This window comes from Ascaphus truei, chromosome 1 (assembly GCF_040206685.1).
Source record: "Ascaphus truei isolate aAscTru1 chromosome 1, aAscTru1.hap1, whole genome shotgun sequence".
Taxonomy (NCBI): Eukaryota; Metazoa; Chordata; class Amphibia; order Anura; family Ascaphidae; genus Ascaphus; species Ascaphus truei.
The window spans coordinates 496,299,161-496,350,290 of NC_134483.1; the positions used below are offsets into that span (position 1 = coordinate 496,299,161).

The 51,130-nt window shown below is 42.8% G+C and overlaps 1 protein-coding gene across 1 annotated transcript; it reads right to left on the bottom strand.

The window, feature by feature from the left end:
• Positions 1-4,007: 4,007 nt before the first annotated feature.
• LOC142503866 (ADP-ribosyl cyclase/cyclic ADP-ribose hydrolase 2-like) lies at positions 4,008-42,179 on the bottom strand. Its single transcript, XM_075616749.1, has 8 exons — positions 41,986-42,179; positions 37,018-37,147; positions 35,850-35,985; positions 32,436-32,518; positions 21,393-21,469; positions 20,926-21,018; positions 9,428-9,514; positions 4,008-4,158 (listed from the first exon to the last, which is right to left on the bottom strand). Exons 1-8 carry the CDS (start codon positions 42,156-42,158, stop codon positions 4,008-4,010), a joined length of 930 nt encoding a protein of 309 aa, XP_075472864.1. The 5' UTR covers positions 42,159-42,179.
• Between the last annotated feature and the right edge of the window lie 8,951 nt (positions 42,180-51,130).

The window sequence follows — 51,130 nt, forward strand, 5'->3', positions numbered from 1 at the left end:
GTACTATCCTATTCCCCTTAGGCATGATAATAAAAAACCTTTTAGTCAGGGGAGGAGGTAGTGTTTAGAGAGAGAGGTGCAGAGAGGAACTGTCCCTTTAAGGACAAATTAACTACCTCTCTGCAAAGGGAGGGAAAGAAAACAGCTTTTAAAGACCGCTGCAATCTTCCTTTTTCTTTCCTTTTTATTTACTCACTCTCTTACAATAAGCCACACCACAATTTTATAACTCTTAAAGAAAGACACAGAGCTCCCAAAAGCAAATGAAAAAGGAAGGAACCAGGCTTAAATTAAAGTAAATTAGAAGTAAAACAAACAACCAAGGGTGGGGGAGGAGAGAGGGGTTGAGACTACAGTTACCAGCCAGCTAAAGTGTAGCTTTGCTGGGTTGAAACACTGCAGCCTCTGGGTGAAAACCAAAAACGGTTTTTAAACCTCAAAATACACCCAAAACCCTCTACAAAACTCACAGTATACTCACAGTATACTCCCCCACAAATCCACACCAAAGTATAACAAAGAAAGAAAGAATACAACCTGATTCCACAGCAAATGCCTGGGAGCTCTGCATACACGCTTCTGAGTGAGAGAAGCTAGAGATAGGTCAGGGAGAGAAGAGGAGGAGACAGAGGAATCCAGATAGGAAGAGTCTGTGCATGCGGCCCCTGTAAGCTGGGGATGCGCGCGCACAGGCTGCAACACAGGCGTGGCCCGCACGGAGCAGGGGAAGATAGCAGGAGGGGGACGGAGCCAAGTGGAGGGGAACGCGGGCGAGGCCTGTGCCCATGCGATGGCCAGCAAGGATAGCGGGGAGCATGCACGCGCGTCCCCCGTGGGCTGAGGGGGCGTGCGCACCGGACGTGTCACCAGGCGCGCGGAACGCCGCGCCACGGGCATCACGCGAGGAGGAGGCAATGGGATGGATGGCACCACAGGGGAAGGTAAAGGAGCAACCACGGGGAAGAGGGAGCGGGGAGAATTACAGCAGGGGCTAAGGGAGCACGTGGGTATGCGAGACATGCGGGGAACGCGCTGCGGCAACGGGAGAGAGGTAGACGTGAAGGAGAGGAGTGGGAAGGGGCAGAAAGGATAACGGGAGATGGGAGAGAGGGAGAGGAAGGAATCTCCTGAGTCGTCACAGTATACATTTCTATGACCAGAGCTATTTTTGTGAGGGACTAAGGTAAACTAAGCAGCAGCACCTTTTCCTTTAAGTCCTGCCACCAATTTTCCGGGCTCAACAAAGAACTACATACAGTATAATGATTACTGATTATGAATTTATTAGGAATGGGGTTTGAATATTAACTGGGAGGTGCTACATTATTTTATAACATTATTTCTTAATGTGTTTAATATGTTTGAGTTAATTTTAATGAATTATTTAATGCAATTTAGATATAAACTATTTTTTCTTTGCTTAGGATTCCAATAGAATGAGAAGAAAAAAAGAAAATATATAGTAACGCATGTTCACAAAAACATGCTCCAACAACAGGAAGTGGTACAATTAAAAGGAAAAAAAGAAACAAAAGACAGCGCACAACTCTCAGTGTGTAGTAAATTATATTAAATGAACAATGTGATGAGGGTTAGTATTGCACGTACATCCAATAAAGTTATATTAAGTGCTACATGTCAGGTACATGTTACCATATGGCACACAGCTGCTCTCCTCCGATTGCCAGCACGATGATCCGTTCCTGAGTTTGTGCTGATGGACGTCCTATCTCTCCTGGATCTCGATCAATGGTTTCCTGTGTGGTTGTGTAATGTTCGTAGGGTCTCATATGGTTGTAGGGAAAAGCTCCTACTCACCTAGCATACAGCCTGAATCAAACTCCTGTGTCTCAACGTTACAGCCGCTGACGTCACTAGACTCGTCACTTGTTAAGCAACCAATCAGTGTGAGTCAGACCAGCTTTGTATCACGGACACAGAGAACTGAATGGTGGTGTAGAGAAATTGCTTCAAAGTCAGATATTGACTGAAATGGACAGGAATCCTACGTGTTTCATAGATGGACTTTACTTCATCAGGGAGTTGTGCGCTGTCTTTTGTTTCTTTTTTATCAGCTATACAAGATGTTGAGCCATCTTTCCTGACTGGCAGCAGACTCTCTGGTTGTATATTAATAAGTCACTTTTTCACTTTGATTATTTAATATTACACTGATATCATTCACGTTTAAAATTCACGAATATTCACAGATATTTGCGGATATTGAAGGGTTTATCACAATCACTATTTATTATTGTATTTCCCTACTATAGGATTATAATCACATTGCATATATAATGTCACAATTGTTTGCGCAGATTTGTTCACTTTTGTTTTTGCGTGGTAAGATATGAACTTACATGAAAGTGCATGGGCTCAGGCACTAAAATGTATCTTTGCTCCTCCTCTCCCACAGCCATGGATAGAAGAAAACAGAGCTTCTTCTTAAAATTCCAACTTTAGATCAGGGTATCACTCACACATAGGCTGAGTATACAGTGAAAAACAGATCCAGCTAATGCACTTTTCTCCCCCCCAGTGACCGCGACTCTCCTCGTCATTCCAGCCGGCATCTTATGTCACTTCCGGTATTCTGGGTGTTGCACTGAAGCTGTTCCCCCGTATATTTGAAACATACCCTTGAGGAAGCAGAAACTACCTGCGAAATGCTTAGGGTTACGGGGGACCAGCTCCAGTGCAAAACCCAGAATACCGGAAGTCACTTGTATTGTTATTTGTTAGCGCATCCTAAATTTGTTTCTGTTAGGCTTCCCATAACCCGTTCCCCACTAATATGACTCTCTCTAAAGTAGAACATAAACTGTAGGCAGCTTGTTAAAATCACCAAAACAATTTTGCTTCTTAAATTAGATTTTTCTAACAGCCCCCTGCTCTACATCCAATATATTGCTGGCTCATGTACACCTGTGCAGATGAACCATTGAAAATATTGTAGTTTTAGTCAATATTAAAAACAAATGTATTAAATAGAAACAAACCAAAAAGAAACAAACCAAAACTGTGTGTAAAAACGACATAAAAATATATATTTTTTGCTTTATGCAATAATGGTGGGATATTCTTTTACTGTATATTCTGTGTTCCATGTAACATCCCTGATGAAGTAGAGTAATCTACGAAAAGCGTAGGATTGTACTTTTACAGGACACTCTCCTATGGTATCTGCACCCTGATATTGATTTGATCTGAGGCTATCCGTGGGACTTTGAAAGTTCGTGGCATTCTGGAGTGACGTCAACATCTCGCTCTACCAATCCGGTAGCACAGAGGTCCTCTGATTCTCGGCGGGCAGCCGGGGGAGCTGCGGTGCAGGAGAGTTGTTCCAGTGTAATTCTGTGTGCTCTGTGAGTTACTTTGTTACGGACACTTCTTTATTATTGGCTGGATACCCACAGCTACACCATGAGAGACTACTGACCGGACCGGAGGCTGTATATGCAGAGGGTTCCCTACAAGTCGAGTCATCTGTATCCTGAAGTGGTAACATGTACCCAGAACATGCCCTGCTTGTTTAACTTAACTTCTTCTACGTGCATTTATTACTTTTGAATTGTCACATTATATGTACTTTATTACCCTATGAGAGTCGTGCGCTTTGTTCTCTCCTTTTTTACATGATTTCCTGTGTGATGTCGGGCCATCCACTCTGACAAGCAGCAGACTCTCCACTTATGAGTTAAGGTTTTTATATGATTTTTTTTAACCTTTATTCACAATTTTTGGAACTTCATTTTGTGTTCCCTTAAATCACATAGTGTACTAATATTTTTCTTGAATTGGTAGTTTTTATTTAAGAAATCACACTAGTGAATCCCTTTATTTCACATTTAGTGCACAGATTCTTTTTCTTTATATATTCTATGTTATGCCTGTCATTGAATCCTACGGAATCTCCGGGATATTCTGCATTGTAACATTATATTCTTTATTATCAGTAGGTAAAATAAAGCTTTCCATATTTATACATAAAGTTATTCAATTCATGCTCATTTATGGGCAATTTGATTTGCATGATTAATGATCAGAATAAACCATGGAAGAATCATGGTTATCCATGGTTTAACAGAGCTACTGTCATTATTTGGGACACAATCAGAATGACTAGGGAAATCCACACATTGCAAGATTCGTACTGGTCTGTAAAAAAAAGGAAAATATATGTTACGTTATTATGAAAAGAAAAAAATATCAAAATAATAAATATATTATTTTTTTTAAAGCAAATATTTTTTATAAGAGAATTGCACCAATCAGATATGTTAATGCACCAAAACATTAGAGATATGTAATAATATTTTGGTGCACATCAAGTAGAACAAACATTTGCAGCACATTAAGTTAACTTTCAGACTTAAAGGGGCATGTAACAGGCAGAAATGGAGAGGCATGTAGTGCAAAACCCTTCGTCATTAAGAGAGTTAAAATGCTCTTTGTCATGCTTGCTTTTATTTAGTCAGACTAGGGCAGTGGTCGGCAACATGTGACTCTTTCGGCACCTACATGCGGCTCTCCTCACTGTGCTGCTCTTGGCTGCAGGAGGGGGGGGGGGGCGGCGGTCGCTGTTGGGCCTCTTGTGCCGCCTGGCATCTTCCGAGCTGCTGGCATGCCTCCTGCACTGTCCCACATGTGGCCTCTCTCATGCTGGTGCCACTTCCGGCACGCGCCAACGTCACAGAGAGGCCAGGCATAGGACAGTGCAGGAGGCATTCCAGAAGCTGAGGGGATGCCGGGTGGCAGCAAGAGGCCCGGCCAGTGCCATCCGTGTGTGTGTGTGTATGGCGGGGCAATAGTGTGTGTATTTGGGGGTTAGTGTGTGTATTTGGGGGGCAGTGTGTGTATTGGCGGGTATTGTGTGATTGTATTTGGGGTGGGGGGTAGTGTGTGTGTGTATTTGGGGGGTAGTGTGTGTATTGGCGGGTATTGTGTGCTTGTATTTGGGGTGGGGGGTAGTGTGTGTGTGTGTGTGTATTTGGGGGGTAGTGTATGTGTATGTATGTATTGTGTATTTGAAAATGACAAACTGTTTTGCATGGAAAAACAATGAAAAAAAATAAATAAGGTGACTTATTATTGTGAGATGTTTTTTATTCCCCCACATATTTTTTCTTTTCCCTAATTCTGATTAAAGTAAGTTTGTCGTATGTTAATGCTTATACCGTATATACTGTACCTATTAGTGTGTGTACAGTATGTGTATGTGTTTGTGGGGGTGTAATATTCATGCATGTGTTGCGGCTCTCTGAATATTTTGGACAAATACATTTTTTATAAAATGGCTCTTCTTCCTTGAAAGGTTGAAGACCCCTGGACTAGGCTGACTATTCTAAAGTTTTGCGTGCTGTTGAAGATTTGCTCATTAGATGGGTGCAAATAAATGTCCCACCTTTCAATATATATCAAATAGTCCACTGCCCAGTTCTTTTCTCAATTTATCAGAGACAATAGAAAACATATTTTACAGCATAATTTCAGTTGGTTACATCATTCAGGCATATAGAATTTAGTTATAGAGTGGAGAATACTTAGTTGTTCTTAGCTTGGTGATGTTAAATTATTCCGAATTCTATAAATCCAGATAGACTCTTTATAGATTTCAACAATACATACTTCTCTCACTGTCAGACCAAATATTCTTAGTCAATCATCAACCATAGAACACTGTCTCTTTCTTTAGCAATATTTACCCTGATTTAGAAACCCCTCTTTGTTCTGTCACTAAGTAACTATAGTTAATCATATGTTCCTTATCTTTAAAGAACCATCTCTATTGTATTGTATGGTCTTACTATTATTTAACTAACCTTTGAATACAAACTCTTGACCATATACTATTCAACTCAGCAGACAAACATTTCTGTACCTGGCTGTCTTCATCTTATCTTTGCAAAGTCAGCTTATCATTTTCCAGTATAATTTCTAACTTAATTCTAAATTACTTATTTTAACTAGTTACATGCTGAATATATAGGTATATAGAGAATGTAGCATAATTAATATTTAGGCTTGAAATCATCCTATCTTGATCTGTAAAAACAATGTTAACACAAAATGATATGTGAATTGCGGCTCCTTGGACATCTAGGGATTTTGCTGATTTTCTGAGTTTGCTTGTACTTTTAACTACAGTAGCACTGATTTAAAACAGAAAGCCCACCTAACCAATACATAGGTGCAGGGATGCACCAATATAGGTGCTCAGAAATGTATAAAAGTTGCTGGAGAAATATCTCTTCCAAATATGAGTTGTAGGCATAAGGCAAAGCTGACAGGGCGCCAGGGTCTCTAGTAATGATGTGGCTCCCCAAGAGCACTATAATAACATGTTATGAGACTCACCCTTGACCAGCTGTAGATGCCGTGCCCGTGATGGATGTCCTGGTGTGTAGCACCGCCAACCCTCGAACGACTCGTCCGTCGTGAGGGCGGTCAATGACCGGCGGTGTGTTGAGTGGCCTCTGCTCCAGCAACCCGGTGTGCGACCGCGAATGGCAGATAAGAGAAGACGCCTCACAAGGAGGAAACACGCGATGCACCGCCGTCAGAACAAATGGAAGGCTGGTCAGCTGACTGTGAAAAAACTTTATTGCTCCCAATGTAGAGCTAGCACACTTTGACGCGTTTCAGCCAATTGGCCTTTGTCAAAGGCCAATTGGCTGAAACGCGTCAAAGTGTGCTAGCTCTACATTGGGAGCAATAAAGTTTTTTCACAGTCAGCTGACCAGCCTTCCATTTGTTCTGACGGCGGTGCATCGCGTGTTTCCTCCTTGTGAGGCGTCTTCTCTCACCTAACCAATACCCCTCCCCATTTTCTCCAGTATGGAAGCCTAGTGCGTCCTGCGGAGCTGTAAAGCACTGCTGTATATTCAACTCCGGGGACACTCCCTGTTCATGAGATACTTACTGGTGAGGTTACCGGTGTTACTTCCTGTTTTTTTTTATATTTAAATGGCCATCCAATAGGAATCCACAACCCATGACATTGTGTCTTTCTATTGGCCCTTGAGACCAGCGAGATTTGGTGGCCATTTTTTCCCTCTGGAGGGAGTTCAAACTAAAGTATACTGTAGGATCCACTGAGCTGAAAATAGCATGGTACAGTCTCTCCTTCCCCTCCCCCCAGTTATTCAGGCCCTTTTCCCTTTCCCCCTTTTCTCTCTCCCCCTTTTCGCTCTGTGAAATGTATTGAACTCGGACATACTTCTAATTGTTAGTGCCGTCATCTTGCAGTTAATACATGAACTGTATAGAATCAAAACCTGGCGCGTGTGTATAATGATAAACAATGTGTATAGTCCAATAAAGGATATGTGATAATGTGAGTGAAGTCCTTATTCTTGCAAACTTGAGTGGTTAGCCGATGAGAAATGGACTCAAAAACACAGTTCACAGGGCAAACAGTCCTCTTCACAGTGTGATGCTACCCTGTAGATATGAGACATGAAGCAGGGAAAAAAACATTGCGCAGTATTGTTTTACAGCCAAATGCACCCTTATTCTTTCAACTCAATAGATTGCCTACTTACTAGAAGTAGGCAGGTCGCATACAGGGGAGAGAAACTGTGTTTGGAGTCTTCCGAGTCCAAGCAGCTTTGGGTATAGCATGAACCCCTCGTGGTGTCCTCAGCTTCAGTGTATGTAGGAAGGGTCTCCCTCTCAGGAACAGATGTCTCCTGGGCCTGTCTTCGGATTCCTGTATCTTATTCTCCAGTGAGGGATGAAAGAAGAACAGAGGATTGCGCAATAATAAAAACTTTAATGACGCCTCCAAACCTAAAATAATAAAATACTCACAAAGGAAGGTGAGTTTAAAATCAAAATAGAAGTGCCCGACCCAGCACACCCAGCAGCCGTGTTCAGTCACTGAATGTCCTTCCCGGTATCGCGTGTTTATTAGGAACACATAGATCACATAAAATCACATGTAAATAAAAACATGTAACTAAAAACATTTAAATAAAATAGAAATACATCGAATGAGACATAAATTGACTGATTAGGAGTAAATGGAAAAGAGGAAAAACTGTGCAATTGATAGAACAAATGGGCAGCAAACCTAGAGCAGTATTATAATTAAGAGCTACACAGGGCCTTTTTAGAGAAAAGATGCTAGATCGAAATCAATGTTCAACCCTTTGGGGGAGAGGGTTTTTAGAGTATAGATCCAGAAGGTCTCTCAATTTATGTCTCATTCGATGTATTTCTATTTTATTTAAATGTTTTTATTTACATGTTTTTATTTACATGTGATTTTATGTGATCTATGTGTTCCTAATTGAACCATTTGCTCACTTCAGAAGTGACTACTTTTAACCCCACTGGTGCCAGCATCAGGATCAGTAGATTCACTTTGCATCTGTTAGTCCCATGTGGTTCCTTCACTTAAGGGGTTAACATGGGGCTATATAACACACACGGGATTGCTGAGGCTCTGCAATCCCCTGACGAAGTGACGTTCCCCATCACGAAACGCGTAGGGAGGAGCCTAACGAGGTACTGCCCTAGACACTCATTCAGCTGCCAGTCAAGAACGGAGACGGTGACGTCATCCTGAACCGCCGGAACCATGTGAGGTACATGCGATACCGGGAAGGACATTCAGTGACTGAACACGGCTGCTGGGTGTGCTGGGTCGGACACTTCTATTTTGATTTTAAACTTACCTTCCTTTTTGAGTATTTTATTGTTTTAGGTTTGGAGGCGTCATTAAAGTTTTTATTATTGCGCAATCCTCTGTTCTTCTTTCATCCCTCACTGGAGAATAAGATACAGGAATCCGAAGACAGGCTCAGGAGACATCTGTTCCTGAGAGGGAGACCCTTCCTACATCCACTGAAGCTGAGGACACCACGAGGGGTTTGTGCTATACCCAAAGCTGCTTGGACTCGGAAGACTCCAAACACAGTTTCTCTCCTCTGAATGCGACCTGCCTACTTCTAGTAAGTAGGCAATCTATTGAGTTTAAAGAAGAAGGGTGCTTTTGGCTGTAAAACAATACTGCGCAATGTTTTTTTCCCTGCTTCATGTCTCATATCTACAGGGTAGCATCACACTGTGAAGAGGACTGTTTGCCCTGTGAACTGTGTTTTTGAGTCCATTTCTCATCGGCTAACCACTCAAGTTTGCAAGAATAAGGACTTCACTCACATTATCACATATTCTTTATTGGACTATACACATTGTTTATCATTATACACACGCGCCAGGTTCTGATTCTATATTTGTATTTTTATGTTGTTTTTTGGGGTTTATTTCGAAATATTCCCTAGTAGATTACCAGGCTGCTTAGCTTTGTGCACTGCACTGTTTAATTATTAGGTCTAGCGCTTGTTTTAGTACTTTTGTATTGTTACATGAACTGTATGCAGTAATTGGGCAGCACAGTTTTTGTAAAAAGAAGTTTACTTGCCTGTAATTATTAAAGCAGTTGTATGTAAAGTTTTTTGATGCCAGGATACTTTCTAAAACTGCAATACTGTTTTCTCCACAAGAGTCTCTGAAAACACAATGAACAGACATTTTAAAACAAAATGCTGAGATCCTTAACGTCATTAAGTTTTTGCTATGCTGTAAGTGCAAAATGCCAGCTATAGAAAACGAAATAGGGACTATATATCCACCAATGGATATATGTGCCTTGATGCTGTACTATCACTTTGCTTTGCCTTAATGTGTGCCAGGGTTTAGTGTAAGAAGGTTACTGACTGAATTGTAACATTTGGTTAACTAAGAAGCAAGTGCAAATGTGGCTTGATAAAATGAAAGTAAATAAAGCACCTGGCCTCAATGGCATAAACCCAAGGGTTCTTAAAGAGTGAAGTTCAGTAATAGCAAAACCATTATATTTAATATTGAAGGATTCAATTTCCACAGGCTCAATACCACAAGATTGACATAAAGCAGACGTGGAGCCAGATCACAATTAGGGAATTACAGACCTGTAAGCCTGACATCAATTGTGGGGAAGCTACTTGAAGGTTTAGTACTGGATAATATTCAGGAATACCTAATAGATAACAAAATAATTAGTCATAGTCACCATGGATTTTTAAAGGGATAGGTTGTGCCAAACGAAATTTATTAGTTTATTTGAGGAGGTAAGTAGGAATTTAGACCACGGTAATGCAGTTGATGTGGTCTACTTAGATTGCGCAAAGGCTTTTGATGTAATGCCACACAAGAGGTTAATGTACAAAATAAAGATAATTGGTCTCAGTAAAAATATTTGCACCTAATGGAACCTTTTCAGGTTGGGCTAAAGTTGTAAGGGGAGTAGCTCAAGGTTCAGTTCTGGGACCACTGCTTTTTAACTTGTATATTAATGACCTTGAGGTTGGCATAGAGAGCAAAGTTTCCATCTTTGCTGATGACACTAAATTGTGTAAGGTAGTAAAATTAATGCAGGATGTAATTTCTCTCCGGAAGGACTTGGATATATTGGAAACTTGGACAGGTAAATGGCAGATAAGGTTTATTAGAGATAAATGTAAGGTTATGCATTTTGGGAAATAAGATTAAACAGGCTGCTTACATATTAAATGGGGAAAATTAGGTCAATCATTGATGGAGAAGGATTTGCGAGTACTTGAAGACAGCAGGTTTAGCAATAGTGCCAATGTCAGGCAATAACTGCAAAGGTAAATAAGATCTTATCTTGCATTAAATGGGGTATGGATGGAAGGGAACCAAGCATAATTATGCCATTGTATAAAGCATTAGTAAGACCACACCTTGAATATGGAGTACAGTTTTTGGCATCACTCGATAAAAAAGACTGTATGGAACTAGAAAACGTGCAGAAAAGAGCCACCAAATTAATAAATGGGATGGAAAGGCTGACTTCTGAGAGGTTAGCTAAATTAGATTTATTTACATTAGAAAAGAGGCATCTAAGAGGGAATATGTTAAGTATATACAAATATAAATAGGGTCAATACGAGAAGCTTCAAAAGAACAACTCATCCCTTATGGTTGGAGGAAAGGAGATTTCTCCAGCGATAAAGAGAAGGGTTCTTTACAGAAAGGGTAGTTAAAATGTGGAATTAGGATGAACTCTATGGACATGCCTTTTTTCAACCTCATCTACTATGTAACTATGTTTTTACCCATTGTGGCAGGGCGGCCTCACGGCAGTGTCAGTAAGACGCTAGACACGGTATTAAACTTTAAACTGTAGTGGTTTATTAGCCACAAACAAATAAACTCTGGGTGCACTGTCCCTTTAAGAAAACCAAATCATAGAAAATAAACACCTATTCCCTTTAGGGAAAGCTAACTACACTGGATTTCAACAAAAAAAGTATATCTTTTCTATTGACTTAAACTTGAATATACTGATCTACTTCCCAACAAGGCACAAATGTATCAGCTCAACATCGATCCCCGTAACCAGTGTGATAATAGTTCCTGAGCATGTTAAAAAAAAAAAAACTTTGCTGATACATTTCTGGATTCCCATCTGCTTAAAGAGATGTCAAGCTGTTTGGTCAAGATCCATTCGCCATTGCAGCAGAAAGGGATTTTGCATCAGTCAAAGAAACTCCATTCCAGTTGGAACTTGGACATTTTTTAAAGCAGGATTTTCAAAATGCAGGCCGTGCCGAGTTTTGGACTGAACATATTCGGGAAGAGCAGTTTCCAAATTCTAGAAATTTAGCTATTTTATTGCTCACTATGGCCCAGAACCAAAAAAGGATGCTAAGCTTTAGCACACCTTTACTCACACTCATATGAATGGGAGTGGGCATGATAAAGCTTAGCACACTTTTGTGGATCTGGGCCAATGTTTGGCTCAACTTATACATCCAGCTTTTCTCCCATGAATGTGAAAAAGCACAGAGCAATGCAAGAATGCCTCACTGCCTCTGTATTGCACAGTGTTGCATCAGATGAGCCGCACTCCCTTGGGTTTGACAGGACAGGGAAGTGCACTTTCTCTCATTAAAATTAATTAGTTAGAGACACAAAATAATATTTTTGGCTCATTTTCTTTCTCCTCCTTCCTCATTTTGTTCAGTTCCATCACGTGTTATACTGTTTTTGCCTGGTTTTAGCATTACAACTAAATAAAAAATGAACAAAATCACTGATAGAGATAAAAATGATAGTAAAAAAAATCAAAAAGAAAAGAGGCTGGGGCGCTCCCTTGTTTTTTTAGGCTTGTGATGCTGCCTGTTTTGTGATGTGTAACCAAAGAAAGGGTAGTGTATACTTGCCCTTGTTGTTTTCTGCAGCTGGACCTGTAGAGAAGATAAAGCCCGGAATCTTCTTAGAGTTGCAGTGGAGACGGAGGGTTGGTCAGCGCACGGGATTTCGCTCACAAGATGAAATGAGAAGATAAGGAACACGTGATTAGTGTTTAGATAGCCAAACAGTACAGTATGCAGTGATAAAAAGTTGTCTCATAAAATATTGAATAAAATGCTAAAATATTTTTTTTTTTAAATATTTAAAATGAAGTTCTGTGATTAATTGAACTGATATAAGATTGGTCGGTAAGTGAGATAAAAAGGGTGGTGGGAGCGGGTGATTAGCAGGCTTTTGTATAGCCTGCTGTTTGTCAGGGATAGTTGTGCTGATTAGCAGAATATGAAGGGCAGTCTTTCTTTAACAAAGTGCTGCCAGAAGCAATGAATGGCTTCCTCCCCCTCCCAATGGAGGCAGTATGCAAGTGACTTATCTCCCGGGTGCCCAAATTAGAAGAAAAAGGGCCGAACAGGGTGAGTAAGTAAAATAGGATTTATTAAGTGCAAAAAACAGCAAAAAAAGAATAACACTTACGAAGTGAAGACTGCCCTTCATATTCTGCTAATCAGCACAACTATCCCTGACAAACAGCAGGCTATACAAAAGCCTGCTAATCACCCGCTCCCACCACCCTTTTTATCTCACTTACCCCCAATCTTATATCAGTTCAATTAATCACAGAACATCATTTTAAAAATTTAAAAAAAAATGTATTTTAGCATTTTATTCAATATTTTATGAGACAACTTTTTATCACTGCATACTGTACTGTTTGGCTATCTAAACACTAATCACGTGTTCCTTATCTTCTCATTTCATCTTGTGAGCGAAATCCCGTGCGCTGACCAACCCTCCGTCTCCACAGTAAAAAAAATCACAATGCTATTTTTCATTGAAATATAATAGGTACAGGTGGTCCTTCCTATCCGTCGTTTAACTTTACGACGCACGGCATATTCAACGCGTCACAATGCAATCCTATAGGACTTTTTTTCCGACACTGGAACGCCTTATGTGATGCTTAGTGCCACTCATTAATATGGGATTCACTTTACGACACTTTCACTATCCGAAGCTACTTTCCGGAACGGATTCTGTCGGATAACCGAGGACCGCCTGGATTGTCAAATCTGGCCCCGTTGAAAAGTAGATAAATAGCACCGATATATTATATAAAATGTAATCAGTGAATTTACGGAGTCTTCAGATTCCTGTTTTGACAAGTTTGTGCAGCAGCTACAAACAAGGGAGTGGCTGTATTATCTAAGCTTAAAGTCTGTGCCAAAACACCGTGGCTTTTTCCATTCCTTCTGAGAAAGGAGGAAATAACCCATGATGTAAATAATCTGCATTTTCAGATATATAGTTATGGGGGTAAGCAGCCATTCAAGCCGTTTTCAGACGAAAATCCCCATAGAGTTCAATGAAGACATTTCGGCTGAAAATGGTCCAAATTGCCGATTCATCATATATATGTAGCCCTCTTACCCCCACCCTAAGTGAGATTGGGGTGTGTAGGTGTATCTGACTACTTCTAGTGTGGTGCTATACCTGTTGGCTCACAGGAGGGCTGAGCGTCCGCCATGGGGAACCTGGGGCCATTATACTAGGGGTACTTACTTCCAACGATGCAGCGCCTCCACCTGCGATGGCTCCCACCATAGGGGGAGTGGTTCCTCGCAGGACAATCACAATAATCGATACTCACACAGATATATATATATTAACTAGGGACTTTACTCAACATGCAAGAAACAAATCACAGCAATATCAACATCATAACCTGTGTCCCTCTCTAGAGGAGACACTTAGTGCGAGACACTACGCTTCCCAACACTAGGTGATCCCACCCAGTGTCCCGAGAATCCCCACCCAATGTCCCGCACTCTAGTAGAGAACGTGGGTGACTGCGCAGTCACTAATTAATGTGTTAGGCCTGTTGGTGCACATATATATAGTGAATACCTTCCGAGCACTCCGATGCTCGGGTCCGCAACAATCTTCTAAAAGGGTCAGACGTGCGATGCATCCGTCTGATCCTATCCAGGTAATTCTCCAGGAACCCCAACGAGGGTCCCACAGCTTCACGGGAACACAACCGAATCACGGGAACAGCAACCGCCGCTATATCCCTATCTCTTTCTCACTAACCCTAACGTGACAGGAACCCTAACCTAGAGCCTGTCCCTGATGAACCGCAACCTGGGGTGGCTTGGGGAAATCTCCTAGGGCCTGCGGAGTAATAACCTGCCCCACTCCCCTAACTCATCCCAGTCCTGACACTCACTGAACCCTAACACTAACACTAACACTACGCACTGCAAACTTCATAACGCGTACAGCCACTTGCTGCACACTATCACTATGCCTTCTTGTCAGGCCTCACAGCACTGCCAGCCGTGATCCTGACAAGACAGCACACAGACACGCACTAAGGGCAGCGTCCCTATCTGGGCCGTCCCTCAACACTTACCCACTAACCTGGTGGGGAGTTGGGGCCTTACTTGGGATGTGGGGACCTTACTCGATGCAGGAGCTGCACATGCTCTCTGCACCCTTCCTTCCCTCACAGCTCCCCAGCTCCAACTGCCGTTCTCAGCGCGCGAAATGTATCTTATTGCTCCCTCTGGAGATCCTTGGCCCTTATTGGCCACACGGAGGCACCTGATGTGCTTGCCCCTAAGCCTCATGGGAGTTGTAGTCCCGTGGAGGCTGCAAATACATTGGGGCCGCGTGCGCACTTGCCCTGCGCATGCGCGAGTCTTTGGAGGCCACCTCAACCCTTCCTGCACTTTCCCTACACTCGCGCGACTTCTCCCTAGCTCTGGGGCCTTACCTGCACCTGCGCGATCACTGCGCATACACGAGTCTCTCCGCAATGGCGGCGCCCTCCTTGCTAGCTGCCGGGACCGCAGCAACGCGATTGCGGCCTTAGCAACGGCCCGATCGCGTCCCCGGCAACCAGCCTGCTCGCAGAGATAGCACGCTACTCCCTGCTTCGGCCCCCACCTTTGGAAGCAGCCGTCGGGTCCGTTGCTGGCTCCGGCGGCACCCGCGACCACGCTGCTCCAAGGGAGGGGGGTCTCTAGGAGCTGCTGGAGACCTGGGTTACACTCTCCCCCTGGTGGAAAATCCAACGTCCCCGCTTGGGGAACGACATCAATCAACATAATAGTTATACAATCAAAATGCACAGCATAGAAAATACAACTCATCACATGGCAATTATATGACTGGGTACAATGAAATTCACACATAATACCCGAGGCTAGCTGAGACCATTTGTGGGGAGCCCCTAATTGAACATGTGGGGGTACCTCACTTTTGCGTCCGTGAGCCTCCCCTAGAAAAATTTCTTGGAGAGCACACTCTAAAGCGACAGTTACTGGCTCTTCGCTACTTCCTCCCCCTGGTGGAAGGAGTAGCACAGTGTCTCTGAAGCAGACCCTTACCCGGTCATCCGCGGCAGGGATGCGGCAGACCAGGAGGCCAGGACCTTTTCCGCGGTCCACGACTTGGCGAATGGCACACTCCTTTTTGGGCTTAAAGGAGGCTAGTCTCCCTGGATCTTCCTTTACACAGTCCTTGTCCCTACGGACTTGCGAGGCTTCCACTGAAAAGCGAGCACTGGACAATGTCTCTGTTTCACCTGACCGGGGGTAAAGAGTAGACACCCGACCACTGCGGTGATTCACGGGGGCCAACAGGTCCTCGGGGACGCTGTCAGTTCCCACCTCGGTTGTCTGGGAACCTGCCCCCGGTACTTCTGGGGCAGTCCACTTACGCGCTGAAAACTCGGGAGCGTTGGATCCCAGTCCTGGGACCACTTGTGTCGGAGCGCACTGGCTCATACTCTGTTCAGAAGCCTCAACTCGGACCTTCTTCACGGCCAGCTCCATCGGAGATTGTGGGGAGTTAGGGAGTTCCTTACCACTCCACTGGCTTGGGATGGATTCTCCCAAGGAGGACACCTCCGCCAGGACGCGATGTAGAGGGGAGCCCTTCGCCCGGGTGACCAGACTTAAGGAGCCATCGTGCTCCGCGGTCCCCTGGAGGCTCACCCCCGACACCCCTGGGGCAGTCGACTCACCCTCATCGTCGTTTGGTACTGGTCCCCATTCTAGGACTGATGGTACCTCGGTAGTAGGTCGGACTGACCATTGTAGGGCGCACGAGCCCACAGCAGGGTCTGTATCCGCCGAAATAATTGGTTCGATAACTTCACTAGAGTGGTCCGCCGGCAGGCGCATCACCACGAGAGGTTGGTCGCTGGAATCACTAAAAGAAAATGGGGGTATAGACACCTTACCCTGTGATTCCGGCATCGGCTGGCTTGGGCTCTGTGGTTCCTGGTCCACCACTAAGCCGTCCCCTTTGAGAGGGTCTGGAACCGTTTCTGCCACATGGTTTTGGACACACGGGTCCCCTGAGGCCTCTGGAATTAGGACAGATGGATTAGCAATGTCACTCACTTTTGCAGAGGGGTCAGGCTTCCCCGCTTCTTCTTTAACTGCCTCCGTAGCCTGGGGTGTAATAGGCTTCAAGAACCGCACACCGCAGCATTCACATTCGGCCTCCCACGCCAGTGCACCTCTAGAGCAGTCACAGGTGGGACTAAAACATTGTATACCCGGTTCTCCGCATACCTCAGTCGTCTTGAAGTCTAGCGGTAACTGGGACAATTCGGCTCCCTCGTCATAGGCTTCTTGCAGGCAGGGGCACATTAACATAAGGCCATCTACTCCTGGCGCTCGCCAGGCCACATACACATTGGGGTGTATGTCCTGACAGTCTCTCTCATCCTCATCCTCAGAGAAGAAAGAGTCTATTACGGCATCACTGTATGGTTGAAGATAACAAGGCTTGCTCCCCCTGGTGGAATCTGAAGGAGGGGCACTTTCTACAAGGGAGTGGTTCTGGCTCTGTGCTGAGTCACTCACAGTGCAGGGGCGGGGTTCAGGGTTTCGCGCCCAACCCGGACAATACTCTGCAACAATTTCTTGCACAGTCCTGGTGCTCTCCCGACTTGGCGGGAGCCGCCATCTTAGGTGTGACTCACTGCTAGAGAGAGACTCCATTTTAATCACAGTCTCTGCAATTACACTAGGGCTCTCTGTATAGATAGGGGGGTAGCCTTCTGGTTTTCCCGCCAATCCCGGACAGTTTTCCTCAACACAATCTAGTGCAGGCTTGCAGTCAGCAGCACGTGCGTTCTCCTGCGTTGGCGGGAGACGCCATTTTACTAGGTCTGCGTAAACTAGGGGGTATCCCTCAGACGGGCCCCCGGGCATACACAGGGTGGACGGTGCCTCTGCCAGGCATATATCCGCAGTGGGGGTTGCTACAAAAAGTATGGTTTTCCATGGGGCCGTGGAATCGCGTTCTTCATCTAAAACACATGCGTGCGGCCACCCTGGAATTTTACGCATAGAGTACTGAACCTCAACCGCGGGCATAGTTGCGGGAAGGCCTCCTACTGCCACTACCCGGCCAGGCTCCATATACTGCCTCAAAGCCCAGGCAAGGACCTCTTGTCCGGACTTCACAAACATGGCGACAAAAAATTGAGACTTGGACAATTTGGGAAAAAAATGGAACAGGGCACCCCAGGTCTGTATCTCAGCAGCGCCTCCAAATGTAGCCCTCTTACCCCCACCCTAAGTGAGATTGGGGTGTGTAGGTGTATCTGACTACTTCTAGTGTGGTGCTATACCTGTTGGCTCACAGGAGGGCTGAGCGTCCGCCATGGGGAACCTGGGGCCATTATACTAGGGGTACTTACTTCCAACGATGCAGCGCCTCCACCTGCGATGGCTCCCACCATAGGGGGAGTGGTTCCTCGCAGGACAATCACAATAATCGATACTCACACAGATATATATATATTAACTAGGGACTTTACTCAACATGCGAGAAACAAATCACAGCAATATCAACATCATAACCTGTGTCCCTCTCTAGAGGAGACACTTACTGCGTCGCGCAGGACGCTTCCCAACACTAGGTGATCCCACCCAGTGTCCCGAGAATCCCCACCCAATGTCCCGCACTCTAGTAGAGAACGTGGGTGACTGCGCAGTCACTAATTAATGTGTTAGGCCTGTTGGTGCACATATATATAGTGAATACCTTCCGAGCACTCCGATGCTCGGGTCCGCAACAATCTTCTAAAAGGGTCAGACGTGCGATGCATCCGTCTGATCCTATCCAGGTAATTCTCCAGGAACCCCAACGAGGGTCCCACAGCTTCACGGGAACACAACCGAATCACGGGAACAGCAACCGCCGCTATATCCCTATCTCTTTCTCACTAACCCTAACGTGACAGGAACCCTAACCTAGGGCCTGTCCCTGATGAACCGCAACCTGGGGTGGCTTGGGGAAATCTCCTAGGGCCTGCGGAGTAATAACCTGCCCCACTCCCCTAACTCATCCCAGTCCTGACACTCACTGAACCCTAACACTAACACTAACACTACGCACTGCAAACTTCATAACGCGTACAGCCACTTGCTGCACACTATCACTATGCCTTCTTGTCAGGCCTCACAGCACTGCCAGCCGTGATCCTGACAAGACAGCACACAGACACGCACTAAGGGCAGCGTCCCTATCTGGGCCGTCCCTCAACACTTACCCACTAACCTGGTGGGGAGTTGGGGCCTTACTTGGGATGTGGGGACCTTACTCGATGCAGGAGCTGCACATGCTCTCTGCACCCTTCCTTCCCTCACAGCTCCCCAGCTCCAACTGCCGTTCTCAGCGCGCGAAATGTATCTTATTGCTCCCTCTGGAGATCCTTGGCCCTTATTGGCCACACGGAGGCACCTGATGTGCTTGCCCCTAAGCCTCATGGGAGTTGTAGTCCCGTGGAGGCTGCAAATACATTGGGGCCGCGTGCGCACTTGCCCTGCGCGAGTCTTTGGAGGCCACCTCAACCCTTCCTGCACTTTCCCTACACTCGCGCGACTTCTCCCTAGCTCTGGGGCCTTACCTGCATCTGCGCGATCACTGCGCATACGCGAGTCTCTCCGCAATGGCGGCGCCCTCCTTGCTAGCTGCCGGGACCGCAGCAACGCGATTGCGGCCTTAGCAACGGCCCGATCACGTCCCCGGCAACCAGCCTGCTCGCAGAGATAGCACGCTACTCCCTGCTTCGGCCCCCACCTTTGGAAGCAGCCGTCGGGTCCGTCGCTGGCTCCGGCGGCACCCGCGACCACGCTGCTCCAAGGGAGGGGGGTCTCTAGGAGCTGCTGGAGACCTGGGTTACATATAGAATAAGGCCCTAAGTAATAATATGTGATTCAAGTTTCCAAATAAAATTCTGTATCAAGCAGCCTCAGGCAGAACAATTAACAAGTTAGTCCCGGAGGCAAATGTTTTCTGAACCCTACACCTTCTCTGTCCTCCTTTATACTGCTGCCAGCTTCTCCATAATAGCGCAATGCTGCAGTGCTATTTATTCTGGGGCACAATTTTCCCTGCTCGATGGTGATTCTGCTGCCAAGCAGTGAAAAGTTGTTCGCCAGAATTGTTAACATCAGTGCACCATGGGAATCACCAGAGAATATTAACAGTAGGATAGGGGCCTGGCCAATGGGGCTAGTGCAATAAGTGCTCGAACACGTATAATGTTAGAAAAACACACCCTACCAGAATGCAAGATACACTACTGTAAGTCTGATTGCAGTAACAACACACCATGGGACAACATTCCTCACCAAGGTCATACACTGTCTGATTTATTCCTTCTCAAAGACAATATTAAAAACACAAATGCAGAAAAGGACATGAGGACTGAGAATATAATGATCTGCTGGGTTAGATCATTCATAGGTTGTGATACTATTTATGGACCAATATATTAATTGTATAAGGTTTCCTTGTGCATACACTTTAAAGTCTGCAGTGGTCTCTTCATCATCTGCTTGGTTAAATAATTCACTCACTCAGAACAATGGTTGTATGAGCCATTATGGCAAAGGATTCTGCACATTCCACTTCTCCAGTTACATACAGCGCAACATTTACTCACCTCTCCTGAGTACTCTTCTCACATCTCCATGACTGGCACTTGCTCATTTTAATGATCTGAGTTAATCCGCACTGAACTACACTCATATGAGTATATATTGTTGATTTACTGAGCAATTCTCTAGATGTGAAGCAGACGTGTTCTCAAAAGCTTGTGTGCAAATGACAATAATCATAAACAGTCATGTTGGTCCACTGCAAAAATCGATACATGTAGGCATGTTCAAAAAGTTGCTCTATATATTGTATTTTGTGCATTGTGCAAATAAAATTCCGGTGACTCGAGGCTAATGTTAGAGGTCTGAAAAAACTGAGACAAAACTGATGTAAAAACAGCACCAGAATTATCAAATTAAAAATCCCATTATTCTGCCCAATATTTGCAGGTTGTGTGTAGAAGTATGTACACGTGTACTGTATATGTTTGTACATTAGTGTATATTTATTTTGTAGATTATATGATTAAACAATGAACTAGTTTAATAATGAAACATACAAAAATACAATTGGTGAGATGCAGCGGCGAGCGTCGCGAGGGTCCGTGACCTCGGTTTCTAGCACGATAATACTTCAGGATAGTACTTCTGCAATCCATAAACTAACTTTAAGTGAAAATTCATTACTTACGTGTCAGCTCCACCAATTTCATCCATAACCCAAATATCAATATGGGATACTCTGTCTTTTTGAAAATTGGGAATTTCATAATCTGCTAAAAAACTTTAAAAAAAAACACAGTTTAAAAACGCCTTGCACTTAAATGTACTGCTTTCTAAGAAAAACACATCTCTAAATATTTAAAAGAATTGCTTCAAAAGAAATGCAACAGTTTTTGCAATACTAACAGGATAGGGGGGGGGGGGAGCATATAGTACTGTATATGCTGTCACACAAGGGAGTTGGCCCCCTTTGAAAGCAAAACCAGGTGGAAGTAAATTGAGATCAAATCTGATGTGAGTGTATTTTAATATTTTAAAGAAAAAGCTGCACTCAATAATATTTCAGTTTCCATGTAGAAATGAAACCGAGCACTAGCCATATGTCTGGCATTTTAAGCACCTATATTTATACTAAATGATGACATTATTTCTTACCTCTGGATTGGAAAAGCACCGCCAGGTGTAGAGCCATTCAGCATTATCTGTATTATCCCCGAGCTATGTTTCGCATACTCCATAGGGAAACAAAAAAATATATATTTATTTTCAATATATATTTACTCTGATAAAGTATATTATGTCTACATTAAAAAAAAAAACAATTTCTACTATTTACACTTCTATATGTCATAACTTTATGTAACATTTTAGTTTAAAGTATAAACCTTCATAACCTGTGCATTGTAGCATGAACGTCGCTATGTGACTTTATACATATGACACATAGTTCATTGAAATGAAGTTTGCTGCATTGCATCATGCATGAATGAATACCTGAATGATACAATTTAAATTAATCAGAATGGTGTATTTTTTATGTATAACTAGTATTAGTAAATATAAATGATTCGTGGCATATTATTGAAAATAGCCACACTGTGAAAGTATTGGTTAGAGCAGCGGTGCGCAAACTTTTTGAGCTGCGGCCCCCTTCCTGGGAGCCGCAGCGTTTGCGCCCAATGTCTCTGTGTCAATTGACGTTGCGGGTCATGTGATGTCACGTGACCCCACCGCGTCATTTGATGCGCGTTGCCATGGCGACACGTGGCGTCACATAACTGCGTTGCTATGGCGACGCCAACGGCGTTGCAAGAGCGTGCACTATTGAACAGCCCATAGAAGAACCTGGGGTGTCTGCAGAACTCAACCTTGCGTTACAGGCTACAGCTACAGGCACCGCCAAGTTGCCGGTAAAACTCGACTTAATTTTTTTGTAGATTCTGTCAAAAGACAAGAAATATGACCACGGCTCACCAAAAGAAAATGGATCGGCCAGAGCGAGCTAGACCCAGCGACAATTTTGTGTCCATCTCTTGCCTTGCAGCTCGGGAATGGGGAATAGCTCCAACCAAGTTCAGGTAATTCAATAATAATTCAAACCTGCTGCTTTAAAGTTGAGATGAACAAATCTTCAGTCAGGTTTGTTAATTCCACCTAGATATGAACAGTAAAACTCTTTGCAGATGAGAGGGGGGAATTTAAAATGACAGCAAGATAAACTAACTGGTACAGCCACTAATAGTGCATACATGTTTGAGCTAGATTGGGAAATCGTTTTTATTGCACAAATTAAAATTACTAGTCTGAAGTGAGAACCTTTGCTCCCAATTAGAGATGTGCAAACTATCCAAAATGCAGCTGTATAATTCTTAGCAATTTTTCCCCAATTTAGATTCCGTGCGAAATGTTTTATCTAGCCTCAAAGGGCTAATAATGTTGACAAAATAGTAATATTTCAGCAACATAACGCCAGACCAGTGGCTTCATAACCTTTTTTCGGTTAAGGAAATTGTGACATTCAGAGGAACTCCAACTCTCTCTAATTGCGCATCTGAGATCAGATTAATTGCAAGGAACCCCAACCCTCTCTAATAGCGCGTCTGAGATCAGATGAATTGTAAGGAACCCCAACCCTCTCTAATAGCTCATCTGAGATCAGATGAATTGTAAGGAACCCCAACCCTCTCTAATAGCTCATCTGAGATCAGATGAATTGTAAGGAACCCCAACCCTCTCTAATAGCTCATCTGAGATCAGATGCATTGTAAGGAACCCCAACCCTCTCTAATAGCGTGCCTGAGATCAGATGCATTGTAAGGAACCCCAACCCCCTCTAATAGCGTGTCTGAGATCAGATGCATTGTAAGGAACCCCAACCCGCTCTAATAGCTCGTCTGAGATCAGATGATTAAGTAATATTGCTGAAATGAAGATACTGTTTATATACTGAAATGGACTGGGAGGATCTCTGGAGAAGGATTGAATGCAATGTTCTGTTTCCATTTTGTCTGATTTGTTATGTCTTTAGTATCCATTTTGTGTGTAAGAATGGGGTGTGAGTGAGTTTTGCTCTTGGCAGATTTACGACTGTGCCTGTGGTTTACGCTCACATTCCTAGTATAAGGTTGTACCTGGTTCCTTTTACAGAGCTGTTTTAATCTAGTTTTAACCAGGTTTTAATGATCTGTTAGATGGTTGGTTTAAGAATTAGGGCGCGGTTAGTATATTCTGCCTGGTAACCTATTTTGAACAAAGGAATAAAAAATTTATAAAACGGCTGTTTGGACACTCCCTGGTAGAGATTCTTATAGACCTTTGAATGTGTATGATCATACTCTGCAATAAACTTCTCATTATCAAATGAACCCATGTTTGTGAGTTTGCAAACAACAACACAACCCTCTCTAATAGCGCGACTGAGGCCAGATGCATTGTAAGGAACCCCAACCCTCTCTAATATCACGCCTGAGATCAGATGCATTGTAAATTCTTCTGTATTTGGTACAATTTTCAAATGGCCTGAACACTGTATGGAATCCTCTAGAGATGCCCGGGGAACCCAAATTTTCCATGGACCCCGGTTGCAAAACACTGCACCAGACAGTGAGCAAAACATGGTGTACTGTATGTGCCAGTCTCAGCATTAAGCCAATCTAGTAAATTTAAAGAATTTTGCAATTTAATCTCTCTCCACATTTCTCAGTAAGCCTTTCATCCATGTATTGCCCTGTCTGTTTATTTACCATCCCAACTAATACCATCCTAACTCCTGTTACTAGTTTTAAATACTTGGGCATATGGTTTGACTCCCATTTAACATTTCGGATGCACATTCATACCCTGACATCCAAAACCTGTGCCAAACTAGGTGTACTTTACAGGAACAAATCCTCCCTAAGACTGCTGGTCAGAAAGCGTATCACACAGCAGATGCTAATGCCAATTATCGACTATGGGGACATAGTATAAGGCTTGGCACCCCAAACCCACCTTAGCAAACTTGATACCCTCTACAATTTAATATGCCGTTTTGTTCTCCAATGCAACTACAACTCACATCACTGCGAAATGCTCAAAGAACTAGATTGATCATCACTTGAGTCTAGGCAGAAAGTTCATCTTTCCTGTCTTGCCTTCAAATTTGAACAAGCTCCTCACCCCTATCATATGCAGCACTTATCATCTGAGATCTGACTCCAAAAGGCTGTTCATGGACGCACAGTTCAGCAAAGTATGCGGCCGTTTCTTCTTTACTTACCGTGCACCCCATAACTGGAACAATGTACCGGAGACTCTCACAGCCACCACCAGTCAAAGTTCTTTCAAAACTAAAGCTGTCTCACATTTTAATCTGATCTGTAACTGTTACATACGCCTTTAACATATATTATCTCTAACTATGCATGCAATGTTTTGTATATAATGTATACTCTTTTCACTTATGTAACTATGTCATCATAACTCTATGCCCAGGACATACTTGAAATGAGAGGTAACTCTCAATGTATCACTTCCTAGTAAAACATTTTATAAATAAATAAATAAATAAATACACTTTGCAATGAATTCTCGACATCTCTTGTCTTAGATTGTTATCTTGTTTTTTTACATCTGTGTTATACTCATGGGATCTTTGTACATCAGTTTTGCTGAACCTGAGGAAGAGAGGAAAACTCTCGAAAGCTTGTCTTATAATATCTATTGTTAGTCAAAGAAATCCGAAGTTGCCCTGGATCATTCAATTCTTCTCCATATACTGGATTTTTTAGGCAGATATCCCTGAACCAGGAGCACCGGTCCTTGCAAGTATTTTGATTTGTTTTATGTGGTGTGCAGCTTCTCTTGTTATATTGCATATATTTTGCCTTATTGCTAGCACCCTTTAAAAAGCCTTCTGGCTTGTGTAATTCAGTTGCAGATTGCTTATGCATTTTTCTGCACATATCATTATTTTTGTTTGACCTATGAGGAAGACTATTACTAACCTCACATTGCCCCATCAATTTTGAAATTGGTTTAGGTGATATACTGTGTCTTTTAAACCCCTATGGAAGGACTTGCCAACTTATCTATTGGCTTGCTAAATAAGGCCGAAACCAAGACATTTAATGACGATGAGATAAGTCATTTTTTGTTCAAATCTACTCCTGAGGAGGCTTTAGGCCCAGACAGGCCCACTGATTATATTAAGGACTTGGAAAAACTGAAACGCAAGGAAATAGAGCTATTTTCCCACGGCAATACACTAACAGAATATTACAAACAACGACTCATTCCCAGAGGTTTTAGGATTAAAAACCGTACTACTATTGGCATTGATAACGCTGACTTTTGTGATAACTGGTGTAAGATACTTAATAAGGCCTCACTGGACCTCATAGTACTTGTAATAGAAGAAGTCGGGACACAATTGTCCAAGATTAAACATGATATCCAAAAATTGGAAATAACCATAGAGCATACACATCAGAGTGAGATAACGGTTAAACTTTTAGACGAATTAGAAACACGTCTACAAAAATACAAAGGTGACCTCATTCATTTCAAAAAACAAAAATTCAAAAAAGTTATCTCAGATTATAAGGATAATACTGTGTATCTCTGGACCAAGCAGGAACGACGTACAAGATACCAGATGAAGGGCAAGAGAAACCAACGCAGAGGAAAGAATAACACTAGCGAATCAGAAGCCAGTTCATCGGCAGATGGGGCTTCATCACAAAACTCTCATCAAAACTTTCTTAGGGAGAGGCAAACCGATGGGAGCCAGAGGAAAAGACAAAAGACCAGGAGGGGGAGAAGTCATCCCAAGGACACCACCAATAACACGCTCACAAATATAGTTATCAATCTTTCAGATTATCCTCTTTCAGAGATGGAGCTGAAGGTTCTTGCAAAAGGTCCCTCATTTGTGCCGACTACTATACCCAAAAGATTTGAGGTTCAAGTAGAATTATTCAAACTAGAGAGGAAACTTAATTTGAAATCTTTTTTCTCTAACAGGGCCTGTGGATTACAGTTTCAACAGCAGCAGCAACAGCAGCCACAAAACACTCAGGTATCCACAATGGATATGCAGGTATGCAAATTAAAATCCAAATTCATTCCGCCTTTGAGAAATCCTAGTACTGTATATAGGCTTTCATGAATTTGGTTAAAGCAGATGTTAATGACATCTTCAGAAGAAAGCATTACACATACCATAAACTCCCTTTAAAAGAAAAGGAGTGTATAAAAAACTTGGCGAATAACCCTCTTGTCATACTTAAAAGAGCTGACAAGGGGGGAGCACTGGTGCTGCAGAATTATGCAAATTATAGAATGGAGGCTCTCAGGCAACTTGAGGATACCAATTGCTATACTTTATTGGTGAGAGATCCGTCTGCCTCTTATCAAAGAGAGGTTGTGGAGATTCTAAATCTGGGACTAAGTAATGCATGGATCTCGGAATCAGAATTAGAGTTTTTGACAATGGTCAATCCGAGACGTCCTGTGTTATACTTATTACCTAAAGTCCACAAGAGTCTCCACAACCCCCCTGGAAGGCCTATAATTTTGGCAACTTGTTCTATTAATCAGCCGTTGGCTATTTTTGTAGATCAATTTTTACAACCACTTGTCACAATGGGCAAATCATATGTAAAAGACGCATATGATTTTTTGAGCAAACTCAAAGCACTTCCAATACAGGATAAAAACATTCTGCTGGACACCATGGATGTGAGCAGTTTATACACTATTATTCCCCATGATGAAGGTATGGATGCAGTGAGAAAGGCGCTCGAAAAAGAACATACTATATGGCCACCTATAGATTTTATTCTCTTATTACTGCATTTCATTTTGCATAAAAATTATTTTAAATATGAGAAAAAATTCTATCTTCAAATCATGGGTACGGCCATGGGCAGTAATGTCGCCCCCTCTTATGCAAATCTATATATCTATATATGGCTGATTTTGAGGCTAAATACATTTATAACACCGCATACTATGACAAAATGATCTTTTACTGTCGTTACATAGATGATCTGTTTTTTATTTGGGAGGGAACGGATGAACATCTTATAGATTTTTTTACATACTTAGATAGGCTCCCGACTCCGGTTCCATTCACTAATAAATGGAGTCCCACCCAGATATCGTTTTTAGATGTCCTCATCACTTTTGATGTGCACAGTCTTAACACAGATCTTTATCGGAAACCCACAGATCGCAATGCAACACTTCACGCATCAAGCTTCCATCCAGAACCTCTCAAGGCAATATTACCGTTCTCTCAGAAAATAAGGGCTACTAAGATTGTCAGCAGACCTGAAAAATTAAAAGAGACTTTAACAGACATCAAACAGAGGTTTGTCTCACGTGGGCACAAACCGTCTGATATTGATAAGGCACTTAGCAAGGAGGTTCAAGCGGTGCAACGTGATAAAGGAACAGAAAGGATTAATATAGTCAGCAAGTAAACAAATTAAAAACATTATCTGCAAACACTGGAGGGTTCTTCAAGCAGATGCCCTGATAGGCCCAATATGCAGTGAGCCCCCACGATTTGCGTATCAGAGGTCAAAATCTAAAAGACATACTCATTAGAGCAAGTGATGACAAATATCTTGCAGCACCACACTTTCTGAGTGTACAAAAACAAGGATGTTTCAAGTGCTTCGGGTGCTCGGTGTGCAATAGCCTTACTACAGGAGATGTATTCTGTCACCCAAGGAGTGGCCAAAAATACAAAATCAAAAGTAGAATTATGTGTAATTCCACGAATATCATTTATGTCATTAAATGCCCTTGTGGGCTGCATTATGTAGGAAAGACAAGCCGCATGCTTAAGACAAGGTTTATAGAGCATCGCAGCAAAATTAATGGTAAGAAGGAAGAGACTGTACTTATCACGCATTGTACAGATCATAAACATACAGTGGCTTCATTGAAGATTATGGGGATAGAATCAGTAGATATATCAACTCCAGATTCAGAGAGGGATATAGCATTACTTCAGAGAGAAGCCTTCTGGACTTACACACTGGACACCCTATGGGCAGCACTCGTTGTAAGCAGATATGAATTAGTGATAAATTTAAAATTAAAATGCTTTAATCGTATAATTTAAAATAGATGTCAAAATTGTTGAAAAAATGGTCAACTGACTGTGGTGACAAAATACAAAGAAAACAGACAAAAATATATAAAATACTATAACTGAGATCTAGGGGGGAGGTGGAGAGCCCACCTAGCTGCTAACTAGCAGAAATCAACAGTCAAGGACTATAATAGTCAACCCCCTAGTTCAGCAATAACAAGGTTAAAAGGCCTGTAAAGTGGATACAGGTGACGGAGAACTACCCATGCCAAGGTATATACCTATGTGCTATGCACAATAGATTGAGAGCTCACTAATTGCTGTTTGATGGTCCACAATGAAGATGGTGAGGAATACCCTAAATAAAGGGTTGAAGCAAGCCTAACTATAGGAGGGTTAATATGGTAGGCTAAGTGTTATATTATAGTGTGCACAAGAGCTCACAAAGTGTGGTACTTAGCTCTGGGGCACGGTTCTAGTCCGTATCCAGTTATAGCCCCCTAACATAAATGTGCCACTTAAACATGCTTAATAATACCTCACAGTATACACATAGGTCAGTCAGTGACTATCAATAGCTAAATGTACAAGAGCTTACAAAAAATGTTTTTTACAGCTCTGGGGTACGGATCTAGTCCGTATCCAGTTATGGCCCCCTAATTCAAATGTGTCACAGTAACAGATAGGTAAACAGACTGTAATGACGTTGTGAGCAAACACATAAATGAGCCGAGGGGAGAGGAAATGCACGCAATGAAAAAAGTAGTCAGCAGCAATTGCATTTACACGTGCTGGGTGAGGTAATTGGATATATACCACATCCCTGGGGGCATGGGGACGTCAATGCGTGATGACGTCAGTCCTGTAGCCGCCTCCCACCTGCGTCATCACGCATTGACGTCCCCATGCCGAGCAGAGGGTGAGAGGCTCTGCACAGAGCCGAGACGCGTGTTAAGGGAGTCTGGGTCTATACATCACAGACACCAGGTACTTTATGTGGTATCTTACGGCAGCAGGACTTTGAACAGGAACCACAGGTACAACTGCTTATGTCAGCGTTACTCCGTGATATTAACCCTGACGAGGGCTGAACACAGGGATGCGGTATATATCCAATTACCTCACCCAGCACGTGTAAATGCAATTGCTGCTGACTACTTTTTTCATTGCGTGCATTTCCTCTCCCCTCGGCTCATTTATGTGTTTGCTCACAACGTCATTACAGTCTGTTTACCTATCTGTTACTGTGACACATTTGAATTAGGGGGCCATAACTGGATACGGACTAGATCCGTACCCCAGAGCTGTAAAAAACATTTTTTGTAAGCTCTTGTACATTTAGCTATTGATAGTCACTGACTGACCTATGTGTATACTGTGAGGTATTATTAAGCATGTTTAAGTGGCACATTTATGTTAGGGGGCTATAACTGGATACGGACTAGAACCGTGCCCCAGAGCTAAGTACCACACTTTGTGAGCTCTTGTGCACACTATAATATAACACTTAGCCTACCATATTAACCCTCCTATAGTTAGGCTTGCTTCAACCCTTTATTTAGGGTATTCCTCACCATCTTCATTGTGGACCATCAAACAGCAATTAGTGAGCTCTCAATCTATTGTGCATAGCACATAGGTATATACCTTGGCATGGGTAGTTCTCCGTCACCTGTATCCACTTTACAGGCCTTTTAACCTTGTTATTGCTGAACTAGGGGGTTGACTATTATAGTCCTTGACTGTTGATTTCTGCTAGTTAGCAGCTAGGTGGGCTCTCCACCTCCCCCCTAGATCTCAGTTATAGTATTTTATATATTTTTGTCTGTTTTCTTTGTATTTTGTCACCACAGTCAGTTGACCATTTTTTCAACAATTTTGACATCTATTTTAAATTATACGATTAAAGCATTTTAATTTTAAATTTATCACTAATTCATATCTGCTTACAACGAGTGCTGCCCATAGGGTGTCTTTTGTTTAATTGTTATAATTCTGCTCCTTCCCCTTATTGCACCGTTGTTAATTCTTTCCTGATTAGAGGCTGATGCGAGGGTCTCCACCCCTTTCCCCCTTTCCCATTGTTGTATTCTTACACACTGGATACAGTCTCCCCTAGGGGACTTAATGATTATCTGTCCCTTAATTGTTTTCTCAATAGCCGTTAAAATGTCTTTTGATTTTACATCTAATGTGAATTTCTCTTCCACAGCATACCAATAACTCATTCATTGTTGCTGCTGCTGCTGCTGCTGCTGCTGTTCTCAAACAACTTAAGTCATGAAAGAAATAAACATTCCATATTTTAAATCTTTTGTTTAGGTATAGTGGCACTATATATATCTATTCACATTGAATAAACTCTCTCCTCTCTTCATTACTCCACCCAGATTGATGTTTCATCCACAAGCCAGACTAAGCCCTCTTCCCCCTGGTATCACAGCCAAGTAATCACACTGAAGTGCGGACGCACTGCGCATGTGCGAAAAACGGCATGACCAGTTAAGGAGACAGAGATGATCTGAGCCTGTCACGGATGACATCATCACAACTCGGGAAACATCGCAAGACTACGGGACGACGGAGGATCAACATCCAGAGGAGGAGCAGGGGGAGCACGTCAGCGTGACCTTATGCCTGATCAGGCAGCCGGATCGCACCACGCAGAGGGACCTGATGATGACGTCAACGCGCAGGTACCATCTGATGACGTCAGCGCGACCGGACCGGAATGCATACCGCATGGAGGATCAAGATGTCAACTGCTGACCATCATGTGATTACTGGGGGTAATTGGTGTTTAAGTTTTTCACCTTGGTGTTCTAGCTATTTATACTGGACATTGCTGTAGTCTCTGCAAGCCAGTCACTTGATAAAGTCCCCTAGGAGGGATGAAACATTGTGTTTTTTGTGCTGATTAAATTTTTCAAAGAAATCCGAAGTTGCCCTGGATCATTCAATTCTTCTCCATATACTGGATTTTTTAGGCAGATATCCCTGAACCAGGAGCACCGGTCCTTGCAAGTATTTTGATTTATTATATGTGGTGTGCAGCTTCTCTTGTTATATCACTTCCTAGTAAAACATTTTATAAATAAATAAATACACTTTGCAATGAATTCTCGACATCTCTTGTCTTAGATTGTTATCTTGTTTTTTTTACGTCTGTGTTATACTCATGGGATCCATCAGTTTTGCTGAACCTGAGGAAGAGAGGAAAACTCTCGAAAGCTTGTCTTATAATATCTATTGTTAGTCCCAATAAAAAATGTATCACCTAATACTGATGTACTCATTTACTCTACACTATCACGGCAATCTCGACTTAATTCAAGTTAATCTAGCGATTTTAGAAAATTTTGAAAATGTGATATTAAGCAAAATTCCAGTCCACATTGACCTAATGTTTGGCAAATCGCTTCCAAACGGACAATATTTCACATTATTTCCTAGATGAAAAAGGACACATTTTGCCTGGTTCATGGTCCTTGGTGAACGTTTCTCACATCTTTACTCCAAAGCAGATCAGAGAACCCTAAATCAACTGGGAGAAAGCAAGTTGTAAATTCCACTCAAATTCTGCATATCACAAATTTGACTTATTGCTCACAGTGAGAACTTATATGTTTTTACTAGCATTAGATTATCTGATGTCTGTTGTCAGCATGTACAGATGCAGCGGCCGTTATTGAAACACCACGCAGTGTATACCTCGGAATAACAATGTCATGGCGCGGGATTTCTTCCAACCGCAACCCCTTAAGACACGAGTGCAGAAAATTGCATTTTAGTGTTGTGGCTTTTAAACACCTGAAATTGACACAGTAGCACAGTACTGTACACATTACAATTCATTCATTTCATTGCATTTAATTGCAAACAATCCATGACATTCAAACAAAGCAACCGCAATAAACACGTGTGCCTGGGGCAATTGGCGGCGTTAATGCCGCGTGGAGTACAGCGGCGCACACGAAAACGGCGCCGTGATTTGTTCGAATAACGGTCGCTGCATCTGTAGGACTTCTCAACAAATTTTGACACACATTATATACTATGTATATTCCTTGTGTTTTACACACCGACTTATGTTATAACAAGATAAAACATACGGTAACTGAGGCACTCCTCCAAAAAGATTCTTCTGCGTTATGTTCACACTCTGCTGTAGTAGGACAGAAGCTGTAATCTATTCCTAAATAAACAATAAATGTAATCTTATTATATAAATCAGACGCTAGGCAGGTTCATGGGCAACAATGATTTATTATAGGCTATTGTATAACATCTAAACAGTTTAAGGTGGTCGGCTTACATTATTTAAACACAGGGATGCAGCACTTATACTAAAGCCCAATATTTTAAATTGCTACTAATAAAGGTAACAGGTACAGCACTAGGATGAACAATTTTAAAATGAAATGGCAATAGCCAGAGGTAATCATGGTTTGAGACCCACAGCTAACTTAGTGGGACCTAGTACAATTAAATATACATACCTGTATATTCACACACTCCAACACACACACACAAACACACACACACACACACACACACACACACACACACACACACACACACACACACACACACACACACACACACACACACACACACACACACACACACACACACACACACCACTAAGACGAGTTTTATTTCTAGTGCTTCTTATTCTACTGTAATGAGATTGTGCATACAGACTAACTTTGTCAGGCATCTATTATTCTTTAAAAAGTATCTTAATATTTTATCGGTATTATCATTTTAATGTGATCTAAAATCCATGTATTGTCCTTATGTATTGTCTACCCCAGTGTACATCTGCGTTGCTCCAAAGGCGGACAGTCTTTGGCGCAGCCGAAGAGCAGTCAAAGGGCAGCCAAAGAGTGTGAGCAGTTTGCTGATGTTTGCTGATGTTAAAGCTGCTCTATTTCAATCTGAAACTCACAGGTCCTTTATCCCTTGTACCCAATTTTCCAACTCTATCTGTCCATTAAATGTCTGTGAATTGACCGTATAATCCTGTTCTTGTATTTTTAGAACTCTGTGCCCAGGACATACTTGAAAACGAGAGGTAACTCTCAATTTCTGGTATTACTTCCTGGTAAAACATTTTATAAATAAATAATGAGCTTTCAGTAGAGTTAGTGTAGGTGGAGAATCTCTAGCCAGAGCATCAGTTTTAAGAAATATAGGCCTAGATTCAGTTAAGGTCGATAAAGTGTTACAATTTGTTATTATATTTTTTAGAATGACCACCACATTTACTGAGAAATATTTATTAATAAATGGATAGCAATATTTATCAAATTTGCAGCACAAAAGTCGCGTTAACATAGCGCTAAATAGCTCTAGTGATACAAATAAGCGATAACTCATGGAAATCTGCATGAATCAGTGCTAGCGATGCAACTGTGGAAGGCTGGGAAATATCACACTTTTCTACCACGGGATTATGTAATAGGATTTCTTACAAAACCCTATAGCGGATAATTATTTAACCCCTTTGATGTCTGAGGCAACCAATTTAGTGCAAAGGAATGCTTTCAGGCAGAAAAGGGGGTAACTGAAACCATAAATACCCTACAACCTCCCACCCCCCCCCCCACAAAATATACACCATGTATATTTGCAAATATTAACTCATTAGTAGTCAATGTGGCCAGGTAGTTCATGTTTGACCATGGTTTTACCATGGCTGGCTGCCCACTTGAGCAACTAAGGGGTTAATATAGTAATATGTTCTGCTGTGACTAGGTATTTGTATCACCCATTCAAGGGTATTGTATTGTATTGTATGTCTTTATTTATATAGCGCCATTAATGTACATAGCGCTTCACAGTAGTAATACATGTGGTAATCGAATAAATAACAGTTAATATAAATAACAGATCATGGGAATAAGTGCTTTAGACATAAACATAACATTAAGGAAGAGGAGTCCCTGCCACAAGGAGCTTACAATCTAATTGGTAGGTAGGGAGAACGTACAGAGACAGTAGGAGGGAGTTCTGGTAAGTGCATCTGCAGGGGGCCAAGCTTTATGTATCATGTGTTCAGAATGTTCACAGTGCTATTTGTATGCTTCTTTAAGCAAGTGTGTCTTAAGGTGGGTCTTAAAGGTGGATAGAGAGGGTGCTAGTCGGGTACTGAGGGGAAGGGCATTCCAGAGGTGTGGGGCAGTCAGTGAAAAAGGTTTATGGCAGGAGAGGGCTTTAGATAAAAAGGGGGTAGAAAGAAGACATCCTTGAGCAGAACGCAAGAGTCGGGATGGTGCATAGCGAGAAATTAGGGCTGAGATGTAAGGAGGGACAGAAGAGTGTAAAGCTTTAAAAGTGAGGAGAAGAATGGAGTGTGAGATGCGGGATTTGATCGGAAGCCAGGAGAGGGATTTCAGGAGGGGAGATGCTGAGACAGATCTAGGAAAGAGTAGAGTGATTCTAGCAGCAGCATTTAGGATAGATTGTAGGGGAGACAGGTGAGAGGCAGGAAGGCCGGACAGGAGGAGGTTACAGTAATCAAGACGGGAGAGCATGAGGGCCTGAGTCAGAGTTTTAGCAGTCGAGCAACAGAGGAAAGGGCGTATCTTTGTTATATTGCGGAGGAAAAGGGTGGTAGTCTTATCTTGCCTGCGTGTAGTGGCCATAGTTTACATAGGCAAGATAGGTCTAACGCCAGCCTGGGATAGGCGATAAAAAAAATTGATGCTATATTTGTTGATAATCCGATATCGCCAGACATTGCATTATAAAGAACGCTAACATCCTGTACCACTGCTTTACTGCTAGTGCTATGGCTTGGCTTTAGTGGATAGCCTGATAAATAAAATTGCCGTTAAACACAGATTAGGTCATAGGGTATTGAATTATTATTTCTGCTTTTAGATCACTCTAAGGAAGAGGACTATACAAAGATGATCATTTCTGTACATTTACTGTGTATATCTGTTGGGTGTGATCAGTTTATTGATTGAATATACAATTGATGTTCCTTGTACTCATTCATGAGGCCTCTGATTAGAATAGCTTACACTACTCCAAAATCAAGAAGGAGCAGGATCACCCCAAAAATATCCACATACATCTACAAAAGTAGAAACGCAGAAACCAATTTTGGAGAAAGCTGTAGTACCTATCCACCCCTGGGAATCACAAGGTTTAGCAGCATAAAGAAGAAACACACTAGCCACTGATTGGATGAGCTTTATTATTCTTACTTTTTAGCAAGTGGGCTCACATATGAGCCAAGATCAACGCCACATTTTCTTCATTAATTTACACAGTGTACACTTTATTATTTTCTATTTTTTGGATTTTGGAGTAGTGAAGTTTGAAAAGGAGGACTTTTGGAAACATGTCCTCACCAGAGGTTTTGAGCAACTTTCACATGTAAAATCTATCACCTACAATTATTTTCTTCTATCCACTCTAATTAATTTACATGATCATTGTGAGAGCGCCGTCCATTATTTTAGTGTGTAGAATAGCTTGCAATCATTACCTGTTACAAGTTGGTAACTAACCTGGATCACCGGTTGTCCCACACCAATATAAGTTATCTGCTAACCAACCAATTAAGGTATCACCAAGTGGCATGTAGCGGTTAGTTTTGTCTGAGTATCTGTGCACCAGTTTCTTGTTATTTTCCCAGAAAAGAGACTAAGAAAACCAAACACAGGATAATGTTAGCAAGTCATTTATTTTATTATATTAAAACCCTAACAGGACATGGCCCGCACTTACTAAGCAGTCATCCACCATTAGACTCTTTCCGGCGCAGGAAGACACCTTACCGCCCAATTACTTAAATGAGCTGTAAGGTGTGTCTTCCATCGCCACATGGTGGTTTTGGCCATATATTGTGTAAGAATGATTTTTTATTGAATATTTGTTTTGGAAAGTCCACTGTGGTGCATATAATTGCTGTCCAACTTGACTGCACTTCAGCTATTCATTACAGAGTCAATATTTAAAACAAAATTCGTCAATTAAAAGCTCTTAGACACTCAATCGTTTAACATTCAGTGTCCATGATTTTGTCCTCAAATCCACATGAAAACAGTATATGAGGACATCATTTCTCCTTCAACCTCACTCTTCATTTAATACTAATTTATGTTCACTGCCTCATGTTATGTTTGTTGTACTTATTGTATTATAATTCCCTGCATTCTATTGTCCTTTTTTTGTAACGTGCGGTGTACATGGTTAGCACTATACAAATAAAAATAGATGTAAGTACATTTAAGTTGATGTTTGACACCTAATGGTATATTTAGGCTCTGTAAGTGGACATGGTACTTTTTGACCCGTCCAAAGTTCCAAAAACTCTCCTTGCTCAATATGAGTAAGTAAAATGTAAGATCTTTAATGACGGAGAATGACTTAATTTATAGTCACAAAAGATCAATAAACAGTTTTTGTGATTATCAATGTCTGTAACCTTTGTCCATTCGCATTTAAAATAGTATTTTAACTTTATGGAGGAGAAGGGATTTAGGGGAAGACTTCAATGAAATATTACTGTTAAAATGTGGAACTTTTACATTCAAATTCTCATCCAAAACCCACAAATGTTGCTGATTTTGGTCCTTGGAGGTTGTAATCTCAGCATTATAAAAGTTACTGTTTGGCATTTTTTCTCACATAGTTGAAGGCTTCTGGTTAGAACAATAGTGCAGAATACTGTACCTTATTAGCAGGGATGTCATGAAGTGTCAGATTAATGTATAGATCATAGTCAGAAGGGAAAACGGAACATGGATCCTTGTTGACAAACGCCACCTTAAAAGCATCCCATATCTGTGAGCAATTCTTCTTACTGCACCAATAATAATGCAACAGTACATTTTTAATAAAGGATAGACAATTTCCTGTATTTATTTTATTGTTGTGTATACAGTACATATTATAAACGCCCCTCTGCAGACACCATTTCATGCTGTAACAGACTGTAGATTTTTTGGGGGAGGGAAATTCCAAATAGACTTGAGTTAGAGAAATGACAGAACAATGCATAAAACGAAGATAAACACTTTAAAGCAGCAGTTCAAGCAATATTCTACACGTGTGTTTTTTTTTTAAATAAATCAGTTCTGTACTATGAGAAAAAATGTTTTAAAGACATTTTAAATGTTTTTAATGTAGGAAGCATTTCCAAAGTGACAGCCCCCTTCCCCTTCTGATAGGTTCTGGCACTTGACCCCCGCCCTCTCTCTAGCAGTGAACCAATTGTATTTAGCAACTGCCCAGTCAATCATATTCCAGGAACTACATTGCCCAAAATGCTATGCAAGAACTGAATTAAGTAGCCCCGAGCAAGCGATTGATTAGAGGAGAACAGATCGATCTGCAGCTTAGCTAATCACTTGTCAGTGTGCAGATTTTATTGATGCACATATTGAATGGGGGGAAAAAATATATATATTTTTTTAAACAGCAGCTTGAACTGCAGCTTTAATGGGAGCAGAAGTTATTGGGATTAGCTTTTGGAGTATTAGATGTCTAGTCATTTTTGGAGAACCTAGTTTAGATACATTCTGATATCATGGAGATTACTAAAATGTAGCCAGTCTTAATGTTGCTAAAATATTCAGATTTCTTACACTGAAGAGCTGCTGCAGTCGGCATCTCTGTTTGTACTGGAAATTTCCTCTGTGAATATCTTGTGTACCTTGATTCACAAGTGATGTGGAATGAACATTTCTCTCCCCGCCCTCCTGCACCTCTGAGTTCAATTAAAGCTGAACAAAAAAAGTACTAAACTACAGTAACATTGAAAGTTTGTGTGTGGATGCGGATCAGGTGACTGATGCTGAACAAGGGCCGAATTCTCAACTGTTGTGGAATCCCATAACAGGTATTGAATCAGTGTCCCTGTCTCTAGAATCATATGCCCTCACAATGAGCGAATCGGTTGGAATCCGTTCCGCGGATTTTCTGGACTGGTTTTAACAAAATCCAATCACCCAAATTCAAATGCGGACTGGGCCACTAAAAAAAAAAATCCGGATGAGGATTTCCATAACAACTATATTGAGTTGACATTGAGAAATGGATTACTGACCAACAATCTTTGCTATTCTGGGCAGCAGCTCTAGCAGTGTGCACTAAACAAGCTGATGAGTAGCACCCCATGAGTAGCACAGCATACTTTTGAGCTCTACTGCTCACACCTGTATCTAAACCAACTAATAGCATATCTCACAGGTACCTTAGATGTGCTTCTTTGTGTTCACAAGGAACATTCAACTGGCAGTGGTAACCAGGAAGTGCAAGTCGTCTGCTTTTAAATAAAGCCAGGCTACAGGTATGAGCGGTGAGAAGTATGCTGTGACAGAAATCCTACCCAGCAACTGGTTTAGCTCACACTGCTGTTGCCCAGGATAGCCGAGGTTGTGGGTGCTAATCCTGTTGGATCAGACACCAGTACTCCATTCCTCACATGGTGTCCTACATGCTGCCGGGATATTTAGCCACCAACTGTTTTTCTGCAAAGGCAAACCCCTAACCTTACCCATTACCCTAAAACCCCCAATCAGACCCCTTACCCTAAACCTAAAATTAACTCCTAATACTAATAAACGCTAATGCATTGCAGCGGCAGTGGCTAAATAGTTGCGGTGAGATGCTGGCCGGGGCTAAATGGCAGGGGTGGGGTGGCAGTAGTGAAATGTCGGTGGTGAAATGTCCCATCCCATCTTAGATATCCTTTTAGGTAGTGTGGGATGTGAGTCATTTAAATATACTTTGTATATCTCTCAGGTGTGCTCCTTTTTGAGCCCAGGTGTCTCTCCCGATGATATATAGAGGGGTGTTTGAAGGGCTATATACAGTTAGGTCTGGAAATAATTGGACACTGACACAATTTTCATAATTTTGGCTCTGTGTGCCACCACAATAGATTTGAAATAAAACAACCGAGATGCAATAGAAGTGCAGACTTTCAGCTTTAACTCAAGGGGTTGAACAAAAATATCGTATGAAACGTTTAGGAATGGCAACCATTTTCATACACTGTCCCCTTATTTCAGGGGCTCAAATGTAATTGGACAAATTAACACAATCATAAATAAAATTTTCATTTTTAATACTTTGTTGAGAATCCTTTGCAGGCAATGACTGCTTTTAGTCTGGAACGCATGGACATCACCAAGCGCTGGTTTCCTCCTTTGTGATGCTTTGCCAGGCCTTTACTGCAGCTGTCTACAGTTGTTGTTTGTTCGTGAAATGTATGCTTGATCGGGTTGTGACCAGGTGATTGACTCGGCCATTGCAGAATATTCCACTTCTTTGCCTTAAAAAACTACTGGGTTGATTTTGCAGTATGTTTTGGGTCATTTTCCATCTGTAAAGTGAAGCACCGTCCAATCAACTTTGTTGAATTTGGCTGAATCTGAGCAGACAATATATCCCTATACACATCACAATTAAAACGGCTGCTTCTGTCTTCTGTCACATCATCAATAAACACTAGTGACCCAGTGCGATTGTAAGCCATGCATGCCCATGCCATCACACTGCATCCACCGTGTTTTACAGATGATGTGGCATGCTTCAGATCATGAGCCGTTCCAAGCCTTCTCCATACTTTTTTCTTCCCATCATTCTGGTACAGGTTGATCTTAGTTTTATCTGTCCAAAGAATGCTGTTCCAGAACTGGGCTGGCTTTTTTAGATATTGTTTGTCAAAGTCTAATCTGGCCTTTCTACTCTTGAGGCTTATGAATGATTTGCACCTTGTGGTGAACCCTCTGTATTTACTCTTGTGAAGTCTTCTCTTTATGGTAGACTTCGATTATGATATGCCTACCTCTTGGAGAGTGTTCTTCACTTGGATGGATGTTGTGAAGGGGTTTTTCTTCACCATGGAAAGGATCCTACGATCATCCACCACTGTTGTCTTCCGTGGATATCCAGGCCTTTTTGTGTTGCAGAGCTCACCAGTGCGTTCTTTTTTTCTCAGAATGTACCAAACTGTTGATTTGGCCACTCCTAATGTTCCTGCTATCTCTCTGATGGATTTTCTATTTTTTTTTGCAGCCTAAGTGCAAAGTTTGACATGCATTGAGAGCTCCTTTAACCGCATGTTGTGGGTTCACAGCAACAGTTTCCAAATGCGAATGCCACACCTGTAATCAACTCCAGACATCCATAGGAAGGAGAGATGGCGCACAGCTCATATTGAATAACTGCTATCGAGAGTGGGACCCAGGTTAAAAATGTTTATTGGATCAACAAAATTGCAGGAACAGAGCCCTCCGGCCCCCACCAACGCGTTTCGAGCTAGTTGCTCTTTCAAAAGATGCTTTTATCACTATTTCTTTTAATCATTACTATTCCCTTGAGGGGCTAGTTTTTTTAGTATACATATATATTCTTTCGTTGCTTGTTGTAAATCCCTTTTTAAATCAATTTGATTAAAAGTTGTAAGTTGTCACGTAGTCGTAGAGTGATAAAGTTTTGGGAAAGATTTAATACAGCATTTTAACACAATGTTCAATAAAGTTTTTGTTTAAAGTTTTTTTGTATGTACTCGAATTACGCGCTGACGTCACCAGTCCAGGCCCCGCATGGCGCGTCATTGATGACGCGCCTTTGCGACGGATGGATGGCGGCAAACGGCGGGAAATTAGAGTATATTAGGTAAGGTAATTGTAGGCATTACTATGCACCTTGAGAAAGAGCAAATAGCTCGAAACGCGTTGGTGGGGGCCGGAGGGCTCGGTTCCTGCAATTTTGATGATCCAATAAACATTTTTAACCTGGGTCCCACTCTCGATAGCAGTTATTCAATATCAGCTGTGTGCCATCTCTCCTTCCTGTGGATGTCTGGTCGCTGTGGAGTAAACGGCAGGCCGCACCTGTGGAGGAAGTTCCGTTGAAGACCCTATACAAATGTGAGTTATTCCAACATATACCTGAATTACCTGATACTTACCCATCCGATGTTATGTCTGGTCACTAGCCAGTGAAAGCCACACGTCATTCAAGTGGGACTATTTCCAGCTATTCGGTACCTAGTGGAAGTGGGTTTTATTTCAGTGTTGGAGTTTTTGGTCTGGAAATTTATGGGACCTCCCAGGGATACTATATTGTACCTTCATGATTTTCAGGCTATATAGCCAGTGGCTCATGTTTGAGCACCATACAGTTTTTGTGATTTTTTTGTAATCAACTCCAGACCTTTTACCTGCTTAAATGATGATGAAATTACGAAGGAATAGCCCACACCTGTCCATGAAACAGCTTTTGAGTTAATTGTCCAATTACTTTTGGTCCCTTGAAAAAGAGGGAGCTACAAATTAAAGAGATGTAATTCCTTAACCCTTTCTCCAATTTGGATGTGAATACTCTCAAATTAAAGCTGATAGACTGCACTTTAAGTCCATATTTATTATTTAACTTTAACTTGAATTTATTTTGGTACACAGCCAAAATAACAAAATTTGTATCAGTGTCCAATTATTTCCGGACCTAACTGTATATGCCCCCCACCCCCCCTCCTCACTTTTAGCAGCTTAGATACAATGACTTTTCGTAAGTTTTGATAGTTACAATATGAGCCTATATTGGCTGAGACATGCACAATCATGATGGACTGAGATAGATATTTTCATCGAAGTATAATAAAAATAGCAAGCATGGAAATGTACTTACCCCACAGTGGGATTCACTGTTTCAATGTAATCGTTACACCTGCCTACTACAATGCTTTCCAGGTTAGGGGTTGTACCTTGTCCTCTCCACTGCTTTTCTGTCACTACTTCCATTTGTACAACATTCATTTTACTAAAGAACAAGCCTCCAAGTATCAAATGGAAAATATACATAATGAGTATATAGCCTCACAGCCCGATGTTACAATCTAGAGAAGAAAAAAAAAACATAGGAAGCATAAATATGTCAAAAAGCATATCTATATAAAGGACAGGTATTACACTATTTACATGTATTGTAATTGTATATAACATTTCCATACCTTATTTCACTCACTACTAACCTTCCAAACTCTATATTTAACATGTCTGCCATTGTCCCTCCTTTGCATTAAACTCAATACAGTGTATCTGTAAGGTATCCACTCCTGAGTTTGGCTGAAACTCATCCTTACAGAGCTATAGTGTTTCCAGACAAACCCGTGTCTGAACCTGCAATCAAGAATCACCTGCTCCTGCAATTAGACTGCAGCCTGCTTCTTGCTGCCTCCTATACAGCTCTGCCTCATTGGATGCCTGTTCTATTTAACTCCTGCCCCTCCCACCAGGAAGTTGCTGAACATAGAATTTCTCAAGTAACTGTGCTTGCCACAGCACCTCTGTTTGGCCTGCCTTGGCCGTCTTGCCTTAGCTCCCAGTTTCTGGCAGATGTCACCGTGCTGAAGCGGTTACACTGAAGCCCTCAGTGTTTCATGTCCTGTCTGTAGTTCCTGTTCCCAGTACAAAAAACACAGCGCACAACGCTCATAGTGCATTAAAAATTATATTGACATAAACAATAAATAAGGTGAGTATTGTGCGTACATCAAGATAGTTTTAAACAAGCATTTTCGGGATATTGTTACCCAAACACCTGGCTCGGCGGACTCCAGGTGCGGTACTGCAAGTGGAGCAGAGTTTCTTCCTCCGCATGTTCAAGTTTCATGCGGAGGTCAACTGTACTGCCCCAGTACGGCGAGCTGACCCAGTGAAATCGGCGCCAATATCGGCGAGAACCCCGCGGTGACGTCACCAATCCGGAAGTGTCTAAACGGAGGGGATAGAGAGGATCTCAGCTGGCGTGGAGCTCCGCTTGTAGCAGCAACCTTTGGTAGAGCTGCAAACGTGTTGATTCGTTTATGGGAGCAAGAACTATCAGAGACTCCATACTTACCTGAACAGGAACCGGTGTCCAAGGAACCAGTTTCCACACACATGCGAGGACATCTGATCCGGCTTCCACGTGGTGTTTGGGTAACAATATCCCGAAAATGCTTGTTTAAAACTATCTTGATGTACGCACAATACTCATCTTATTTATTGTTTATGTCAATATAATTTTTAATGCACTATGAGCGTTGTGCGCTGTGTTTTTTGTGTTTTTATCTGCTAGTTTTGGGGGTTCCTGAGCCCTCCCTATACGCATCTGCAAACGCTCAAATTTGTTCAATTAAGGTCACGTATTTTACCTTATACATTCATCACTTCACTTATAACATTAGCTGCGCACTTTTTTCCTCACTTATTCCTGTTCCCAGTAACCTTCCAGTGGCCTCCACCACTCTCAGTTGTACCTGGCTAGGGGGAGCTGTTCTGTGCTGAAGCACTGGATCCCCAGTTCCAGTTTCCTGCTCTCTACGCTGAAGCAGCGCAGTTCCAGTTTCCTGCTCTGTACGCTGAAGCGGCGTTGTTCCAGTTTCTTGCTCTCTACGCTGAAGTGGTATTTCCAGTTTCCTGCTCTCTACGCTGAAGCGCCTTCAACCAAGATTTCCTGATGATGACCTCAGCTTGTGACCACGACCTCTGCTCCTGTGCCGCCTGCCCTGACCCTGACCTGTCTACCGATTACCCTGCCTTCTCCAGTCCTGACCAGGCTACGTTTGACCACGGAATTTGCAACCCGGATCCGGCTTCGTGGTCTAAGGTCGGTGTATATCTATCCACATCTCAGCCCCGCGATCCGGTCCAGGTTTGTGGTGAGCATAACTGTTACAGTATCTCAGATAGAACTCCTCATCCTTCCACCTCACCGAGGTCCAGTTTTCTCCTTTGAATGTACACCACAACAGGTAGTATGAACAAATATCTGGGTAGGAGCATGTGGATATGAGGTAAGGGTGACCCTTTATACTCTCATATTCAAACTTTATTGTCCACCTGTTCCAATAGCATCCAACAATGTACTATTTCATCCTCTTCTACCTTGTTTATTGTAATCAGCTATCACCTTAACTACTGTTATCCATTCAAAATAATCAGTATCACCTACAGTAAATTAGTACTAAACTTTCTTCTTCTGAAAGGGGCAATCCCATGTAGTGTGCAAAAAGAAAAAGTCATTGCAATTGGCTTCCTTAGAAAGATGACTAAAATAAAATGTCCACTCATTTGCATCTTGTGTACAAATAAGTTGGCTTCAAATTAAAATTTTTCACCAGGTCCACTTAATTTGAATGTTATCTGGTAATTATTGTTCTTTCCCCTTAATCTCTTTGAAGAAATTGTGCTGTAATCATTATGAAAACGCAACAATGAAATCCAAAACGTCTCAAGTGACTGGTACTCTAGATCTGGTGAGTGCAATCTTCTTTTTTTCCCTGCGCCCCCGTCGGCAGTTCCCCTCTCTCTTTTTTCCATCATTGGAATCTTCTATGTTCTACTGAAGAGATCACACAGGGACTAATTCTCTTGGACCCCACCAACCCCCCCTCCCCCTCCCACTTAGCCAGACTGGAGGAAGCCAGGGCCAGTAGGTAACTGACCTCCACCTGTGAACTGTTATCTGACTGTTTCTGGTAAGGGGACTAGCCACCCAACCCATAGGTAAGGTGTATGTATGGTCTAGTCAGTGCTGTTAGCCCTGTTTTGTTTGTTTTCATTTAACCCTGCTTTGCTGAACCATAAGCTGTTTTGTTGTTTAAACCTGCCGGTTTATAAAAGCCTATTTTGTCTTTAATAACATACCTTTTTCTATAACCTCTGCACACATCTCCTACAAGGCAGTTGACAAAACGTATTACAGCATACAATTTAACAATGTTATAGCTATGATACTCACAATTCTTAAGTTGCTAGACTGTGTTCTTGTGGCTTCATCCAGCTCCACCGCAGTTAATATTCACTTATGCAAAGCTGGATCTCTTTACAGACATTTTTCTGTTCTCCCCTATCACTGAACTTTGATCTTTTCTTCTAGTAGGGAGGAATTCTCATCAGTAAAGCTTTAAAAAAAAAATCGATAGAATACAAGTTATAAGGCAGTACTTGTATGTACATTATGTAGACATTACTTTATCTGTTTTAGTATTATCATCTCAGCTGATAGAAATATAAACAATAGGAAAAAATTGGAAAATTCTCAGAAGTAGGTAGCTACTGTATGGGCGAAGTGGCTGGTGGCTCCATTGGGAAATCAAGTCCCAGGCCTGACCCTTTGTACGGAGTCCAGAAATGTGAACAATATGCAAAATGTTGTATGGTGCTCTAAAGAAAATACCGCAGTAAAATAGAATGATGTCTGGAGAAAACAACCCGTGTATTATATAACTGTCCAACAAGATGTAACCTGGTAGATTATGATCCCACGTAGCATAGCTGTAAGGATATATTCATATACACCTGCCGGTGACCAGTAGATTAAACATCCTATAGCAATGGACAATGATGAATTTCAGAATAATTTCCAAATAAAGTGGGTCAAACTGGAATAAACTCACTTGGGATGAATGTCCACGATAAGCAGTAAGTCCAATGTATCCAGCGACCCAGGGTTGAGTGTGCCTCCATCTGTAGATGAACATCAGAGAAGAAGAGGAAGGAAAAAACGGAGCACTATATCCAGTGCTGATGATACAGCAAAAAAACACCAGGATGCGTTCCCATAAAAATAAAGCTAATTTAATGGATCACAAATAATGAACACACCAACGCGTTTCGGACTATGAATAGCCTGTTTATATTTACATGTGACCTTATTTTATTTAATACCTATATATCTGATGTTCTATCAAACCTTTACAAGCACTGCATACAGGCATACCCGAGCTTTAAGTACACTCACTTTAAGTACACTCGCGAGTAAGTACATATCGCCCAATAGGCAAACGGCATCTCACGCATGCGCCTGTCATCACGTTCTGAACAGCAATACCAGCTCCCTACCTGTACCAAAGCTGTGCGCAAGCGGGGAGACTATAGAGCCTGTTACAAATGCGTTATTTACATCAGTTATTCACGTATGTAACGATTGCAGTACAGTACATGCATCGATAAGTGGGAAAATGTAATGCTTCACTTTAAGTACATTTTCGCTTTACATACATGCTCCGGTCCCATTGCGTACGTTAATGCGGGGTATGCCTGTAATTTGTAATTACGATATATGGATAGATAACGTCTGAGGATGTTATTCCATTACTGACTAATTGTTTTTAATATTATTCTTTGTATTATGATTTGAATGTGTCATGTCTCTGTCTCTGTCTCTGTGTATCCGTAGTGGTAATTATTTGGAGTGTTATTGTTTAGTGTTAATAAAGTTTTGTTTTATGTTTTCTGGTCACGAAGTAACGGTAATTGGTCCCTATGGTGCCGCGATCCAGTATAAATTACACTCCTAAGGGTATTTGTGTATTCACCTTGATAAAGGGCTATTCATAGTCCGAAACGCGTTGGTGTGTTTTGTTCATTATTTGTGATCCATTAAATTAGCATTATTTTTATGGGAACGCATCCTGATGGTTTTTTGTTGTATCATCAGCACTGGATATAGTGCTCCGTTTTTTTCTTCATCTTCTTCTCAGAAATGTGAACAAGTCTGCAGTATGCAGACTCGAGTACGGCTGGTACCGGGGTCTCTATGGTAAAGGTAGTGCAGTGAGAGTACACAAGGGAACAGCTTGAGCTGGCTCCTCTGGCAGCAGGTATCTGTGAGGTTGAGACTAATAATATAGTTTCAGAAATATGGGGGGTGAGTTAATGTAATTTTTAAGGGAATCTATAGCAGATTAGAATGCTCATTCTCGAGGTGATCCAGCTTCACCGCTAAGGATGTATCTTCCATTACCAAAGTAAGCTGTTCAGAGGCAATATCCCATGTTGGGGGCTTGCAGGAGGCAACAGTGTCTTGAGACACATTTAGTGGGGATGCTGCAGCCTCAGAAGGGTTCCTGACTTTACCGGTAATGGAGGTGTCGGTTATGGTTGGAGAGCACCAGTGGTAAGTGGAGGGGCAAGTGATCAAATGGCTAGAGTGGCATGCACATGGATAGAGGGTAAGGATAGTAGAAAGTTGATCATTGCTTGTTTGAAAGATGCGTACATGTCTGGACCGTCCACTGGATATGCATCTGTCCTTAGAGGTGAAAGAGAAAATGTTGTCACTACTTCAACACTATTCTGAAGCATGGCGAGGTCAAGAAAGAAATACGAGGCTAGAAAGGTGTGACGGTTCAGGGGATTCCAACCCCTTCTTTCTCTCCCTCTGTCCCCTCTCTTGCCAATCCCTCTGCACCTACTCACTCCTGTCCCGCTCCGTCTCCCTCTCTCACTGCCCCATTGCCTCAGCGCATGCCCCGCAAGTCTCGCGCACCTGCGCGGTCACCGAGCCCCATGCGGCAACGCTCCCCGCTCCCAGTCACTCCCTGTGCCCGCTGCCTGCACCTCACCTCTGGTGGTGGTCCCGTCCGGGCCTCTGCTTCCCTCCGCTGGGGTGCCTGCGGCGCGGCGCTCCGCGTCTGGTGACGCAGCCTGTGCGCGCACCCTCGGCTTACAGAGGGCGTGCGCACACGCTCCTCTTCTAAGCCCTGTCATGCTCCTGACTCCTCCCCTCATTCCTTGCAAGCGATCTCACTCTCTGTTCCTTCTGTCTCCTCTTCTTCTCTCCCTGACCTATCCTTGTTGTCTCCCACTTCTCTCTCTGCTCCTCCCCTCTCCTATTGGTGTGTCTCCCTTTATAATCCCTGTCTGTCCTCTCTATCGTCGCTCTGCATAGTTCCTGTTTCCCTGTGTGTGCTGACCTATGCTGTGCTCCCTCTGTGTCCCTGCTGTATCCTGCTCCTGTGTTACTTTGGATTTCCCTGGCTTTGACCCCTGCTTGTCCTGGACTACCCTGCTCTCTGTACCCCTTGAACCTTGCTACGAACTCTACTTTGCTGACCTCTGGAATCCTTGGACCTGGCTTTGAACTTTGACTATTCTACTCTCTGGACCCCTGGACATTGGCACACGGACACGACCATTCTTGCGCTTAACCCTACAAGACATTGCAAGTATCTTAACCACTTTCTCAACAGGCCCAGCAACGCTATACCACACTCCGGGCTTGCTCCCACTGCTGTGGGTGTGTGGTGTAATACCATTCCCACCTCAGTATTGGGGTCTTGCCAGGTCTGCGGGCATACAGGCGTGACATTATGCAGAGCCCAACAAACGCAGACCCCCCTGAGGTGGGTACAGGTATTTCCATAGAGGCCTTACAATTTGTCAGTAACCAGCTGTCTACTGTCTCCCAGCAATTGGCCAAGTTCTCCCCTCAGGAGACCACCGGTGGCCACAAACTACGCCAACCCTGGGCCCCGTATTCCTTCTCCGAATCGCTATGATGGGAACCCCCTCGCCTGCCGCGGTTTCTTAAACCAATGCGAGGTGCAATTCGAGATGTCCCCCTCCCTGTTTCCCACTGGTCGTGCTAAGGTAGCGTATATCTACGCCTTGCTCACCGGAGATGCTCTCGCCTGGGCCTCCCCCCTATGGGAGCGCAAAAGCGAATTAATGCAAGATTACTCTCTCTTCAGACGCGAGTTTCAACTTGTATTTGATACTCCTGCATGGCGCGAGACAGCCGCCTTCTCTCTCTTTCACATTTCACAGGCCCAATGATCAGCTGCCAAATACGCCATTGAGTTCCGTACGCTGGCCGCTAAAACCCAATAGAATGATGAGGCACTCGCCGCCGCGTACTGGCACGGACTATCAGATACGTTGAAAGACGATCTAGCTACTCATGCCCGGCCTTCATCCCTGGAGGAGTTGATTACCCTGAGCGTACGCATGGATCAGCGTACTCAGGAGCGACGGCACGAGAGGCACTGTTCTCGCTCTCCTTCTTCTGTTGTTTCTCACAGGTCGCCTACAACACCCCTCCTGGCACTGGAGTCTCCGGAGCCGATGCAGGTCGGCAGTCAGCAACTTCGGGCCACGGAGAGAGCTGGCGTCGCCTGAATAGACTTTGCTTCTACTGTGCTTCTCCAGAACATCGTCTCCAGAATTGTCCCCTGAAGCCGGGAAACGGGCACACCCTGTAAAGGTAGAGGGGCTTCTACTGGGTACTGTCTCTCCTTGCCCCTCTCTCCCGAAGCTTTCCCAAAGAAGTTTCTGCTTCCTGCTTCTTTGGAGGGCCCGAACCTTTTCCTGCAGGTTGAAGCTTTCATCGATTCGGGATCTGGTGGTAACTTCCTGGACCAGAAGTTCGCGTCTGAGAATCAAATCCCCATGGTGAGAAGGAAAACCCCCATTGGCCTCGAGGCTATCGACGGCCGACCACTCCAGCCGGTGTTTATCATTTGGGAGTCTATTCCTCTCACACTGACCTTGGCTGACGGTCATAAGGAGGTAATAATCTTCGATATTTTTCAATCTTCTACAGTGCAAATTATTTTAGGATTGCCTTGGCTTCAACTCCACAATCCGCGCATTGACTGGACCGGTATTCTGCCTCTCCAGTGGCCTTCGTCTGCAGATGCTGTTCATGCGGAGTCTCCTGTTGCAGTGCTTGCCGGCCTGGATTCCGTTCCATCTATTCTAATCTATTGATCATGAGTACCTGGATGTGTTCAACAAGGTACAAGTGAAGGTTCTACCTCCCCATCGTCCGTACGATTGTCCTATCGATCTGATTCCTGGGACCATCCTGCCTAAGTCTAAGTCATATCCACTCTCCGTCCTGGAGACCGAGGCCATGACGTCCTACATTCAGGAAAATTTGGAGAAAGGATTCATCCGCAACTCTACCTCCCCTGCCGGGCTGGCTTCTTCTTTGTGAAGAAAAAGGATAGATCACTTCGGCTGTGCATTGACTTCGGCGGACTCAATAAGATCACGGTGAAGAACCGGTATCCTCTTCCGCTTATCTCAGAACTGTTCGATCGTCTCCAGGGGGCCTCTATCTTCTCAAAGCTCGACTTAAGAGGTGCCTATAATCTCATTCGCATAAGGGAGGGGGACGAGTGGAAAACAGCATTTAACACACGATCAGGACATTATGAATATCTTGTTATGCCCTTTGGTTTATGTAACGCTCCTGACGTTTTTCAAGAGTTCATGAACGACATCTTCTGCAATGTTTTGGGAACATTTGTCATAGTCTATCTAGATGACATTCTTATTTTCTCTAAAAGTCTGGAGGAACACATTCAACATACCAAACTAGTGCTTTCTAGGCTCCGTTCTAATCGCCTATATGCCAAGATGGAGAAGTGTTTGTTCCACCAGACCTCTACTGCCTTCTTAGGCTATATCATCTCCAGCCAAGGCTTTTCCATGGATCCAGAAAAACTGAAAGCTGTTCTCGATTGGCCGCTGCCTAATTCACTCAAGGCTGTGCAGCGTTTTCTCGGCTTTGCCAACTATTACAGGAAATTCATCAAAAAAAATTCTTCTATTGCTCTTCCCATCACCGCATTAACCAAGAAGGGCGCCAAAATCACTTCCTGGTCTCCGGAGGCTATTCTTGCTTTTGAGGTTCTCAAGAAGGCTTTTGTTTCCGCACCCATCCTTCGTCATCCAGATATCTCCCCTCCCCTTCACTTTGGAGGTCGACGCCTCGGACGTGGGAGCCGGCGCAGTCCTTTCCCAGGGGACTTCTCCCCAAGAGAAACTTCATCCCTGTGGGTTTTTTTCGCGAAAATTTTCGTCTGCCAAAAGGAATTATGATGTTGGTAATCGTGAACTTTTGGCCATAAAACTGGCTCTTCAAGAATGGAGGCACCTTTTGGAGGGTTCCAAAGAACCAGTTGCTATTCTCACTGACCACAAAAAATTGTTATATATCGATGGGGCTCGTCTCCTGGGATCCCGCCAAGCTCGGTAGTCACTCTTCTTTTCCCGCT

Bases quoted from the DNA above. Each gene is read 5' to 3' on its own strand.
- LOC142503866 (XM_075616749.1), bottom strand. From the start codon at position 42,158: ATGTATATTTTCCATTTGATACTTGGAGGCTTGTTCTTTAGTAAAATG. The intron at 32,519-35,849 runs GTTAGTTACCAA...TTGTTTATTTAG, and splicing joins TGGGACAACCGGTGATCCAG to GAATAGATTACAGCTTCTGT. The intron at 21,470-32,435 runs GTATGTTTTATC...TTCCCTATGGAG, and splicing joins GGAGGAGTGCCTCAGTTACC to TATGCGAAACATAGCTCGGG.